The sequence below is a fragment of the Hordeum vulgare genome, chromosome 2H (genome assembly GCF_904849725.1).
Source record: "Hordeum vulgare subsp. vulgare chromosome 2H, MorexV3_pseudomolecules_assembly, whole genome shotgun sequence".
NCBI classification, from domain to species: domain Eukaryota; kingdom Viridiplantae; phylum Streptophyta; class Magnoliopsida; order Poales; family Poaceae; genus Hordeum; species Hordeum vulgare.
The window spans coordinates 645,107,985-645,179,616 of NC_058519.1; the positions used below are offsets into that span (position 1 = coordinate 645,107,985).

The 71,632-nt window shown below is 47.7% G+C and overlaps 4 protein-coding genes across 4 annotated transcripts; 3 read left to right on the forward strand and 1 right to left on the reverse strand.

Annotated features, from left to right (window-relative positions):
- Positions 1-8,385: 8,385 nt before the first annotated feature.
- On the forward strand, positions 8,386-16,809 carry LOC123428323 (endonuclease MutS2-like). The gene is given in 21 exon segments (XM_045112520.1): positions 8,386-8,538; positions 8,616-8,712; positions 8,861-8,978; positions 9,068-9,141; positions 9,398-9,474; positions 9,598-9,634; positions 9,811-9,896; positions 10,030-10,089; positions 10,198-10,343; positions 10,484-10,610; positions 10,692-10,847; positions 10,942-11,052; positions 11,162-11,272; positions 11,438-11,536; positions 11,638-11,762; positions 12,165-12,177; positions 12,179-12,246; positions 13,230-14,160; positions 14,246-14,770; positions 14,870-15,328; positions 16,320-16,809. Coding segments are annotated over 21 exon segments (3,816 nt in total). The 5' UTR covers positions 8,386-8,448; the 3' UTR covers positions 16,626-16,809.
- LOC123428322 lies at positions 11,765-12,900 on the forward strand. The gene has a single exon (XM_045112519.1). It carries the CDS (start codon positions 12,355-12,357, stop codon positions 12,898-12,900), a length of 546 nt encoding a protein of 181 aa, XP_044968454.1. The 5' UTR covers positions 11,765-12,354.
- Positions 16,810-40,335: 23,526 nt separating the features above from the next.
- Positions 40,336-44,813, forward strand: LOC123428324 (MLO-like protein 14). Its single transcript, XM_045112521.1, has 15 exons — positions 40,336-40,634; positions 41,088-41,145; positions 41,257-41,504; positions 41,595-41,711; positions 41,848-41,908; positions 42,454-42,551; positions 42,676-42,750; positions 42,889-42,974; positions 43,076-43,125; positions 43,214-43,254; positions 43,348-43,512; positions 43,606-43,641; positions 43,737-43,804; positions 43,897-43,957; positions 44,119-44,813. Exons 1-15 carry the CDS (start codon positions 40,485-40,487, stop codon positions 44,632-44,634), a joined length of 1,830 nt encoding a protein of 609 aa, XP_044968456.1. The 5' UTR covers positions 40,336-40,484; the 3' UTR covers positions 44,635-44,813.
- A 444-nt stretch (positions 44,814-45,257) lies between these two features.
- Positions 45,258-49,361, reverse strand: LOC123428326 (fructan 6-exohydrolase). The gene is made up of 6 exons (XM_045112522.1): positions 49,147-49,361; positions 48,960-48,968; positions 46,581-47,479; positions 45,971-46,371; positions 45,769-45,865; positions 45,258-45,669 (listed from the first exon to the last, which is right to left on the reverse strand). Exons 1-6 carry the CDS (start codon positions 49,313-49,315, stop codon positions 45,466-45,468), a joined length of 1,779 nt encoding a protein of 592 aa, XP_044968457.1. The 5' UTR covers positions 49,316-49,361; the 3' UTR covers positions 45,258-45,465.
- Between the last annotated feature and the right edge of the window lie 22,271 nt (positions 49,362-71,632).

Sequence of the window (71,632 nt, forward strand, 5' to 3'; positions counted from 1 at the left end):
GACAATCGTAGATCTATAGCTGGCACACTAACACCATCCAAAACACGCTAAAACTAACTACTCACAACACAATCTAGACCACCTGTACTGTCACATACAAGTGTCCGCTCTTTAATCATGACAGTACAACGAACACCAGTAATTGCCTTTAGACCTAACATATCACACATATGGCTTGGGACATCTACAAACACGGATCACCAGGACGTTGTTCGGTCCCAAAACTCTTTAAATATTTGAACCAGATAGTTCAGACACTATTGTTAAATTGTGATCCAAATTCTACCGTATTAGATTAAACGTAGTATAAACGGTGTGGGCCTTTGCGTTGGTACCGACGCGTACGAGTACAACTCGTTTACTTGTTCTTCAAGGACTCTCATGTATTGCCCCTCATAAATACTCTATGTAGTCGCATCTAAAGATGGCATGTCATCTCGTGCTTGTAATACTCCATCCTTATAGTGATTGCGCATTCGTGCGTCCGTGGTTTTCTCCCGCAAGGGTTTCCACGCAAAAATTTATGTCTTTCGTGTCTCGTTGATCTCGTTTTATCTAACAAGTGATATACATAGCTAAGGTTCGTAGATACGAGATTTGAGACGAGAGCTAGGTTCGGCTTCGTGTGAGCCGCCGCTGAAGCGATCCGGCGATCCGAAGCCAGAACGATTACGGAGCCGAGTTCGATAGGGAGTCGCTGCAGGCCGCCGCTGTTAAATCGCTGCCGCGGTTGCTGCGTTGTTTCTGCACAGTCTTATCCGATCCGTCGTGTCTGGATCGGTACGAGACGCGAGGCTGTTCCTGCTGCTTCACGCTCCCAACGCGTGGTTGTTGCTGCTGTTCCACGCACCAAGCTGCTCGAGGTGAAGCCACCAGGCTCGAGTAATACTCTACGCCGCTGCCTGTTGTGTTCCTGTTGCTGCTTGCACGCACAGGAACCAGGATCCCATCAATCTCTCTCTCTCTCTCTCTCACGTTGAAGCAGTCAATCTCACGTGAAGGACTAGTACTAGTTTAGATTACACTATTCTCTCCAATTGCTACATCCACTGCCCAATACTACCAGGTGCTATTTTTCCAATAATTCTTTGATCTGCATATTAATTCTGTCAAGAATTTTTCTACCGGTTTGTACTACTTTGTGTACACAGATTTATCTACTCATGACATCCATGAAGTACGATCTTCCGCTGCTGGACCGTGACACAAGGTTTACCCTATGGCAAGTCAATATGTGGGTGTTGTTGGCGCAGGCCGACTACGATGATGCACTGGACAGTTTTGGAAAGAATAGAATTGAGGATTGGACTCCTGAGGAGAAACGAAGGGACCGTAAAGCTTTGTCACAAATTCTACTCCACTTGCATGATAATATTTTACAGGAAGTTTTGAGCGAGAAAACTGCCACCGCTCTATGGTTAAAGGTGAAAGGATTTGCATGACAAAAGATCTCACCAACAAAAGTAAGAACGGCCAGAGGGGCTGGTCGCAATCCAGAGACAAGAAGGAGTCTTGCAGATATTGGAAGAGAGACGGGCATGACATCTCAAAATGTTTTAAGTTGCAGAACAAGGAAAAAAAAGGAATGGTACGTATAAACCGAAAGGTAACAAACAAGGTGAAAATTCTGCTAATGTTGCTCGTGATGATAGTTTCGATGATGCTCTTGTTGTTATTGCTGGATGTGTTGAGACCAATGATGAGTGGGTACTTGACACTGCGTGTACTTTTTATATGTGCCCGCATAGAGATTGGTTTACTACTTTTGATTCTACTACTGCTGCTGGTTCCGTTTTGGTTTTGATAATTCACCATGCAAGATTGAAGGCATAGGTTTCATTCGAATCAAGATGTTTGATGGCACAATCAGAACTTTGACAGATGTTCAGTATATTCCGAAGATGAAGAGAAATCTTATCTCTATGAGTGTCCTTGATGCAAAGGGGTACAAGTATTCAGGTGGAGATAGCGTTTTGAAGGTCACCAAAGGTTCTCTTATTGTGATGAAAGGTGACTTAAGTTCAACCAATGGTCTTTATTATCTTCGAGGTTCTACCGTTTCACGTAACGCTACTCCGGTTATTTCAAAGAATTCTGATTGTGATGCTTCTAACCTTTGACATATGTGTCTTGGACATATGAGTGAACTTGGTTTGGCAGAGTTAAATAAGAGAGGTCTTCTTAAAGGATATCAAACTGGTAAATTGAAATTTTGTGAGCATTGTATCTTCGGCAAGCACAAGAGGGTGAAGTTCAACACTTCGACTCATACAACTGAAGGTATTCTTGATTATGTGCATTCTGATTTATGGGGACCATCTCGGAAAAAGTCACTAGGTGGTGCTAGTTACATGTTGACTATTATTGATGATTATTCGAGAAAGGTTTGGCCTTATTTCTTGAATCATAAATGGCAAGCTTTCTCAGCTTTTAAGGAGTGGAAGATTATGATTGAGAGACAAACTGAAAAGAAAGTAAAAATACTTCACACTGATAATGGTATGGAATTCTGTTCTAAGCAATTTGGGAATTATTGCAAGTCTGAAGGCATTGTCAAACACCACACCGTTGCTTATACTCCTCAACAAAACGGTGTTGCTGAGCGTATGAACAGGACCATTATTTCCAGAGCCCGTTGCATGTTGCCCAGTGCAGGTTTGCATAGGCGTTTTTGGGCTGAGGACGCTTCCACTCCTTGTTATCTCATCAACCGTTCACCATCTATTCCTCTTAATAAGAAAACTCCAATTGAGGTATGGTCTGGTTCACCTCTGATTATTCACAGTTGAGAGTTTTTTGTTGCACTGCTTATGCTCATGTTGATAATGGGAAGTTGGAGCCTAGGGCTGTTAAGTGCATCTTTCTTGGTTACAAATCTGGTGTTAAAGGTTTTAAATTGTGGAATCCTAAAACACAAAAGATTGTTATTAGCAGGAAATGTTATCTTTAATGAATCTGCTATGTTACATGATGTTGCATCTACTAATGTTCCAATTGAGAGTGAACAGCAGCCTACTGTTCAGCAGCCTACTGTTCAGGTGGAGCATGTTATTGACTCAGGTGATACTTCTGATAAGGAAAATGCTGATGCACATGATGAACCTGTCTTTGATGATGAACATGTCACTCCAAATCAGCCTATTGTTCCACCCAGTTGGAATCTCGCATGTGATAGAGTTAGGCGGGGTATTAATGCACCTGTGAGGTTAATTGAGGAGTGCAATATTGTTTCTTTTGCTTTATCTGTTGCAGAAGAAATTGAAGGTAATGCTGAGCCTTCTTCATATTCCGAGGCTATTATTTCTGGTGATAGTAATAAGTGGATGACTGCTATGCATGATGAGATGGAATCACTTGAAAAGAATGGCACTTGGGATTTAGTAATATTACCTAGAGAGAAGAAACCTATTCGTTGCAAGTGGGTTTTCAAAATAAAGGAAGGTGTTTCTCCTAATGATGAGGCAAGATATAAAGCAAGGTTGGTTGCTAAAGGTTATAGCCAAATTCCAGGTATTGACTATAAGAAGTCTTTTCTCCTGTTGTGAAGCATAGCTCTATTCGCACTTTACTTAGTATTGTTGCCATGAATGATTTTGAGCTTGAACAATTGGATGTTAAAACTGCATTCTTACATGGAGAATTAGAAGAGGATATTTATATGGAACAACCTGAAGGTTTTGTTATTCCTGGAAAAGAAAAGCTTGTCTGTAAGTTAAAGAAATCTCTTTATGGATTGAAGCAATCCCCTCGACAGTGGTACAAGAGATTTGACACCTTTATGCTCTCTCAAGGTTTCAATCAGTCTAATTATGATAGCTGTGTTTATTTGAAAACTGTCAATGGTTCAGCTTTTTATTTGCTCCTTTATGTTGATGAGATGTTAATTGCTGCAAAGAGCATGTCAGAGATTGATGAACTAAAGAAGCAATTGAGTAATGAATTTGAGATGAAGGATTTGGGTGCAGCAAAGAAAATACTTGGCATGGAAATATCCAGAGATAGACCGTCTGGAAAATCATATCTCAGTCAGAAGGGATATATTGATAAAGTTCTTCATCGTTTTAATATGCATAATGCCAAGCCAGTAAGTACTCCTTTAGCTACACACTTCAAATTATCATCAGCCTTATGTCCTGAGTCAAATGCAGATATTGAGTACATGTCTAGAGTTCCCTATTCGAGTGCAGTTGGTTCACTATGTATGTCATGGTTTGTTCTCGTCCGGATTTATCTTATGCACTGAGTGTTGTTAGTAGATACATGGCTAATCCTGGAAAAGAGCATTGGAATGCAGTTCAGTGGATTTTCAAATACCTGCGAGGTACTTCTAATGCGTATTTACAGTTTGGGAAAACTGGAGATGGACTTGTTGGTTTTGTTGATTCTGATTTTGCTGGTGATTTGGATAAGAGAAGATCGCTCACATGTTATGTTTTCACCATTGGTGGTTGTGCTGTGAGTTGGAGAGCAACTTTGCAGTCTATTGTGGCTTGTTCCACCACTGATGCCGAGTATATGGCTATTTCTGAGGCATGCAAAGAAGCTATCTGGTTGAGAGGTTTGTACACTGAGCTTTGTGGAGATTCATCTTGCCCTACCATATTTTCTGACAGTCAAAGTGCTATATATCTTACAAAGAATCCAATGTATCACGAGAGAACAAAACACATTGATGTCAGATTTCACTATGTTCGAGATGTTGTTGCTAAAGGTGATTTGAAGGTATGCAAGATAAGTACTCATGATAATCCAGCTGATATGATGACAAAGTCAGTTCCTACCAATAAGTTTGAGCTTTGCTCATGCTTAGTTGGTATTTCTCACTAGTCCTTTTGGACTTTGACGCACAAGGTGTTTAAGCTGATTTGGATGGAGTTATTCACTTTCTTCGACTACTAGAGGGAATTTTGCTCAAGGTGGAGATTGTTAAATTGTGATCCAAATTCTACCGTATTGGACTAGACGTAGTACAAACGGTGTGGGCCCTTGCGTTGGTACCGACGCGTACGAGTACAACTCGTTTACTTGTCCTCTAAGGACTCTCATGTATTGCCCCACATATATACTCCATGTAGTCGCACCTAAAGACGGCATGTCGTCTCGTGCTTGTAATACTCCACCCTCATAGTGATTGCGCCTTCGTGCGTCCGTGGTTTTCTCCCGCAAGGGTTTCCACGTAAAAATCCGTGTCTCTCGTGTCTCGTTGATCTCGTTTTATCTAACAACTATTAAGCCTTCGACGTGTATCATGAAATTGGATTCGATCGGTTTTCGCCATTCGAAATCTCTCAAGCCGACCCCAAATCAAGGGAGTTGTGGAGTGACCGGACGTCCGCCACGTCAAACTTCAACACCCCGAACCCACTCAAAACCTCACCTATAGGCTGCACATCTTCTATTCTTAAATAATTGAAACCCACTACCTATTGTTCCTCCACATGCAACCATGCTACTCCCTCTGTTCCTAAATATAGGTCTTTTTAGAGATTGTACTAGTGGACTACATACGAAGCAAAATGAGTGAATCTACGTTCTAAAATATGTCTATGTACATCTGTATGTATTCCTTTAATGAAATCTCTAAAACTACTTATATTTACAAACGGAGGGAGTACATCATCAAGTCATGCATTTAGCCATAAGTATTTATTTTTCCTCAGGTAACCATGTCACATCATCAAGTCATGCATGTGATCATAAGTTATAATGTATGCACTAATCTACACATTGTTTCACTAATTTTTGTTATGGGCATAAGCGGTATATATTTTAGAGCAAATACATGTAGATTATGTTACACTTTTTTTACGCATCTTTTGTCAAATGCTTCATATGAGTTATTGTTCTTAAAATATAAAACGAGAGCAATCCTAATATTTTTTAGCAATAGTTTTTGTTTTTCGACATCTATTTGTATATATGTTTATCATGTTTCCCGCAGCAACGTGCGGGGCATCATCTAGTTTTCATAGTTCTCGCGCCAAAGCACACCCTTTTCACCCCGGACGCCTACGCCCACACGTTGTGACGTTCACCACGACCGCGACGGATTCACCGGAGCCCTCATGATGTTCGTCATCCCATTAGACTTGTACAACCCCATCGTGCGTGGTCTGGTCGACGGAAAAACAAGGGGGGAGCTTTATAGCCGTAACTTCCAATAAGGCAACATTCGCGGCTGTAGTTCCTCATACGCATGTGACTGCCGGGGCGGTGCTCCCGGGCAATCACAACCCCGCCCCGAGTACAAGCCATCATACTACTATGCCGACCATCTAAATGGCCAGCCCAAGACGTAGTCGCCGTAACACCCTACCTCCTCTGCTCGCCTTTCATCGTACACCATCGATCTCAAAACGGACACATGTTCGCGAAGTCGTAGTCCGCAGCTTGTCCTAGGAGCCCTCGTTCAGCAATGCCTAGTTAGTGTTTGATGGAATTCCACCCTTAAGCTCGACGACAACCACCGACAAGGCGATGATGAACATGATCCATGGTGCAGGCGTGCAACCATGAGGACACACAAGTTAAGGACGATTACTCGCCACAACCGAAGCAAGAGATCCCAACAGACAGCTGACAGCTAGAGCAAGACGTGCCCGATGCGAACGAAAAGAGTGTTGAATTTAGCATTAACATAGCTATTGGTACGAATTTGCTATGCGCTTCCATATGATTTTTAAATTTACTCATAAACAATTCGTCGAGATCGTAATGAGGACATCAACACCATTGTTACATCCACAACACCAGCTGCTATACATACTGGACCAGTTACTAGAGCTCACGCATGCCAATCAAATTACCAGGTACTTTTGTTTTTTGGAAATCGTTCTAATGTTTATGAACATATGATGCTGCCTAAGTTAGATACTTTTGTTGTACTTATGAATGAAGGACCTAACATGGACAAGAAGGATATCCGTTGCAGCGGGATCAAGCATGGAGAAGAAGGTGCACGCGCAGGAAAGAACAATGGAGCTTTCACTTGTGATTTTCGCACTTTAAAGCCACCATAAGGAGAGCATGAAGGCTTGGACGAAATATTCAAGACGTCACTTTATAAGTTTCGTCCATATGCTATTATAGGTGTCGCGTCACCTTATTTTTGGGCTAGACCCATGTAATTTCGAAATACCATATTATAGGCTATTCTTAGAGTCTGTATGCATGGTGAAACTGAGTTAGGGTCGGTTTCAAACCCCTCCTCCAAGGGGTCACGAAATTCCTCCTCTATTCCTTCATATATACAGCCCTTAGGACGTCGTTTAGACTTGGTTTTGTTTAGTTTACAAGTTCTCCATAGCTGCAACTTCGCGTTCTTCGTTTGTGTTCCACGACCAGACAAAGGCGTCACAACGCCCCACTTTCATCAATAAAACTTTTCTTTTATATTCGTAATATCCAAATTGCAATCTTAGTTTTTTGCTTGTTCTTCGTTTGCGTGCAGGAAACATAACCTCGTGGTCAGGTTGATCGTACTTCGATGTGGTCAATAACCTCTCGGAGTTGGATTGACGATTGCTAAGACGCGACGTCCTCACACATTCGTAGTCAGATTGTTAAAGTCTACTACACCAAAACGATAATCATCATCTCGTCGAAAGATAGAGACACTTTACCTCTATCAGGTCGTGCAAGTACAAAATGTACAAACAACTTGTCACAAAAGAAGCACCGAAAATGCATTCATAATGAAACGGACCAAAATATGCCGGTAATGTTAGATTTTCAAGCATGGCAAATCAAACAACGTTTTTGAATGCCAAGTAGTGTTCGTTGAGGATGACAAACTTAGCTGACGAGCATGACAAATCCATCACTATATCACACTATTATAAACTGTCATGAAAAACGTTTTAATTTGTCATGTCTACAAAATTGACGACGGATTTTTAGCTTTTCCGTGAAAAATGGATTAACCATTTTCGGTCGGGTGAACGTGGCCAGCACGAGCCGTCGCTTCCCAAGCCTCCAAGGCTCCAGGTGCCGGGAAGGGGCAGCCAATGAAGGGCCGTCACATGACCTCCGCCCGCACCAGAATCTCCCATTTATTTTTCTCCCAACGGAAAGGAATCTCGTGTGCCTTTTTTTTGACGCTTACTTATAAAAAGATTCCAAATCCCCGTGGGCCCCGGCCACTTGGAGGGATCCAGCCAGCGCCCAGCAACGACGTACCCGAACAAACTCCGTCCCCACGCCCCTCCCAGGACCCGGTCCACCGAACCCTCCCCCTCTCTACCCCGGGCCCACAATAACCGGTAATCTCCCCTGTCCAGTGCGCCGGGTTCGCGGAGCGGTGCACCGAACCCCGCGCGTCCGCATCGGCCGCGCACGCAAGTCGCCTTGGCCAGTGGTGGCCGCGCACGGGACCGAGGCGACGCACGCAGACGCGGCCGGACAGGACTCTCGCCATCAGGAGAGAGATAGAGAGGTAGGGGACGAGCGATGGCGGCTGGGAAGGGCCGGGTGCTGCCGCTGCTGGCCGTGGCGGCGGCGCTCGCCGCCGCGCTCCTCTACACCGCGCCCTTCTCCAAGGTCAGCGCCCTCGAATCTGCATGCGGCTGCGGTTGCACGGTGGCGGGGACTGACGAGTGTTTCTGTTGCGCGTGCAGAGCCTGGGCGGCGAAGGGTGCAGCCTGCTCCCGCACGGCCACTTCTGGATCGCCAGCCAGCGGGTCGTCGCGCTCGGCCGCGTCGGCCCCGCCGCAGGTACTCCGCCCCCCTGCCGTTGCGCCTCCGTCGTCCCGGCGTTCACGGTTGACCCCCGCGCTTCCGTCCATATCTGGTGGAAGCAAATGCGCGAGAAAGAAAAAGTCAAAAGCTGATACGTGATTGGCGTGTCTGTGCGTGTGTGCAGTGGAGGTGAAGGAGGGGCTGATCAACGCCATCGCCGTCGGGGACTACCGGAGCTTCGTGCTCCGCCGCCCGCTCGTCGACTACGGGGACGCCGTCATCATGCCCGGCCTCATCGACGTGTAAGCCAAACAAACCGTCACTCACTGTCTGATCTCTCAAGATAAATTACTCGATCGCCTCGAGTTTCATGGTGGCGTTGTACCTTCAGGCACGCGCATCTCGACGAGCCCGGGCGGGCGGAGTGGGAGGGCTTCTCCACCGGCACAAGAGCCGCCGCCGCAGGTGTGAATCCGTTATAATTTATTACTAGCTCAGAGCCACACTCCAAAGCACTTGGGCCTGTATCTGTCTGTGCTAATCAGGATTCAGAAGCGACCTAATATGCTAAGTAGCCATCATTAAGTTAACTAATAACAGACTGTACAGTATATAGCAAGCAACATTACCGGATTACGACTGATTTGGCAGGATTTGGTAATAAGAAGTATTCTCTCTTGCTGCATACACTAGTCCTGCAAATTAATTCCTCCATTTTCAGGTGGCATAACTACGTTGGTGGACATGCCTCTCAACAGCTTCCCCTCAACGGTCTCTGAAGAAACTCTTAAACTCAAGGTTCAGAGTGCTTCTCTTTGGACGCAGTTACATCAGTACTTAGTACACTAGCCCATAACGTGCACATGGTTCCTCCCAGCCTTTTCTGTTACTAACACCAACATCAACATGCTTGATTATCAGGTGGATGCAGCTCGGGATAAGCTATATGTTGATGTCGGTAAGTGGAGCGGTTCACTACCATGCCAAACTGGCAATGTCAAGAGTCAGAACAGTGAATTTATTTTATCTACTATGCGCATAGGATTTCAGCATTTTTGCTTTGTTTTTGAACCCTAATGCTTTGTCTGAATCTGTCTCATATGTCATATCTGACTTGCTTGCACTCTCATATAGGGTTTTGGGGAGGCCTTGTACCCGAGAACGCCTTGAACCCAAGCAAATTGGAGAGCCTGCTAAATGCAGGAGTGTTAGGGCTTAAGGTTTGTTTCTAAACTAGCAGACAGGCCTCATCAATTCTGGTTCACATTATTGTTTTCCTCTGTTCCTTCCTTCCTTTTATAAAAAAAAGAATTGACACTAGAAGGAGAAACTGACAATATTGTTTTATTCTAGTCTTTCATGTGCCCCTCTGGTATCAACGACTTCCCCATGACAAATTCAACTCATATCGAGGTGCGCTGCTTTATCAATGCTGTCATGTTTTTCTTGGCATCGACAAGATTTTCATAATTCTGCTTACTGAACTTTCTAAAAGAGCATCGTATTATTTTCGCACTGTAGGAGGGCCTAGTTACATTGGCAAAGTACAAGAGACCCTTGCTTATCCATGCAGAACGCATACCGGATGTCGCGAGTGATGAGGAGCTTGATGGTGAATTGGATCCTCGATCATACGCAACATACCTGAAATCTAGAACACCTGCATGGTAATTTGCATTGTCTCAAATGTAACTGGATTTTACTCTCTCTGAGCTGGAGATAGCTTCATGTTTTCTATTGGGTGTAGAATTCAGATGAATGAATTACTGAGATTCACTAATTTATTTCTGTTTTCTCTTATACCCAGGGAGGAATCAGCCGTTAGAGATTTGAAACGTGCCATGAAAGACACTGAAGTGGGGGGTCGGTCAGAAGGAGCTCATCTTCACATTGTTCATCTCTCAGATTCAAAAACTAGCCTCAGGCTTCTAAAGGTATGACGCGACATACTAGTTTACCCACCATTTCCTCGGTTCTCTTGGTCGGCGTTTGACCGATATGTTTTGTGTTTGTAGGATGCAAAACACAGTGGCGCAAAAGTCACTATAGAAACCTGTCCTCATTACCTCGCATTTTCGGCTGAGGAAGTTCCAGACGGAGACACTCGTTTCAAGTGCTCTCCTCCCATACGTGATGCTGCCAACAAGGAAAACCTCTGGGAAGCTCTGCTTGTAATGCCATTTCCCATCCTTTCCGATTCCGACTCGCTGCAATCTTGTGATTAATAGTTCTAGCTAGGCTAACTTTTGCGTGAACGAATGCCAGGACGGGCACATCGACATGCTCAGCTCAGACCACTCGCCGTCGACTCCTGATCTCAAGCTAATGGAGGAAGGCAACTTCATGAAGGCATGGGGAGGTATCTCATCTCTGCAGGTCAGTTTGTGTAAGCACGAACATTTTTCAGCAGAATCACAATGCCAAACTACTTCATACATAGAGAAAAGATGCGAATTCACAGTGTTTTCCCCACAAATTTCTGCAGTTTGTCCTCCCTGTAACATGGTCACACGGGAAAAAGTATGGCATCACCCTGAACCAGCTAGCCTCATGGTGGAGCGAGAAGCCCGCCGAGCTCGCGGGGCAGAAGAACAAGGTAAGCAGTGCATCTAATAACACAGAGATCGGGGGAGTTGCACTATCCGAAAGAAAAATAAAACAGAAACAGTACATAGCATATTTACATTTTCAAAAAAGCAATGTTGGTTGCAAATGATTGGATTCAAACCATGAAACTCAAGAGCTGTGCTTGTTTGCGCAGGGGTCTATTCTGCCGGGGTACCATGCCGACATTGTGGTGTGGAATCCCGAGGCACAATTCCATCTCGACGACAGCCATGCCGTATACCACAAGCACCGGGTTAGTTCCCCAACTACAAAAAAAACATGAATGTTTACACTGCTACAACGGTCCTACAAAATTCAAAAAGAAACCAAACCGACCGCGCATTTTGTCTGCAGAACATCTCGGCGTACCTTGGGAATGAGCTATCGGGCAAGGTCCTGTCGACATTCGTGAGGGGGAACCTAGTGTTCGCCGAAGGAAAGCACGCTGGGGCCGCCTGCGGCGCCACCATCCTCGCCAAGTAAAACCGTAGAGCTAGAATGTTGTTGCCGATTTCTAGCGTATATGATCGTGTGCGCTTGTGTAGTATGTATGTGTGCAGGTCTGTAGTTGTTTCCCTGTGTATAATTTGGATCCATCGCATGCATCCATCCATCCCATCCCCCACCATTGTTGTATACCCACCCATTCATTGGACAGCACCAGTGTAGGTTATATCTCTGAATTATTCAGATGCAGTACCCCTTCTATTGTACAATGTGGAATGTGAATTGTTCTGCTGCTTTTTATCTTCTGATAATATCTATGAAAGCAATGTGAATAGTTCTGCTACTCTTATGACTTCCCTATGAATTTTCAGCTGTAAAAAAGATCCTCCTGGATTATTCAGATACTCTGTTTCCTACTGTATAAGAATTTGCAGAGGCTCAGGCACAAACGCAGAGGGTGGACGTAAACGATGGGAGAAGGCGTATTCCACATGTGCGTTAAGCCCACTGGGAAGCGTATGGACATTGGATAAGGCAAGCTAGACGCTGCCGCGCGTTCCAACTCCCACCTCCGTCCCCGGCGGGAAGCGGAGACCTCCCGCTGCCACTACCATTCCGGCGGCCATGGCCACCACCGCTGCCGCCGCCGCCGCCGCCGTCTCAAACCTCTCCCTCCGCCTCCCTTCGACACTCCCCTCTAGGTTTTCCCTCCCCACCCGCCTCATACGCACTCCACACGCTCCGCGGCGACGCCTCAGGACGGCCGCCTCGCGAACCCTAGCACCGCCCGCCGCGTCGGAATCGCCCGAGGCGGAGGAGCTGCGGCTGGAGGCGGAGTCCGCGCTGGAGTGGGGCGGGGTGTGCGCGCGGCTGGCCGACTTCGCTGCCACCGCCGCGGGCCGCGCCGCCTGCGAGGAGGGCCAGGTCCCCGTCGGCCGGAGCCGGGAGGAGAGCGAGCGGCTGCTCGAGCAGACCGCCGCCGCGTCGCTGCTCTCGGCGCCGCTGGATTTCGGCGGCGTGGGCGACGTGTCCGCGGTCGTCGCGGCGGCGGCCCGTGGCCGGCTGCTCGCCGTTCGGGAGATATGCGGCGTCGGCCGCAGCCTCCAGGCCGCGCGCGAGGTGTTCGACCAAGTGAAGACCATCGCCGAGGAGATGCCAGATGGGAGGTAAGGGAGTTGGTTCAGCTTCATTGTTGGGTGGGAATGGAATCGTGCTAAAATGTACTAGTGATTTGGTACTTTGGTAGATATACAGCACTTTGTGTGTATATGTAGTGAACATTGAAACACAACATTGATGAATTCGAATCAGTTTTGTTTCAGCTTGTAGCTGATTAGGTTCCTTTGTGCAAGTGGCATGCAATTTTGGGCTAAAATTTGAATGCAGTGCCCTGTTTGGACTATACCCAGACATGCAACTCAGCTTGAGTAGTATTGGGTTGCATAATTGTTACCAACGGCAGAAGATCTTAAGATATTTTGTTGGTTCATTCTCTGCAGGTACTCCCCTCTTCTGGATATACTGCAGGGCTGCGACTTCTTAACAGAGCTTGTAAAAATGATTGAGTTTTGCCTTGACTCCAATCTTTCTATGGTCCTTGATCGGGCCAGCGAAAGATTAGGAACGATCCGCAAGGAAAGGAGGATGAACGTTGATATGCTAGAAGCTTTGTTGAGAGAAACATCCGTGATGATTTTTCAGGCAGGCGGGGCTGATAGCCCTGTGGTCACTAAGCGCCGCTCTAGAATGTGCGTGGGTGTTAAAGCTTCACACAAGCATTTGGTGCCTGGTGGAATTGTTCTGAGTTCCAGTGGCTCTGGCGCGACCTACTTTATGGAGCCAAGGGACGCCGTCAAGCTGAACAACACTGAAGTCAAACTGTCAGGCGATGAGAGAGCCGAGGAGTTGGCAGTATTGGGCTTGCTAACTTCAAGAATAGCAGATTCCCGGACGAAGATCAGGCATTTGATGGGGAAAATACTGGAGCTGGACCTGGCTTGTGCTAGAGGTTCATATGCCCTATGGATAAATGGCGTGAGGCCTGCCTTCAGTGACAGGGATAACACTAGTGAATCGGACCCAAGTGGAACATATTCAGTATTTATTGAAGGAATTCGACATCCTTTGCTCCTTGAACAGTCCCTTGGCACTGCAGAAGAATCGGCTACCACTGAAGCAACCGAAGTGGGGAAAGAACAACTATCTGAAGACCAACCTGTCCCTGCAATGCCTGTTCCATTGGACATGCATGTGAAGAATGATACTAGGATAGTTGTGATCTCCGGACCTAATACTGGTGGCAAAACTGCTACTATGAAGACCTTAGGATTGGCCTCTCTTATGTCAAAAGCTGGAATGTTCTTCCCGGCAAAAGGAAGGCCTAGGCTTCCTTGGTTTGATCAGGTCCTTGCAGACATTGGTGACCACCAGGTAGTCTCTGTCTTTTGAAGAGAGTTTCTCTAACCACTTGCGGGACAAATATGCTTATTGATGCAAACTGTTTTCTGGATTGAAGTCTCTGGAGAATAGCCTCTCTACCTTCAGCGGGAACATATCACGTCTTCGCAAGATTGCACAAGTTGTATCAACCGATTCTCTTGTTCTTATTGATGAGATTGGCAGCGGTACTGACCCATCAGAAGGTGTATCCCTTTCAACTAGCATTTTGAAGTACCTTGCTAGTAGACTAAACTTGGCCGTCGTGACAACCCATTATGCTGATCTAAGCCGTCTTAAAGCTGTTGATGATCGATTTGAGAATGCTGCAATGGAATTTTGTTTGGAAACTCTGAAACCAACATATCGAGTATTGTGGGGAAGCACCGGTAATTCAAATGCATTGAGCATTGCAAAGTCAATTGGCTTTGATCAGAAAGTACTCGATCGTGCACAAGAATGGGTTGAGAAACTATTGCCTGACAAACAAAAGGAACGCCAAGGTTTACTTTACGGCTCCCTGCTGGACGAAAGAAACCTTCTGGAGTCCCAGGCAAATGAAGTAGCATCTGTCCTTTCAGAAGTTGAGGATCTTTACAACGAGGTACATCTCTTTACTGTTATTATCTTGTTTGACATTTCCACAGTAGTGATTCTCATACTTTCAGTTGAAACCTCACTTGATATTAATTTGATTTTGAAGATTCGCTTAGAAGCGGACGAGCTAGATAGCCGAGTAGCTGCTTTGAAGGCCAGAGAGTCTCAAAAGGTGCAACAAGAGTTGAAGTCTGTAAAGTCTCAGATGGACCTTCTAATCAAGAACTTTGAAGTTCAACTTAAGAATTCAAAACTTGAACAGTACAACTCAGTAATGAGGAAAGCAGAAGCTGCGACGGCTTCATTGGCTGCTGCTCATCAGCCCACTGAGTTCGCTGTCAGCGACGACGAAAACAAGAGTTCATATGTTCCACAAATTGGAGACAAAGTGTATGTGGAAGGACTGGGAGGGGGAAGCATGGCTACCGTTGTCGAGATACTCAGTGAAGATGGGAGCTGCATGGTTCAGTATGGAAAAATAAAGGTCCGGGCCAAGAATAACAAGATGAAGTTGGCCCAGAGAGACAGGAAGGAAACATCGACTTCTTCCTCGGCACAAGGAAAGGTTTGCTTTGCATCTGCTCTATAATAGATTATCCAGCCGCATTTAAATTTTTTTTACTCATCATTTAGCTTGCAACATGATAAACCTGTTTGCAATGTTAGAAACCACTTATAATGTAGCTTTTGACATAGTTCATGTCATATATTTCGTCGATATAACCGTGGTTACTCTTTCACTGCTGTGTCCGTGATAAAATGCATCAGCGATATTTTGCTGAGGTTCTCACTGGCATCTAGGTTGTTCTCAGATCCTATTCAAGTATCTGTAGTCTGGGTTGCGTAAAGCAGGTCTGGTTAACACTCATCAGTCGTCCCATCATGTGCTGTTGTGCATAGAAACATGGTGTGTTCAATGCCGGTTCGTTCTAATCGTTTCAGAAACTGCAGATGCTAGGCTAGCACACCCAGTTTGTATCTCTGAAGGACGGACTCAACTTTAGGCTTGCATATGTCGCTCCTTTCCATCGAGTTGGGTCGTCGGATGCCCCATGAGACTGGTATCATGTGTTTCCCAGCCAACTGGCCGTTATGTTTTGAGCCACACACGCACGCACGCAGTGATGGCATATCCACCATCCTACTTTATGTCGGTACGCTCCCTGTCCTACACGTGGCATGTTAGTATGGCAAGTTAGGAAGGAAACCTAGTTAGCTCGAGCCCTACAGGATGCATTGAATCTGACATTGCTGGTACTATTGATTATTTCGGCTTTAGTTGGGGTAGATGCAGGGCAGCAGTGTGTTGAGTAGGAAGCTAGGCTGGAGCAGGCACACATTGGTCCATGCAAAGCTAGATTGGTGGATCCATACATGCACCTTAATTAACTCAACTCCCATCATATCATGTGCACTAGGCAGTGTATGATTGGTTATATGGTCAACATTGTCTATTATCACCAACCAAGCCTTGGTGTTTCAGTCTTGCCCTGATAGTGATATCTATCACCAGGCCCTGTTCTGCTAAGTTAATAATTTTGCTTCTACGGCGGCAGGGACGAGCGCAGAAGCGGTCTCCGGCGGGGACGGCGACTACTGGCAGTGTGTCGTTTGCACCGGCGGTGCAGACGTCGAGGAACACGGTGGACCTGCGGGGGATGCGGGTGGGCGAGGCGTCGCACGAGCTGGAGATGGCGATCGACGGGTGCAGGCCGTACCAGGTCCTGTTCGTGGTCCACGGCATGGGCACCGGTGCGGTGAAGGAGTGCGCGCTGGACGTGCTCCGGAGCCATCCCCGGGTGGTGAGGATCGAGGACGAGAGCCCGCTCAACTACGGCTGCACCGTCGCCTACGTCGAGTGAAGACGCAAATCCATGGCGGCGCCGCTCGACTCCGTGCCCACATGTCACAGCAGCGGCAGCTGTACCTGTACATCACAGATCACACACAACAGACTTCTCCTGCGTGTTGTATAGAAAAGTAAACATACACACACACCCACGGCAGAGTTGGAACTACGTACAGAAATAAAATAAAATTATGCAACAGAGTTTTTCTTTCTTAGGCCCTGTTTGCGATGCGAGAATTGAGAGCAAGCGCAGCTCCGGACGATTCATTTCGTCTGCTCGTGTCCCTTTAGACCGTCTTGGACACAAAACACAGCCCAACACAGTCTGTTTTTTGTTTTTTGTCTACCCGCAACCCATTTCAGGTTTAAATTTGGGTCGGATTTGCGTCCGCGCGGACACGAGATCCTCCTCCTAGCCCGTCCGTCGGTGGCACACAACCACCATTTCCATCCAAAATTTTCCGCCTACCCTTCCCCGCGCGTGCCATGAACGACGACGCGCCGACTCTTGATGCAAGGGGCGGAGCTGCATCTACATCTACCTTGTTGTACCGTTGCTAGTTTAGCCTTATGCATTCATGCACACGCTTGATCCAAGTGTTAAAGTATCAGTAAAAAACAGGCAACAGGGTACCTGCATGCAGCTCCGCCCCTGCTCGACGCCATCACCGACCTTGCCTCCTTCGCCTTCGTCGGGAGCCACGGTTGGTGAAAAGGGCCGCGTCGGCCAAGAAGAAGAAGGTGCTGACGCACATGGAGCGCGTCGAACAATCGTTGAGGAGAAAGAACCGTCGACATCAACAAGAAGCCAGGAACGAGGTCGCGGTTGTGTCCACCCTCGCCGCCTCCTTAGAGAAATAGGCCAACATCGTGAAGAATAGTCAGCTCGTCCGCGAGGCCAACACCGACTCATTGCCCCCTTCATCACCAACTTCCAGACTCGCTGCGCATGTCCTCCACGCTGGCGGCACACGGTTTTCAACGACACCACCCACAGACCTCTCGTCTGTCCTACTCTACGGGCTCCGGATCACCGGAGGTGAGCATGGTCGCACGTGACACTCCCCCACCCCCCGCGCTGGCATCGACCTCGACGCTATGCCCGTGGGCGGTGGATCGTCCTCCGGGGGTGCATGGAAACGGCCTCGTGAGCTCGTCCTCGACGCCATGGAGAACGCTTGCAACTTGTTCTGCAGAAGATGAGGCCAACCGTGTGTTCATGTAGGGCCTCATCTTTGAAGGTGGTGGACGTGGCATCCCTTCGATCCCGATGAGACGCAAAGCCAAGATGGCATGGGGTACTCGTTTAATGAAGCCATGCCCGACCCCCTCATGGAGGACCAACTCGGCTTGAGCAACTCTTTTTCGCTAGATCACAAGTTCCCATAAGACCATGGCCTTGACGAAGAGGATGATGAAGTGGACATCTATAAGAGCCATTGTTCGATGAGCTCCCTGCCCAAGCCAATGCCAAGAATAACAAGCGGAAGAGGAAGCAGACCAAAGCATACACACAAAATAAGGACAAACTTCTTTGTGAATGTTGAAGAGATATTGACCAAGACCCCAATATAGGCTCCGAGCAAAAGCTTCCGACATTTTGGCAAATAGTGCATCGCGAGTTCCAGGAGCACAAGAAGTTTAAACCATATCAAATGGAGAGCAAGCGTTGGTGGGTCTCTCTCGACAAGCGCTGTAGGGTGATACAACAAGAGTGCAACAAGTTTTGTTCCATTCTTGAGAACACCGAGGCCTGTCACGTGAGCGGCATCGACATGAAAGACATGGTATGCCGACATGCTTGCTTATATTGATTATCCCATATCTTGCCTATTTTGGTATGTTGACATTCTTGCTCATTTGTAGGTCTTTCAACCTTTGAAAGCATTTAAGGTCGATTATGAGGGCAAGTCTTTCAACCTTACTCATTGTTGAATGATCATCAATGGAGAAGAAAAGTTGAAAGCACAATACGCTGCCAACAACGCGTGTGGAGGAAAGGAGGCCGCTGAAGAGCATGATGAGGAGGAGAAGCCGCGGTTGTGTGGGAAGACTAATTCCAAGAAAGAGGACAAACATGAGGCGGTGTCCCTTGCCTTGCAAGCTACTTTGCAAGGCATAATTGTCAAGAAAGATTCAAGGGAGGAGAAGCGCCGGCAAGACAAGGAGGGGCAAACTAGGGCCTTCATGGAGATACAAAATAAGAAGCTCGCATTAGAAGCGGAGTGTTAGGAAGTATTAGTATTAGTCTAGGAGTCCTTATTACTCTATTAGTATTAGTCTAGGAGTCTTTATTAGTCTATGTTTACTTTCCTTGCACCTCAAGTCATGTGTAATATATATATTCCCCTTGGGCCTTCAATACAGATAAGTTGCTTTTCTAACATGGTATTAGAGCTTAGGTTAATTTTTTAGCATGCGCAACTCGTGCATATCCAATCTCGCGCCGCCACCAACCTCCTCTTGGTCGGACGCTCCCTCCCCTCGCGATGCCGCCATCGTCCTCTGGCCATCTCGCGCTGCCCTCCTCGATCGAGACGGAAGAACCGCACGGGCTCTCACTCGAGCTCCTGCTAGATCCCCGAATCCTGCTCCCGCCAGATCCCGCTGCAGCTCCTGGATCCCGCCGCTCCAGGTCGCGCCGCCGGACGGTGGCCCTGCTCCTGTCCACGTCCACCCGGTGGTCGACAAGTGTGCACAGCGCTCCCAACGCGGCCTCCACGACTCGGGGGCTGTCGTGCTGCCTCAGCGCCCCGAGCACGCGCCGCGGGGCATCCAGCTCGGCGAGGGCGGACACGCTCCAGCAAGCGAAGATGCAAGAGATCGAGGCCACCAAAATAGTCACCAAAGCAAAAGAAGTCCGGCTAGCTTGCATGACGAAAGGGGTCGAGATCATGAAGGTGAACTTGAGTTACAACCTCTTCGAAAAAGCGGTCTTGATTCGAGATGGCGGATCCATGTCGCGGTGTGCGGGCATGACCACAGCTGAGATGACGTGGTTGAATTACTGATGGGGTTATAGTCCTAGGGTAGGGTCATAGGCCTGCCCTGTAGGTCCAACCCAAGGACTACCCCCTCATAAAGGACAAGGCCCTTAGTCGGTACCGACCGAACTAAGGAGTTCCCTTCATCCAGTCGGTAACAAATCCTCGACCATCCAGTCGGAGATTAGCATTCGGAGTTTATCAAACTAACCGACTGGATTCCACTCTGTGCATCGTAACCTCCCTGGAGGGAAACGGTCATACGTTTCCATGTGCCTTTATTAGCATTTAAGACGTACGTTACCTGTAACGTAGGCATTTATTCGCCACTACTCCATCCCTGTGCACCGAACCGTTGTGGAGGGCAGCGCACTCTATATAAGCCACCCTCCCCCTCTGGTGCAACAGTTAGCAACTCATTGTATTCCATATTCCATTCGACAACAAGCTTCCAGAGCACTGAGACGTAGTGCTATTACCTCCACCGCTGAGGGGCCTGAACTCATACAACCTCGCCGTAGCTAAGGCTCTGTCCATCCTTTCGTACCCTACATATCTACTGTCAGACTTATACCCACGACAGTTGGCGCCCACCTTGGGGCAGGCGTCTAAGCGACTTCCGGCGAGTTTGCGAGTACATCATTTCGTCATGTCGTCCGGTGGAGATTCGAGCATGGGTCACGAGATCTTCTTCGGCGCTCTCTCCTTCATCGTCGACGATTCGGCATGGCTTCGGGACGCCCCTCTCGACGTCGAGGCGCTTCCCCGCCGCGGGGCTACGCACTTCCGTGCCGGCGTCCGCGGCATTCTTCTTCTCCAGCAGTCGGCTCCGGTGTCGACCTGCACCGCCGTCACGCGCCGCAACAAGCGGTCCCGCTGTCCGCGGCTCCAGCGTTGGGTGCAACACGCCCAGGCGCGCCAGAACGCATCTTCACAAGTGGCGGTTCTAGAGTCGGTTGTGGTTGCTCCGCCGTCCCAGCGCTCGGACTCGGTTCCGACTGAGTTTCCTTCCGAGTACGCGGGTCGCGGGCCTGCAGCAGAAGTACACATGGCCAACTCCCATGAAGATCCCCGTCAAGTTGGCCGGAACGAGCACGAGATCGGCGAAACGTCCGGTGCGCGTCGTCCACCTCGCCGTTCTGCCAGTCGGCACACTCGGCGGAGCAACGTGGAGTTGTTCCGCACACCCCTCCTCAACTTGGCTGCGGCTGCCAAGATAGGCGATTCCCTTCAGCCGACTGATTCAGAGGCTGGTAGGGGGATCGAGCAAATCCGTGCCCTGTTGCACACGGTGCAGCAGCAAAATTCGGCAGTCTCTCAGTCGCATAACAGGATCCACAATAGTGTTGTTCATGCGAATACGCATCGGTCAGTTCACAGCCCTGGTTCTCATCAGCGACACAGAGGAGGCAGCCGTTCCATAAATCCCCAAGATCGTCGCCGTTCACGCACCCCTCCGCGGGGTGGGCTCTACGGGCCCCGACATCATGATGATCGGCGTTCAGTCGGCGACACTTACGACCCAAGGCCCGACGCGAGAGGGCATATCGCCCAGCGAAGGGTCGACAAGGGCCGAGCTCACCGCGATGGTTACGACGTTGACCGTCCGGGTGGAAGCAGGACCATCGTTTCTGGTCCCGAGTGTTTCAGTCGAGCCATCCGTTCGGCTGATATCCCTCCCAACTTCCGATTGGCGACGGGAATCAACAAGTTTACAGGAGAGTCCAAGCCAGAAACGTGGCTGGATGATTACCGAGTGGCAGTCCAGATCGGAGGAGGAGACGACCATGTCGCCATGAAGCACCTCCCTCTGATGCTCGATGGCTCGATGCGAGCGTGGCTGAACCAGTTGGCCCCCTCAAGCATCTACAGCTGGGCAGATCTGGCCTGAGTGTTCATCAGGACCTTCGAAGGGACGTGCAAGCGCCCTGCCGGCCTCGTGGAGCTCCAGCACTGCGTCCAGAAGGAGAATGAGCCCCTGCGTGACTTCATTCAGCGTTGGACAACCTCTACCACACGGTGGAGAACGTCACAGAGCATCAAGCAGTCTGCGCCTTCAAGGCAGGCGTGCGGTACAGGGATCTGTACCTGAAGTTCGGCCGAACAGGTGACATCTCCATGAGCAAGATGATGGAGATAGCAACACGCTATGCAAATGGCGAAGAAGAGGACCGCATCCGAAGCGGCAAACACAAAACAGTCGTTGATGGAGATGGGAGTAACACTCGAAAGCAGAAGCAGAAAGCTCCGTCCGCTCCTCAGGCAGAAGCTGCAACCGTAACCAATGCCAAGTTCAAGGGCAAAGGGAAGGCTCAGTTCACCCCCAAGAAGAAGCAGTTCAATAATCCCATCCTGGACTGGCCATGTCCGGTTCATACGAAGATGGATGAAGAGGGCAACCCCATATATCCGAAGCATACCACTCGACAGTGTCGGCTCCTGATCCAGGGGTTCGGCGAAGGGCAACCGAGTGAAAAGGACAATGAACAGGATGAGGAGGATAAGGAGGATCCGTTCCCCCAAGTCCATGCAACACTGATGATTTTTGCTGACGTTGAGAGCAAGAGTCGACTGAAGCCGGTGAACAGGGAGGTGAACATGGCCACCCCTACCAACCCCAAGTTCCTCAAATGGTCTCAGACTGCGATCACCTTTGACCAGTCGGATCATCCAGCACACGTACCCACCCCAGGGAGACAGGCTCTGGTCGTCGACCCGGTGGTGGAAGGAGTCCGACTGTGCAAAGTCCTCATGGACGGCGGCAGTGGCTTGAACATCATGTACGCCGACACTCTCAAGGGGATGGGCATTCCGATGTCCAAACTCAGCGAGAGCAGCATGCAGTTCCATGGAGTCGTCCCTGGACGAAAGGCCAAGTCACTCGGCCAGATCGCGTTGGACGTCGTTTTCGGCTCCGACAAGAACTTCCGCAAGGAAAAGCTGACGTTCGAGGTGGTAGACTTCCAGAGCGCTTACCACGCAATTCTAGGCCGCCCGGTGAATGCAAGTTTCATGGCCCGTCCATGTTACGTATACCTGAAGCTGAAGATGCCAGGCCCGAAAGGTGTGATCACCATCACTGGCAATCGACAGCGAGCCGAAGAGTGTCTGCAGCAAGGATCAAGAATCGCCGACCAGCAGATGGCCGTCCTCGAGCTTGACGAGTACAAGAAGACAATCGACTCCGCTGATTTGATGCGTTCGAAGAAGCCAGCTTCGGAGTCCGCATTTCAGTCGGTGGGAGAGACGAAGAAGGTCAACATCCACCCGACGGACGACACTGCTGCCCCGACGAACATCTCCACCACCCTCGATCCTAAATGGGAAGCCGAGCTCACCCAATTCCTCCGTGAGAACTGGGACATCTTCGCATGAAAACCCTCTGACATGCCGGGTGTACCGGGGGAGTTGGCTGAGCACCGACTGCATGTGGATCCCACCGCTCGGCCCGTCCGAGAACGCCTGCGCCGGTCCGCCGCGCACAAGAGGAAGGCAATTGGGGAAGAGGTGGCCAAGCTGTTGGCAGCCAACTTCATTCGCGAGGTTCACCACTCCGAGTGGCTCGCCAATGTTGTCATGGTGCCCAAGAAGGACAAGTCGCTCCGGATGTGCATCGACTTCAAGCATCTCAATTAGGTCTGCCCGAAAGATCATTTTCCGCTCCCCCGCATCGATCAAATTGTCGACTCGACTTCGGGTTGCGAGCGTTTATCATTTCTTGATGCCTACTCGGGTTATCATCAGATCCGTCTGTATGGCCCCGATGAATTAAAAACAGCCTTCATCACCCCATTCGGGTGCTTCTGCTACATCACTATGCCATTCGGTTTGAAGAATGCAGGAGCTACCTTTATGCGCATGATCCAAAAATGCCTCCTCGACCAAATCGGTCGGAATGTGGAGGCATATATGGATGATATCGTAGTCAAGTCACGCAAAGGTTCTGACCTGCTGACCGACTTGGCAGAAACATTCGCCAACCTTCGTAGGTATGATATCAAGCTCAATCCCGCCAAGTGTTCATTCGGTGTTCCCAGCGGAAAGTTGCTCGGTTTCTTCGTTTTCGAACGAGGGATCGATGTCAACCCCGAAAAGATCGGGACCATCGTCCGAATGGAGAGGCCGGTCAGAATACACGATGTTCAACGACTCACAGGTTGCCTAGCGGCTTTGAGCAGGTTTATCAGTCGACTCGGCGAGAAAGCACTTCCTCTGTACCGACTCATGAAGAAATCAGATACTTTCGAGTGGACAGATGAAGCCCAAGTCGCATTCGACGACCTCAAAGTCCTACTTTCCACCCAGCCGGTTCTTACTGCTCCGCTCAGTAAAGAGCCCCTTCTTCTGTACATCGCGGCTACAAATCATGTCGTCAGCACTGTTCTTAGAGTCGAACGAGAAGAAGAAGGCAAAGCATACAAATTTCAGCGGCCAGTGTATTACGTCTCCGAAGTCCTGACTCCTTCCAAGAAGAGGTATCCCCACTATCAAAAACTTATCTACGAGATTTACATGACTGCGAAGAAGGTGGCCCATTATTTCCAAGACCACTCGGTGTCTGTTGTTTCTGATGCTCCGTTGTCAGAAATCCTCCACAATCGGGACGCATCAGGCCGAGTGGCGAAGTGGGCAATGGAGATGTTGTACTGCGATATCAAGTTCGAGGCCAAGAAGGCTATAAAGTCTCAAGCTTTGGCTGACTTGATAGCAGAATGGGTAGAACAACAGCAACCGACCCACATCTACTCGGCTCAATGGACAATGTTCTTCGATGGGTCCAAGATGTTGAATGGCTCCGGCGCTGGCGTTGTGATCGTACGTCAAAGGGCGACAAACTCAAGTATGTGCTGCAGATACACTTTGATTCCTCCAACAATGAGGCACAGTATGAAGTTCTCCTTTATGGATTGCGCATGGCCATCGCACTCGGCGTCCGTCGCCTGATGGTCTATGGCGATTCGGATTTGGTGGTTAATCAAGTGATGAAAGAGTGGGACGTCAGGAACCCCACCATGACCACATACTGTAATGCAGTGAGGAAGCTCGAGAAGAAGTTTGAAGGTCTAGAGCTCCACCATGTTCCGCGACTGAAGAACCAAGCAGTTGATGAGTTGGCAAAACTCAGGTCCACTCGGAGACCAGTCCCGAGTGACGTCTGCCTCGAGCACCTCCACCTTCCTTCAGTTAAAGAAGATCCTTTCACAGAGGAGCCAGTACAACCAAAGAGCTCAACAGATCCGACTGAAGTCGACATACCTGCTGTGGTTGATCTGGTCATGGAGATTCTTGCCGTCATCCCCGATTGGACTGTGCCGATCATTGCATATATCCTGAGGCAGGAATTACCAGAAGACGAAGTCCAAGCCAGACAGATAGTCCACAGGTCGAAGTCGTTCACTGTCATTGATGGCCAGTTGTACAAGGAAAGTGTTTCAGGCGTTCTTCAATGATGCATCTCCCCAGAGGAGGGACAGTTAATACTGGAAGAAATTCACTCGGGACCTGCGGTCATCACGCCTCTTCGATTGCAATCGTCGCCAAAGCATTCAGAGCTGGCTTCTTCTGGCTACAGGCGAACGAAATGGCCAAAGATATGGTCGACAGATGTGAAGGCTGTCAGTTCTACTCCAACAAGTCCCACAAGCCAACATCTGCGTTGAAGACAATCCCTCTTGTGTGGCCATTTGCAGTATGGGGATTAGATACAGTCGGTCCATTCAGGACAGGCCAAGGAGGGTACACACATCTGTTGGTGGCAGTCGACAAGTTCACAAAATGGATTGATTCAAGAGGCTCGATGCCCTTACAGCCATCAAGTTTGTCAGAGACATCATCTCCAGATTCGGGGTACCCCACAGCATAATCACGGACAACGGAACAAACTTTGACTCGGACAGATTCAAAAGTTTCTGTGCAAGCCAATGTATCCGAGTGGATTTTGCATCCGTGGCGCATCCTCAATCAAACGGACAAGCAGAGCGGGCGAATGGACTTATTCTGCAAGGTATGAAGCCCCGACTCCTGCGAGAGGTGGGACATGCCGCTGGCGCATGGGTCACCGAGCTACCTTCAGTGCTTTGGGGTCTCCGCACAACCCCAAACAGATCTACAGGGCGATCACCGTTCTTCCTCGTTTACGGAGCAGAAGCAGTCATTCCGAGTGACTTGCTTCACAATGTTCCACGAGTCGAATTCTTCTCCAAAGCTGAAGCACAACAAGGGAGGCAAGACGGAGTGGACCTTCTAGAGGAGGAGCGCGAGATGGCGCTGACTCGCTCAACCATTTATCAACAAGATCTGCGGCGCTTTCACGCACGCCACGTCAGGAGTCGCACGTTCCAAGCAGGTGACCTGGTGCTCCGTGTGGATCAGCAAAGACCTCACAAGTTGGCACCTGTCTGGGAAGGACCCTTCATCGTCTCCAAGGTGCTGAACAACGGAGCATACAGACTCTACAACATCGACAGGAAGACAGACGAGCCGCGAGCATGGAACGGAGATCTCCTGAAGCGCTTCTACACGTGACCGTCGACTGAAGCAATGTAAAGAACAAGTATTGGTGAAATAATATAAAGCAGATTGAGCTTTTGCAGATTCAAAATTCTTCCGCGGTCGCAGACTCCGGTCTAAAAAAAACTTAGCTGCGATCCAGAATCGCCTAAGTACTGATTTTCTCTGAGTGTGCACTAAACGTCGCACTCGGGGACTTAGCTGCGATCAAGAATCGCCTAAGTACCGACTTTCTTCGAGTTTGCACTAAACATCGCACTCGGGGACTTAGCTGCGATCAAGAATCGCCTAAGTACTAACCTTCTCCGTGTGTGCACTAAACGTCGCACTCGGGGACTTAGCTGCGATCAAGAATCACCTAAGTACTAACCTTCTCTGTGTGTGCACTAAACGTCGCACTCGGGGACTTAGCTGCGATCAAGAATCGCCTAAGTACTAACCTTCTCCGTGTGTGCACTAAACGTCGCACTCGGGGACTTAACTGCGATCAAGAATCGCCTAAGTACTAACTTTCTCCGTGTGTGCACTAAACGTCGCACTCGGGGACTTAGCTGCGATCAAGAATCGCCTAAGTACTAACTTTCTCCGTGTGTGCACTAAACGTCGCACTCGGGGACTTAGCTGCGATCAAGAATCGCCTAAGTACTAACCTTCTCCGTGTGTGCACTAAACGTCGCACTCGGGGATTGAGCTGCGATCAAGAATCGCCTAAGTACTAACCTTCTCCGTGTGTGCACTAAACGTCGTACTCGGGGACTTAGCTGCGATCAAGAATCGCCTAAGTACTAACTTTCTCCGTGTGTGCACTAAACGTCGCACTCGGGGACTTAGATGCGATCAAGAATCGCCTAAGTACTAACTTTCTCCGTGTGTGCACTAAACGTCGCACTCGGGGACTTAGCTGCGATCAAGAATCGCCTAAGTACTAACTTTCTCCGTATGTGCACTAAACGTCGCACTCGGGGACTTAGCTGCGATCAAGAATCGCCTAAGTACTAACTTTCTCCGTGTGTGCACTAAACGTCGCACTCGGGGACTTAGGTGCGATCAAAAATCGCCTAAGTACTAACTTTCTCCGTGTGTGCACTAAACATCGCACTCGGGGACTTAGCTGCGATCAAGAATCGCCTCAGTACAAAGCTTCCTGCGACTGTATCCCACAGATACACTCGGGGACTCAGCAGACACTCATTGAGGCTCATGTGGATGTCAAGACCACTGACAATTACATGAGTAGCAGACCCTCATTGAGGCTCATGTGGATGTCAAGACCACTGACAATTACATGAGTACCAACTCGCTCCGAGTGAGGCCTGTCCGACGCACTCGACGACTTAGCCGCGATCATGAATCGCCTAAGTACTCTATTGCCTTCGAGTGTACCCTACAGATCCACTCGGAGACTCAGCAGACACTCATTGAGGCTCATTTGGATGTCAAGACCACTGACAATTACATGAATTCCAACTCGCTTCGAGTGCGGCTTGTCTGTCGCACTCGACAACTTACCGCGATCATGAGTCGCCTAAGTATTCTATTACCTTCGAGTGTATCCTACAGATCCACTCGGAGACTCCGCAGACCCTCAGAGAGGCTCATGCAGATGTCAAGGCAACTGACACTTACATGCTCCGCATGTTTGCCATTGGCTTCACCAAGAAACGCCAAACAAAAACTCGAGCCAAAATTCCAACAGAAGAGCAAACGATTTGATTCAAATTCGAAGTTCACCTAAAGATAGTTGACTCGGTGCGGATCAAGCTTACCCGCACCGAAGCAAGAATGTGACGGTCAACAGAAGTGGCCAAGGTTTCTTACAACCAACACTCGGCATACCGAGGTAAAAGTTTTCTTAAGCGTCGTCCGGATTGGCGCTAGGACTGGAGGGCTCCACGAATGTGTCCAGGTCGATCCCGTCGGCGATGCGGGTGCCACTCTCAAGGAAGGTTTCCATGAAGTCTTCGAATCGAAGTTTCTTCGTGTTGGCGACCTTCAACGCTTTCAGCTTCTCTTCGCGCACCTCCTTGCAATGCACTCGGACCAGGGACAGAGCAACGTCTGCACCACAGCGAGCCGCAGACTTCTTCCATGACTGCACTCGGTTTGGGACCTCCTCCAGTCGAGTCATCAAGCTTTCCATCTCATGCCGCGACTCATCTTCAGGCCAAAGCTTCTTGTCGATCCGGGCGACGACTTCTCTCAGTCGACCGATGAAAGGACCAACTTTGCCCACGCGAATGTCCGCTCGGAGCAGATCTCGATTGGCGTCCTCGCCGAGTGGAGTGTTCTCAAGTATCGATCGCTCGACGTCAGCTGCTTCAGCCTCAACGTCCATGCAAAAATCTGCAAAGACAGGACAAGCAAACAATAAGCGCCGAGTGAAATGGAAATACCACAAGCACTCGGACAACAGTACTTACCACCGAGAAGCGTTGTCATCTGCCGGGCCCAGTCACTGACATATTTTTCCTGCGCTATACACCGCCTGTTCAACACCTTCATTTGTCCCATCGGCTCGGACCTATGCGTTTTCATCCTCTCAATTTCAGCAGTCAATGCCTTGTTTGCTTCACGGGCCTGCTCCAACGACTTCTCTCGTTCCGCCAGAACGTCCTCCATAACAGCCATTGCAACCAGTGCCGCATCCAGCTCACCAGCAAACTGAACCTTTTCAGCCCTAAGAGTCTCGTATGCTGTCCCCATCTCACAAGTTTTCTGCCAGCCAACACCAAGAGACGATCAGACAAATCCAACAATAAAAAGTCTAAGTTCTTCAGACCCCTGCCGACGCAAGCAGTCGACAGCGGTCTCGGGGACTACACCCAGTGGGTTCACTGAGAGTGACCCTACTGGCATGAAACTCAAACAGGTCCGCCCTATTGAGATACATGACAACACCTACGCCTAAGAGGCTAATACTACCCGACCTGAGTAAAATTACTCTCGGGGACTCTTACAGTAGGTGCACTCTGAGTGCCTCAACTGTTAGCATTCGACCAGATTATTTACGGATCTGATCAAGTCAAAGACAATATGCATAAAGACAACTGCCGGTGCAAGCACTCGACAGAAGTCTCGGGGACTACACCCACTGGGTTCACTCAGAGTGAACCCATTGCAAAAATCATACGGTATCCGAGCACACCCAGTGGGTTACAAGAGAAAAGTAAATACTTACTAGCCCACTTACTCGGATATCGTCCCGCAGCTCCAAGCTTCGCTGGTACAGGCATGCGATGGAGTCGTACGCTTTCTTGGCTTCTCCCGCCATCAGCTCCGCCTGCACCATGGCCCTCTTGGCCGCTCCCACCTGATCCTCCAGGAGGCGCTGGACGTTGAACTCAACATTCGACGAGCCTGGCATCGTTGGAGGCTCCTTGGGCATCCCAAGGCCCGCTCCAGTCGGTTCAGCAGCAACCAGCGCCGTTTCAGTCGGCGGCACGTCCGCGGCGAGAGCAGTAGCTGGCGGAACAGCCTCAAGGACAGGCACCGCAGCTTGCTCGGATCTCTCCTGGTCACCATCATCCACATAAATCACCCCTGAAGAAAGCCAGACCGAACGGCGTGAGATCTCAGAAAAAGAAAGAGGCTAATGTGAACTCTCGGAATCACTACGACGCACCTGACTGGGACGAGACGACGTTGTCCATATCCATGGGGTCATCCCCCTGGCGTGCCGGAGAGGTGGCAGAGGTAGCAACTCTGTCGAGTGAAATTCATTCGACCAGTAAACAGGAGTCCAATCGAATATCAGAAGAAGTTAGAAGAACAATACACTTACATTGAGGTGACGGGAACGGTGACCCTCATCCGCGACAAAGCCTTCCGAGGTTTAGATCCGCTCGGTTTGGCCACCTTGGAAGGCTGACCCGCAAGTTCGGTAGCAGCGTCCCTGGTCCTCTTGGTGCTCCGAGCACTCGGACCCTTGGGAACAGTTGACGGGGCACTCAGAACCGTAGGAGCAGTTGTGTAACGACCAAGATGCGGTCCTTTCCGATCTGGGGGTCGAGGCCCCCGGATAGGAAAGAAGCGCATCTAAGCATTTCGCAAGCAAGTAAACATAGCACAAAATAATAATTACAAGTAGACAATTTGGGATTCAACTGTCTTCTTATTAATAATACAGAGTACAACGCAGATACAAACAAGGTAGTTCCGGTACGGACTACAAAACAAGGAAAATGCTATGCTACCCGCTGCAGGCCCACGATCACGACCACGGCTCAGTCCTCTGGATAGTTCACGTAAAGGCGGTCTGTCTCCTCGTCGTACTGCCACGCCAGCTAGGTGCCGTCGGGATCATCTGCCTCTGGGGTACCTGTACCTGCTGGGAGTTTCGGAGGAATCCGTGAGCCACGGGGACTCAGCAATCTAAGACCTTGGTGCCAGAACTAGTCATGTTATTGGGTAAGGAAGGGATGAAGTGTTACAGGATGCTGCATCCTATGATTGAATACGTGGCTAACTTACGCAAAAGAGAAGTGAAGGTGGTCTACGCTAACGGTCGGGATTACTTGATCAGAAAGTGATCCTGAACACCTACCTACGGCATTCATAACCCCACCGTGTTCCCGAGCGAAGAGAGATCTTTGAAGGGACAGTCACGGTTACACACTCAGTTGGCAGTTTTATTAGTTTATGTTTAAGTTCTCTAATACCGGATGTTAACAAAATATTCCAAGTTGCCACATAACCGCGGGCACGGCTTTCCGAAAGATTAAACCCTGCAGGGATGCTCCAACTAGTCCATCACAAACGAACACAGGCCTTAAAGGCATCCTCTATCACGAAGCTCGTGATCTCGTCGGATTCCTTAGAGGAAAACCTCAACTCTGGGTGAAACCAAAGCTTCACTAGGATTCCTATACGCAAGATATACCGCTAAGGTAAGACAAGGCTAGCAGGACCTCCCGACGTGTCGACGACCCCGATAAGAGCCGCGTATCTCAGTCTCAGGACACGCCGGATGGAACTAGCTACAGGTACCAAACCTCAAGTTTCCTTGTGGTGGCCCCGCAGGCAGACCAGTTTGGACCAACACTCATGAGGAGCACTGGCCCGGGTTGTTGATTAAGAAACCTCGGGGTAGCTACTCCCTATGCAGATTATTATTAAGTGATTAGCAAATTAACACCAAAGTTGGGTCCTGTCGGACAAGCCTTAGCACTACGCGATTTATCAAGGGGGTCCCCATAACAACCCCGAACGTGTTAGGAGCGATCATTATGGAATCAAACACCGGTAACCGGTAACTAAGGCGGCAATAACGGAACGAAGCACCCGGCAAAAGGCTAGGCCTCCCGTCATTTACCAAGTATATAGGTGCATTAAATAAACAACAGAATTTGATATAATGATATCAAGCTCATGTCATCACATGAGTTTAAAACACCTGCAACTAACAATGCTAACATTAGTAGCTGAGCAAGCCTACCTAGCCATACAAGTTTGCTAGGAAAGAGTACGGTGTTTAGGCTCATGGCATATGAAGAGGCAATTTAATTTCAGTGGTAGGCAGCGAGCAATATGACATGGAATCGAAACTAACATAACAAGTCTAGAGATGGAATCAAGGTCATATCATCTTGCCTGTGATATCCTCAGCTTGGAATGGTTCTGGATCGTTCTGCACGTACTCTCCTGACTCCACGTATTCGTTCTCCGCTCCCGGTGCTACCCAACATAAGAATAACAGCCAATGAACAGCAGCACCACAAAATGCAACAATCACATGATGCATGAGATGAAAGTTGAGCATGCACCACTATTTCTATCACTAGCACAAGCAAAATAAACTACAGCAAGTTTCTGGACAGAACTTGCACTAAACTATTTTGACATGCATGAGAATGACATGAACAGATGCAGCTCATGAAAACGGTGCAAAACCATATAAAGAACATTGCAAACGGAGCTACGGATCAACGGGAATCAACGAAACACGATATGAAGCTCTACGTGAAAGATTCAACACCACACACACAATTGGCACAAATCTAGTATTCCCAGGTTGCCAAGACATGTAATAACCCAACATGAATGAAATGGAGCAAGGTAGAACACCACAACATCAATTAAGCACAAACTTTGAACAAAATGGCAAAACTACATAATCTGCCAGAATCTGCATCTTAGCTGTTTGAGAGCAACATGCAACATAGCTACAGGTCTTCAAACATGACAAATAATATATGTGGCTGTTGCCAACCAAGAACACTACAAGCACCAGCAAGAATCACAGCAAAAGGAATTAAACTCTAGAAGATACAAGGCCACAAACTTTCCCAAAACCATCAGATCTCAGGGACTTAGTGAAAATTCCTGCACCTGAGTTTCTGTTTCTGTTCTGAAGCTTTTTGACAGCAATCAAAACACAACCTGCTGGACTCCAAATGACTTGAAAATTTACAGGAAGCTTCACAAACATATCAGGTTCAAAATACTATCACTGAACTAAGGCCAGATCTGAACAGAATGACCAGCACATCCTCATCTACAGGGGAAGAAAATGTTTCCAGAATCCCAGACTTAGTGAAATTTTCAGAGTTCAAAAATCTGGAATTTTTCCAGCCACATGCCCACTTTGTCTAGGCATAGTTTGCACACACATGTCACCAAGAGGTAATTGACACCACTATGGTGTTGAGCACAAACCCCTACTATTAACACACAAAAACCCATGCCCTTGGGCTCCATCTATACCATGGAATCAAGGACCAAACTCTCAACAAAACTGCAAATGCAACTCCACAAGGTATTCTTCTAAGATGACAATTACATAGGTTGAGTTTCATGTGCACAATGACAAACTGACATGGGGGTTTGAACCCCATGTTTGTGTCATGCACATCAACAACACCAACACATATACCACATTATCACTAGCATCAAGCACAACAAAATATAACTTCTATGCTACAAGAGAGTTTGCACACCCTCACATATGGGCATGTGATGGTACACACTCTCACATGCACCACAAGGAACACCCTAGGAATCATGTCACCCTCAAGGTGCAACCCCCACAAGAATCTACCCATGCTTAACTAGTAAGCTCCACCTACACATGCTTTCATAGCTAGCCACCTAGTGCATCACATACACACCAAATACATGTGGTGAGGGGGAGGCATCCACACCCCACTAAATCTATACAAGCAATTAAAGCTACAAGAACAACTTAGCCCACACTAAAGCTCAAAAGATGTGGCTATACATGCTTCACTAGTGCAAACTTTCACACCTTAAAGCACAACACTTACAAGTAGCAAAACAACTAGCACCAACTCCTATCAAGGTTAACTTCACACCACAAAGGTTCCATCATCATAGGTTTCACAAGGCTAGCAACATCATCTACCACTCACTAGTGTGCAAAACACACACACAAAGAAATCTGCCCTAACTATACTAGTAGGAAAAGAACTAAAACACCACTATGTCTAAGAGTTAGAAAAACAGAATAAAAATAGGCAGAAAAGAAAAGACAACAAAAAAAAGAAACAGGGCCTCCTGGGAATCGAACCCAGTACCTCCTGGTACACAGCAGCACCACCTAGCCACTACACCACTATCACTATGTCGACAGGATAGGGGAAGAGAACAGGGTATCATATCCCTGATGCTCCTGCGCGGGAAAAACAGAAAAAAAAAAACAAATAGCGCCGAGGGGGGGGGGGAATCGAACCCACACCCTACTCATCAGGCTCACAGCACCACTACCACTGGACTACGGCACGGCTTCTGAACTAGTACGCGCAAGAAAAGAAAATGAAGGGATTCTCCCGAACTGATCTGCCCTCTGATCTACCCTACTCAACAGAGACACATCAGGCAACATACGCAGATCCAACTGCTCACTCCAACGTCGACGGGGAAGCACCCCGTCCGCGGCGCTGCTGGCACGAGGGGGAGATCCACTGCTACTGCTACGAGCCTACCTGTCGCTCTGAAAAAGAGATACACACGCAAACACCTGCTGCCTTGGGTCCTGCCGGACAGAAGCCTGGCAACAGAGAAGAAGGCGCACGCCCTGCTGCCGCAATGGCTCATCGCGCCGGATGGAGGCGAGCTCCTGCTCCTACCACTACCAAACAACAGCAACACGCCTACCACACCATGCTACGCACCGCACAACTCGCTACTCTCTGACGAACGGCAACAGAGAAGAAACAAAGAACCCTACTTCGGATCTTGACCGAACCAAGGAGGAGGAGGCAAGGGGGCGATGATCCTCACCTTGGGGAGAAGAGGGGGCGCCGATCGGGAAGGAGGAGCGCCGGAGGGGAAGAAGGCCGTCGACGAAGAAGTTCCTGATCTGCAGAACCGAAGGAGAGGTGGAAGACACCGCGGGCACGTCCTTGACGGGATCGGGGTCGTCGGTGTGGTCGATCCCCGGGGCTCCTAGCGCCGGGAATTGATCGCGGGGATCCAGCTGGAGCTCCCGGACATGGCGACGGCGGCGAACAGAGGCGGGGGCGCGACGGTCGCCGGCGGGGAGCTGCTCACTCTCGGTCTAACCCTACAGAGTCTCACCTGCCGACGGGAGAAGAGAGAAGGGAAGGAAGAGAGGTGGCGGCGGCAGGAGGGAATGGAGGAACCCTAGGCGAGGGGAGGGAGGCACGGACGCCAACGCGCTTAAAAAGGGAGGACCTCGACGTCCATGAGACCTCACGGCGTCGCGCGTGTTCTCTCTGGCGCCTGACGGACAGCTCGCACGGGGAGGAAACGGCGTCAGAAGGAGGGAAGGAGGCCGCTGGCGTGGGCTCCTAGCGCCGGGAGGAAGAGCAGATGGGCCAGCAAAGTGGAAGGAAGCCCACAGGCGACCACTATAAGAAAGGCCCCAGTGGCCTTTCCCGAATAAAAGAAAAACCAAGAAGGAAAAGAAATAAAACAAATAATCTGGTGGGAATAAACTTAAAAGGAAAAATCCCCTGGTCATAGAAAAATATGACCTAAATTAAAAAAATAAGAACAAGATTTTTAGAGTAGGCAAATATTTTACAAAACAGCATTAAGTTTGCTGTTTTGTGTCATTGCCACCTGTATAAAATCACTCTCAAAAATCACCAAACTAGCATAACTACACACTCACTTTAATCCCTAAACACAAGACATTTTAGAACAACTTTTGGGAAGATGGAATTTTGAACATGAGATAAAAGGAAAGGAAAAGGGTTTGAAATAGCAAGGAACTTTGAAATTACATAGCACTCACTCCTACACATCACACTCCAACATCACATGCATCACACAAGATATTACAATACCACAACATCACACCTAGCAAGATCACATGCAATCAAAACATGACATAGAATCATAAGGTATGGCAAGGATGGTATGGCATGGATGCAATCATGCAAAAGAAGAATAGAAGGTGACACATGAATTCATACATGCATAGAAACTCTCATGACAAAGTCAAGGTGGTCCCACATGGAAGGTTACAAAAAGGGAAAGTCCTACACTTGGGGCATTACAAGTTGGCGGAGCACTCGAGGATGCTGGAAGGGCCGAGAGAGCTGCAGGTTCATGTCGGCGCTTGGTTCGATGCTCTGGCGGTGGGGGTGGCGAGTCCTGCTCTTCGTCTTCCTTCTCCTCTTCACTAGACTCTTCCTCCGTTTCCCCACTGTCGGAGACGTACTCGACGCTCTCCATGCTGCCCCCCCTGGCTGCCCTCCTCCTCCTCCTCGGCCGGGTTCCCGTTCGAGACAGGGGAGAACCAGTTGGTCCACTTCTGCATAAAATACAGTCGGCGACATCAGGCGTCAGACAGAGATTCAAGAAAGCGATAAAACTAAGACAGTTACGTGCACTCGACAAGTGGTACTCACCTCGTTCGGAGGAGGGTTGTCCGCGCAGAAAGCCCTCACTCGCCGGGACCCTCTGGGGTTCTCGCAGGCGCCTGTGATCTGGAGCACCCACGACGCCACCTTCTCCTCGGTCACGCCCAAGACGTTGGTCCGAGTGGAGTCTTCGGGCCCCGTGTAGTGCCACATGGCGTGGTCGCGAGCCTGCAGTGGTTGGATGCGCCGACCAAGGAAAACCTCCAGCAAATCTATGCCGGTGACTCCCCTTCTAACGACATCTACGAGTGCGTCGACCAGAGGCTGGATATCGATCTTCTCCGCCTTCGTGAGCGCAAGCTGCTTAGGCGGAACGGGTCGATCTAAGCTAAAAGGAGGCAATCCTGTCATGGCATTCGGGCAAGCAACGTCCTGGCAGTAGAACCATGTCGACTGCCAGTTGCTAACCGACTCGCTCAGCTGAAGAGCAGGATAACTACTTCTACTCTTCTTCTGGAAACCTAAGCCTCCGCAGAGCTGGAGAAGGTGTGTCTTATCATCCGACTGGTGAAGTCGTTTGATAGTTTGGGATCTAGCAGAGAAAATATGTTTGAAAAGCACCCAATGGGGGGACAGCCGATGAAGCACTCGCACAGGACTATGAAAGCAGAGAGATGAGCTATAGCATTCGGGGGAAAGTGGTGAAGCTGCGCCCCGAAGTGGTTCATTATGCCCTTGAAGAAAGGATGTGGGGGCAGGGAGAAACCTCGATACACGTGGCTGAGCAGCAGGACGCGCTCCCCCTCCCGGGGCACCGGCTCGATCTCACCCTCCGCCGACAACCTCCACGACTTGTGCACGATCATCCCGTGCTCCACCAGCTCCAGCAGATCCCCTTCCGTCACCGTGGAGGGGAGGAAGTCCCCCTGGATCCACCCCGCCGGTAGCGCTCGCTGTCGCCGCTGAGCAGGAGCCGCCGCCTTCTCCTTCTTCTTCTTCGCCTCCAGCTTGCTAGTCTGACCCTTGGTCATGGCGGAAGCTGTGGGTCCGCGGAGGAGAAGGAAACGGAAGGAGCTTGGGTGCGCGAGAGGAGGCGAGAGGAGCGGAGCAAGCAAAGGCAAGAGATCCGGCGAGCGTAACGAGAAAACCCTCGCCGCTGAGGTTTAAGTAAGGTTTCGACTGCGTCACTGGCAGGTGGCCTCGAAACCTTATCTCCCGACCAACCGCGGCGATATCAGTGGAGAAGATGAAGGCGCGAGAATCAAGGCGTCAGGCGCTACTCGAGCGCGATGTCGTCATCCCCGCTGAGCGCGCGGTAACCGAAATTTAAGGATCCCGGAAAATCCGCCGCTGTCAGTTGACTGGTCACGTCAGGAGATACCCTGGAAGTACTCGGTTTCCGACAGTTTGTTCCATAAATACTTCCACTCGGATCGTTAGTCAGAAAAGATAAAATGGATCGAGGCAAGCAACGCCAAAGTCACATCCGTTCCAGTCGGATCCAAACTTCAAGCATCGCTTCGTCGTTCCATCCCCAATCCATTCGGGGACTAATGATGGGGTTATAGTCCTAGGGTAGGGTCATAGGTCTGCCCTGTAGGTCCAACTCAAGGACTACCTCCTCATAAAGGACAAGGCCCTTAGTCAGTACCGACCAAATTAAGGAGTTCCCTTCATCCAGTCGGTAACAAATCCTCGACCATCCAATCGGAGATTAGCATTTGGAGTTTATCAAACTAACCGACTGGATTCCACTATATGCATCGTAACCTCCCTGGAGGGAAACGGTCATACGTTTCCATGTGCCTTTATTAGCATTTAAGACGTACGTTACCTGTAACGTATGCATTTATTCGCCACTACTCCACCCCTGTGCACCGAACCGTTGTGGAGGGCAGAGCACTCTATATAAGCCACCCTCCCCCTCTGGTGCAAGGGTTAGCAACTCATTGTATTCCATATTCCATTCGACAACAAGCTCCCAGAGCACTGAGACGTAGGGCTATTACCTCCACAGCTGAGGGGCCTGAACTCATACAACCTCGCCGTAGCTAAGGCTCTGCCCATCCTTTCGTACCCTACATATCTACTGTCAGACTTATATCCACGGCAATTACATTTTTATTTTGTGTGCCGGCTTGCTAGCAAGTGCGTCTAGCTTGAAAACTGCGTATTTTTTTGTAGGCTAGTATATAGTCGACGTGAACTCTTGAGCAGGCATGGTAGCTGACATGACAATGACAACGGGTCATTTTAGCATTTAAAACTGTGTGCGGACGAAAAATGAATCGTCTCGTTGAACGTACGACCGACCCATTTATAAAGAAGGACGAATAAGTCTATTCAAATGGATAAAACGCGGATAAAATAGGCATCGGGTTAGGTCGAGTGGTTGAAGTTTGCTCTGAAGTGTTACATTGGAAGATATATGCATCCAAGCAGCTGGAATCGAGCCGTGCTTGCGAAGAGGTTGGAGGGACACGGGGTGGTGGCCCCAGGCACAGGCACAGGCAGGGATTAATGGGCACTGTGCTGGTTGATTCCGGTGGATATGCGATGGTGGCATTCAAGTTTGCCCGTGCGAGCGGCGCCAACGGATCCACGCGACGCGAGCACATGCCCTACAAAATCAAAATCGAAATCGTAGGCAGATGGTGAGTGGGTTCATCTTCATGCACATGCGCGCTCGATTCTCTGGGGCGATGCATGCATGCATGGGCGCACGGATTCTTTTTGTATGCCGAGGTCTCGTCTTTCACCGGTTTCGCTACTGCTACCCAGTACCAGTACCAGGGGCTGTGTTTCACTTTCACTCACGGTGCATGTGAGGACTGCACTGGAACAGCAATTTGTAAAATCACTCACTCGCGGTCACGGTCAACGCCCCCAGCGCCTAACTACTATAGTTTTTTTTTGCGGGATGCCTAACTACTATAGTTGATTCGTACTATGATGCTAGGCGAGAGATGCCTGAAAATGATGCATCATGCGTGTTCTACGGTTAATGTTTTCTTTTTCCTTTTTGCCGGTAAACATGACCATGCGTAAATGAATTCAAATTTTTTGTAGGATTTTTGCGCAAGCAGTATATTTGTTTTGATTGCATCTGGTCTGGTCCGGGAGGTAAGTACTTAATACACGACAAACGCGTATCATCTTAAAATTTACGAAATCATTATAGGCACCTCGTTATCAATGACGAAAACGTTTTCTTACGCTGAATGTGCATCGTCGAAAATACTGAAATAAATTTAAAAATAAATGCAAGTAATATAATTTAAATCATGATAAGCTAATGATACCATGGTCATCCTAACCATCCAACTAGATATGTTCCCCTCAAAAAAATATGTTCGCCAGAACTTGAGTAGTTGACCATGCGTTTTCATGGGTTTTTTTTTTTTTTTTTTTTGCGGATTCATGGGTTGTTTGTTTAGCGCATCAAATCCGGTCCAATTTCCCGGAGCACGTACACATAGGCCTAGGCCGGTCGGGGGTGGGGTGGGGTGGGGTGGGGGGGTGTGTGTGTGGGGTAGCACAACGCCTTTCGTTTAAGCGGGAGAGAAAGGGTTTAATTAATTCTCCAACCGCTACACCGGACACGCACGTATCCTGTGTCAATCAGCACATGGAGCAGTGACACTGACCCCTCGGAGCCCACCCCCGCGCCGGCCCCACGTGGCAGCCGTGACACGTCAGCGTCTACGTAGCTCGCGTCGAGCCAGTCATGTGCCTGCCAGCCTCCCCGCCCTCCCTCGTGCTCCTGTCAGAGCTCCCTGTACTTGCAGAAGCAGCGAGGAAGGAAGCAGAGCCCCACCCCCGAATCTTCTTCCACCCCCGCATCATCCCATTTGTTTAGTTTAACTCCAATGAGCAGCTAATGATTCATTCCATCCCCATGCGACCGAGCGAGCGAGATGACAAGACTAGAGAAGAAGAAAGATTAGTGTAGTATAGTACAATAGGTGACAGTTGAGATCCCCTTTCAATCTGCTGGCACCTTCTTCTTCTTCTCCTTCCTGTGGAGCATTTTGTTGTTTCTCCACCTCCCTTCTGCTTCTTCTTCCCCCCGCGCTCACCCTTGATGCCAGCCGTTGCCGTCATCCTCCTGCCTCGGCCCGTCCGTCGACCAGCTCCCTTCCTAGCCAAGCTCTGAGCCGAGCATCCGAAGGAAATCGATCCGCTCCTGCTCCTGCTCTGCATTCCGTCTCCACCGTTGGTCTTCTTCTTCTTCTCCTCCTGCCGTCCGCGGCGCCATTGGGGAGAAGCGAGCGACAGCCTAAATATAGGCCGCGTGGTCGCCACGACCGAGACAGCAAGAACAAGGTGGGCATCGTATTGCTGCTCCTCCTCCAAGATCCCTATCCCCTTTCTCGCTCCCGGAGCTCCCCGTCGGAGGCCGGCCGGCGACGCGATGCGCCGCGTAGCCGTTGCGCCCCGGCCCCTCCCTGACTGGTGAGCACTGAGCAATGCGGCGGCGCGCGCCGGGTCTGGCAGAGGAATAGGAGGCGTCCGTCTGCCTGTCTCTCCGGTGTCGGTGTTGGTCTTGGGTACGTACGCTCGCGCGGTACAGAAGAAGGTGGGAGCAAGATGGCCGGCGGCGAGGGCGCCGGCGCGGGGGGCGGGACGGGGGAGATGCGGTCGCTGGCGCTGACCCCCACCTGGTCCGTCGCCACCGTGCTCACCCTCCTCGTCGCCGCCTCCCTCATCGTCGAGCGCTCCATCCACCGCCTCAGCAACGTCAGTAACCCCCACTCTCTCTCTCTCTCTGCCTGCAATATTTTCCTGTCCTGTTCTTCCCTTTTCCACCAAACACCAAACAGTTGGTCCGAACCATTCCGAATAACAACCCAAACGGCTCATTTTTTTTCTCCGCTACGGAATTTCGTCCTTCACTTACTTTCTTCTAGAAAAAGGGCACAAAATCCCTGTAGTATTACTTTTCCTACTACTGTACTCCGTGCACACTGAATCCCAAACAAAAATTACTCGATTTTAAAACACAAATGGGCAAAAAGGTTTTGCACGATCTCGTAAGCTTTTCTGGTGCAGCCTTGTTGTTCCCTGCAGCGTTGCAATGAGAGATCATATGCTGAAAACAGCTCTGCAGCCGGCGCAAGCTTTAATCCGATTCTCAATTTGCTCATTATCACTGGATGGGCTGACTCAATGTTGTTCTTGTGCTCTGTTCAGTGGCTGAAGAAGACTCACCGGAACCCGCTCTACAAGGCAATGGAGAAGATGAAAGAAGGTACGTACCCATCAATCTGTTGTTTGTCTGTTTGTCCCCTGTTCTGATTTATCTTCTTCGACTGCTGCGTAACAGGGCTAATAAACGGTGCCTTGCTCTGTTTTGATGTAGAAATGATGCTGCTCGGCTTCATATCCCTGCTTTTAGCGGCGACGTCGAGGATCATCTCCGGTATCTGCATCGACACCAAGTACTACAATAGCAGGTTCTCCCCGTGCACCAAAGAGGAGGTCGAGGAGTCATTGAGCGCCGAGCACGCCCTGACCCGCAAGCGCAACCACGTAATCGATGCTATCCTGCATCGTTCTCTCAGGAGGAACCTTAAGGCTCAGTACCATCAAGTTCAGGCTTGCCACGAGGTGCGTTTGGAAAGCTTCCTTGAAATGGCTATAAACTTGTTTGGGAATCCTTTCGCTTTCGGTAATTGTGGAAGCTCGTTTTGGTTGCAGGGCTTCGAGTCGTTTGTTTCGCATGAGGGTCTGGAGCAGCTCCACCGCTTCATATTTGTCATGGCAGTAACCCATGTTACCTACAGTTGCTTGACGATGTTGCTAGCCATACTCAAGGTTCTTGCCTTAGTATTTCCACCTTCGGTTGTTATATTTGGATGGGAATGAATGTTAAATTGATGCTGCTTCCTGCATCCTATAATCCTGCATTGGTAAGTTCTGAATATCGTGCCTAATCTTTGGATGTTGGCAGGTCCATACATGGAGAAAATGGGAAGATGAAGCATTTAGAGATAACCATGAATCTTTTTCCCGTGAGTGTACTTGTCTTTACCCCTTCATCTTTCAGAACAAAGGACATAATACAATGCCGAAACACATCTAATTTCATTATGCGAAGTAGATCTGTGAGCTTCTAAAAGTGAGAAACCATAATTTAAACAAAAGCATTTCAGAATGCGTAACTTAACAGAAGCGATTGAGGACAATGAAATCAGTATTAGCTTCTTATATGGTCCCATCGAAAAAACAGATCCTGAGATAATATGTGTTACATGGTTTTGTTAGGAAGATTTTAAGCATGTCTTTTATGCTTGCTTTAGCAGTTCATCTTGTCTGAATTTTGCAACCATGTTAATTCCTCTAAATAAATTTTTCTGATCCTATTTGTTTTATTTCCCTAAACAAATGTTTTGAAAATCTAGGCAGGAAAAACATTCTGATGCATCAAATACACCTTGGTTTTACTTCTGTAACTGCAGCAAACATTGTCGTGGAGTTATTGGTGCCACTGTATACTTAGCCATGTTGCCTTTAACCTCCATCTGATGGTTCCTCTTCTAATTTGCCTGTAAAACAGAGATTGCGTATGCATCAGCAACTAGAAGGCAACCACCAGCACTTACCAAATCCTCTTCATTCAGATTTTGGAGTCAAAATAATGCTGTCATGTGGGTGGTATGTTGAGTAAAATAATTATTGTTGCTCATCTTAGGCATAAATTTCTTCTTTCATGTAACAGAGCTACTGTTTTTTCACTGTTATAGCCATCACCTAAGATTCTTGTTGTGTCATTATACAGTTTTGCTTCCTCGCACAATTTGGTCAATCTGTTGTTCGAGCTGACTACCTTATCCTCCGCAAGGGTTTCATAATGGTAAGATAGTTATCCTGGGCCATCTTTGGTAGAAATGCTCTTCCTGAAAGGCCGACACTCTGTTGATTTTTTTTTTAAAAAATTTATACCTTTTGAGAAAGATATACACACTCGTGTCTGACTTAATAATAATTTCAGAACCACAATCTTCCACCAACATACGACTTCCACACTTACATGATACGTTCAATGGAAGAGGAGTTTGAGAAGATTGTTGGAGTGAGGTTAGTGTGTCTGCGTGCTTGCCTGCTTATGAATGTTAACCGTGCTCTGTTTTTTTCCCCATTGGAGAAACCTTATCAGCTAACTTGATCCTTTGATGCAGTGGAGTACTGTGGGGCTTTGTTGTTGCTTTCATGCTATTTAATGTTGATGGTAAACTGTGAACTACTCTTCTTCCTACAGCTGATATATTTCTGTTTCCTCGTTTTATCTAATGTCAGACATGTCGATTTTGTTGCAGGATCTAACCTGTACTTTTGGATAGCCATCCTCCCTGTTGCTGTAAGTCACAACCTGCTTCTTGTATATTTTCGACAATGTAGGTAGTTTCACCTCAAATTTTGATGGTCTCAACTGGATTCAAATGCTCCGTAGCTTGTTCTTCTAGTCGGTGCGAAACTGCAGCATATAATAGCGATTTTAACATCAGAGGGTGCAAAGCTGACTGCATTTGGACCAAGGATAAAGCCACGCGATGATCTCTTTTGGTTCAAGAAACCAAAGTTTCTCCTGTGGCTGATTCATTTTGTTCTCTTCCAGGTAAACCTACAATGCTTATTAATGTGTGCTCAAATGATAGAAATTAAGCGCCGACTTAAACTTATGCATGTGGTGGTTTAATAATTTCTGCAGAATGCATTCGAGCTGGCTTCTTTCTTCTGGTTCTGGGTACCACTTCTTACTTGGCTGCTAACAGTATTTACGGGAAATTCAGTTAAGAGGTGGTATGAGGTAATTAACATAGCTGTATCTTTTTGCTGCAGTGGCAATTTGGTTATGATTCATGCTTCATCAAAAACCACCTACTGGTTTACTGCCGCCTTGTATTGGGGTAAGCAGTTCGTAGAAGTTATACTTAGTTTCTGTGTTCCATTAATTTTCTCGTTTTTCGTCATTATGGTAAGCCACAATCTATAATTTCAGGTTTGCTGGACAGTTTCTCTGCAGTTACAGTACGTTGCCTGTTTATGCGCTTGTCACACAGGTAACAGTCTATTCACATGCCATGCCACAACAACGTTTTAAAGTAGTTGAATGAATCATCAAGATACCATTACGCATTTGGGGATGCATATGTTCCATGTTCCCATTTGCTGTTTCTCGATGAAAATATGGCTAAATACACTGTTGCTGGTACGACAACAGATGGGATCAAAGTACAAGGCTGCCCTGATCCCCAACAGGATCAGAGAAACCATGCACGGGTGGGGCAAGGCCACGAGGAAGAAGAGGAAGAAGCGGCGCGGTGACGATTCCACCATCCGCACGGAGACCAGCACTGTGTGCTCCCTCGACTACGAGGACGAGGATGACGATGGCCATGGTCATTCCGATGATGCCACGACACCGAGGTTGCCGCCATACCTCAAGATCGAGCTGCGGCCAATGCGGGGCGGCGGCGGCATTCCGAGACCGGGCATGCTGAGCCACCATATTCCGACCGGTGGCAGCAACTGGACCCCCGGCGGCAGCTCCCAGCACGCGTTGCTCCAGCGACAGGGCTCAGCCTCAGCCTCTGCGCCGTCATCACCTCCACCTAGCAGCCATGACCGCGGTGTCGTAAGGTCGGCGTCAATGCCGGGGATCGCTTCCGTGGCAACGATAGCCTCGACGATAGGCCTTACCACCCCGCCGTCTCGTCTGAGCGATGCCAATTCATAGGACACTAGACTTTGTGTTACTTATACGATGATGACGACGATGACTGATGAGAGATAATGCTAGGATCATATCATAGATGAGAGAAATATATACTTCATTTTGTGGTCATATAAGATGGTGTATATAGAGACATATAGTGTTACATGATCAATTATAGTAGTGCGTGTCATCAGAACTTAGAGACTGTTTGGTTTAAAGAATTTCAAAGGACTTTATAGAGGAAAGTTAATCCAGCGTCAGCATTGATCTTGACAACATCTGCCCATGGTGCAATCCAAATAAGAAAGACAACACAATAAAAAAGGGTCAGTTGTGATAGCGTTCTTCCCAAATTACTAAACAGATCATCATCATCAACCATGACACAATCGCCCCCGCGTTGCTTCCTATTCCTTCACACCGACGTCAAAAGGGAAAGGACACACATGTGCATCTAAAACTCATGCACTAGCCTTCGTCATGTGTGGCTTTGATTACCGCTATATGTCTAATCAGTCATGTTTCGAGCCTCACTTGTACATATTATTAAACTAGTGTGTAGTTCCTCCTGAGACCGAGTCGGTTTTAACCAGTCACCCGCCATGCACAATAACCCCTCACTTCTACATATTAAACTAGTGTGTAGCTCCTCAAGTGTTTGACACTCGTTATTTTCACATTGAAAATTTGAAGCTGCTACAATAACCCCTTACTTTTCAGGGGAAAATGACATGGGTCATACTGGCTCGCACCATGAGGTGGCGGTCGAGTCTGTCATAATTCGACCCTCACTTCTATTTATTAAACTAGTGCGTAGTTCCTCCTCTGACCGAGTCGGTTTTAACTATACACTTAAGGAAGTCGCCCGCCATGCACAACGTTTACAGCAGCCGTGGCCAGCCTCCATGCTTCGAGTTTGGACACCTTCACGAGTCCGGTCCCGTTATTGAACACGAATACATGGCTATTTTTGTTTTCGGCGTGCTCAGGGTACACCCGTGCTGTGATGCACGTCCTCCCCCCGCCTCCAAAGCTCTCCACCACTGAATGGTCGATCTATTAATTTGTTGGGAGAAGGGAACAAAATCACAAGATGCTATTGCATCCGATGCATCTATTTTAAGCAAAGGATTGACGAAGAATTTAGATTAGTACCAATGTTCTAAGAGATATGCTCCTCCCGTGCTGCTCGATGTCTATGTCCACAAACCCTCCATACGGCGACTTGTACACCTTGTCTCTCCCACTCGATCTACTCATGTGTTGCAACACGAGGTTCAGGCGTTAAAACAAAGAAAAATATAGGGTTTGCAACAGCCGATAATTTCATCTGAAATAAGTTCTAATCGTACGGTACCTTGTGAGGTCGGTGCACATGAGAACTTTGTACTTTTGGTCGTGCCTGAACACTCTGAAGAAGATGGCCGTGTGCTCCTGCAAGTCACTGGAGGCCATGACGAGCAGCCCGAATGGGCCGACCCCGCCCGGCACGGACGCGCCCTTCTCCGCGCATAGCTTCTGGGTGTCCAGCAGCCAGTTGGGTTGGAAGGTCTCTGCCTCTTCCAGGGACGGGATCTCGAAGATGGCCTCCACGTCAGCCTGCGCGCCCACGCCAACGATCTTCTTCACGCCGCCGGCGTTCACCTGCGCTCCGAGCATGCCGACGACTCGTTTGCTCCTCAACCTCTCGATCTCCTCGATTGGCCACTGTCGTAGCTGCTTGCCATCTCCGTCCATCCACACCTTCCTTGGAACTGTCTAAATAATTATAGTTGAGCATGATCAGTTAGTTGATTGGAAATGGACCGGGAATGTATTCCCACAACATAGCTAATGATATATACTCCTTCTGTGTCTATATAATTATAGTTTGGAAGAACTTCTAGTAATGGTTGGAAATGGGGACGGATGGAGTAGTTTGAAAGAACTTCTAGTAATGGTTGGAAATGGGACGGGAGAATGCGCACCTGAACGCCGGACCAACCCCTGGCGATGTCGTCATTCGCGTTGTCGGATTCACTAGCCCACGACCATAGCACGCGCCGGTTCTTGCGCGAATCAAAGAAGGACTTGGACGCGTAGACGTGCCCGTAGTCGAACCGGCGCCAGGTCCGGCAGTCGTCGACGCTGCGCTCGCCGTCCACCTCCGGCACGAAGGTGTCCGCCACATCGTCGTACCTCCCGACCGCGTAGTAATCCACGGTCGTGTTCATCACGCTCAGCTTCAGCACGTGCCTCACAGGCACAGCGCCGCTCGCTGTTCCGAGTCGCCCCTCCTCCACGCCAGGCTCCGCCACCGGGAACAGGTCCGGGCATTCGACCATGCCCGCAGCACGCGACGTGTACAACGGCATGGCGTTCCGCTTCCATTGCCGGAAGTCCTTACTCCGGTAGATGAGCGTGGAGGCAATGCCGTTGATGCCGCCGACCTTGGCCGCGACGGCGATGCGCCATAGGCCGTCGCGGCCTACCCAGGCCGTGGTAGGGTCGCGGAACTTGTCTCCGGGGACGTCGGCCGGGAGCGGTATGACGGGGTTGTAGGCGGGCTTGACCCACTCGCGGAGCAGCGGGTCGGCAGGGTTCTTGGGGAAGGCGACGTTCTGCACCTGCACCTCCTTATTGGTGGCGTTGATGCGGCCGGTGTAGAGCAGGGCCGGGATGCCGCCGGGGAGGATGGTGGCGGAGCCTGACCAGCAGCCGTCGGAGTCGAAGGGGGCGGTGGGGTCGAGCGCGGTGTCGAGGGCGTCCCAGTTGACGAGGTCGCGTGAGACGGAGTGACCCCATGAGAGGTTGCCGGGACTCCACATTGCGCCCAGCGGATTGTACTGGTAGAACATGTGGTATACGCCGTTGTGGTACATCGGACCTGTAATTAAGTCATGCAACGGAAATAACCGACGGTTAATTAACTCTGGAAAAACACCGTGCGTATGGTAAATAAAAGAAAAACTGCGGGGGGGATTTTCCAAGCAAACCATGTTGAAGAATAAACTAGTGCAAAAGATCGTTGTTGAAGAATGAAGAGTGGTCGACAACAGATGATTATTGAAGAATAGACCGTGGATGGTGTTTGTGGTCAATGTATATATAGTTTGATGGACAGTACGATGGTGTGGTGTGTCGCACCTTACCCTTATCTATCGTGCGGTGCCGCAGGAATGCCCGTGCGAGCACGCATAGAAAGAACGGGAGTGTGCCGACATGCAACGTCCTCATCGGATTCCAAATACAGCCACGTGAACTAATCAAAATCAAGCACTAGGCACTAGCTACAGTCAGCTCCAATAGTGAAAGTTGTTACTACTGTTCACATCAGTGTTGTCCGGAGATCGATCACGAATATCTCCTTGCAACAGACAGATCGACGACAACTCAAGGTATCCAGTGATGTTAACGTGCAACTCACGGACGGTCCAGGCCGGGAGAGAGACCTGCTTGTCTTGTGTGCTTACTGCTTAGTATGTTAACAATTTTTATTAATAAAAGGATGACACTAAAATTACGGAAATGTATGTACATAATTGAATTATTGGATACAAATGTGTAGTCATATGACTGTTGTGAATACAACAGTTACACAGCAAAATGCATTGGAGCTCCCGGATGTAACGTACCCCTATATGGAACTTCCATTAAAAATACTGAAAAATATTTAAAAATTCTGAATTTTGGGATATAAAACATGGGCGTCCGTTGTACATCCATACCCATTTTCGCAGGGAATGGGCACTCGTGGTGTGTCTGTTGCATTGGAATTACGATTGTTGCGAATATATCCCTTAGAAAATATGATTGTTGCGAATATATCCCTTAGAAAATATAATTATCAAACATGTTTGTTAGTTATGGAAAACTTGTAGCATAGTAAGTGGTGGAACCTAGAGAGTGAAATTTGGGGAGGTTGGAATGATAAAAAAAGGGAGAGGGATCTTCTGGCGAGGCTTTCCAAATGATAAAAAAAGTTGGTATCTTCCGTTGTACTCGCTCTCACGTGGCATAAAAAACTGACGTCCAATACAGGCACACACACACAGTGCAATGACAAGAACACTTGACACAGAGCAACCCTCTCGGAGTCATGGGCGGATTTAGGATGTGTCTTCCATTCTTCCTCTACCGTCTGCTCAGTGTCCAAGGATGGCAACGTTCCTACCGACAGGTTGATCAAGACGGGAATCTAAAGACAAAATCAAGGTGGAAACTCCAGTACTCCAATCACAAGTGTCCAATATGTGAGGTGTCCTAAGCACCTAATCTAGCAAACAAGCAAGCAAGCAAGCGCACTCACTGCTCGATCGAGCAAGCACGCGGAGCAATCATCTATAGAAGAGCATGTGCATACGTACCATTCGGATCTGCTCAGCACCATCCGGAAGTAACCATATTATGCATGCATGCATGAATGATCCATCCATCATCCGAGCCAGCAAATTGGTCGGCCATGTACAGTCCACACGAAGAATCAGATTAGCTAGTAGCTTAATTCATTCAGTCAGAAGAGAGCAGCTAGTTCTATATGGAGATCCTACGTACCGTTCTGCCAGTTCTTAGCAGGCATGAAGTGGTACGCGGGCCTGATGCCCACGCCATGGCGGACTAGCGAGCTCTCCGCTTCGGAGAGCCGGCGGAGTGAGGAGGACGGCAAGAGGAGAAGGCAGAGGTGGAAGGCGACGACGCAAGCGGCGAGAGGGAGCCTGGCCATTGCCACCCACAGCGGGGAGGATGAGAGCGGCGCTGTGGTTGGACCGGTGGTTGATCTCCCCCTCGGAGTCGACGAATTTATAGCGCGCCAAGCAAGTTGCGGACGTGGACGTTCACTCGCAGTCACAGCACTGGCCATAATATGTGCCGTCCATCAGTAGTGATCTGAAGGTCGGGAGCCAATCAATATCTTTTTTTTAATGCAGTAAAGATGCGAGCGTTTATATAAACACACATACATTTATCCTTATAAATGCATACACACATCGATTCTACGTGTATGAGCAACTTCGAGATACGGATCCGGCATATCAAGTTAAGATTTACAAAGTCATAATATGTGTCTCGTCGTTGACGAAAACATGTTTTTTTATTAAGTGCACATCTTCGAAAATTTTAAAATAAATTTAAAAATAATATAAGCATTAAAAATTAAATCTTGATGGGTTGGGATACAACTGTCTTTTTAATCATTCAAGCGAAGAATGGTTTACAGATAATCAATACTTGAGGACCCTAGCAGCACTAGTTTCAGGGCCTCTTTGATTCGTAGGATTCTCAAAATGTAGGAATAGGAAAAACGTAGGAATAGAGTGACATGTCCTTTTCTACACTACAGGATTTGGAAGTGTGTTTGATAGCACAGGAAAAACAAAAGAATTCTACAAAGAGGTTTGAGTGGATGGAATTTTTTTTCTAAAATGTAGTACAAACGGATCCTATGAAAAAATTCCAAAGGATTTCAATCCTTCGAATCAAACGACCATCGTAGAAAAAAATCTTAAGGATCCAAATCCTCTAAAAATCCAATGAAATTCCTTTGTATCAAAGGAGCCATCAAGGAACAGAGGTTGGCTGAGTTGGCATGAGCATGGGCACATTCTGGAGAAGAATATTTTTTGTACGGTGGCAGGTGCGCATGCGGAAATGGTCCGTACTCGTCGGCGTCGGCGTCGGCGTCGCCGCCTGCTGGCCGGTCTGCCGTCGCATATGCAGTGGGCGCGCGGCGGAGTTTAGTCCATGCTCATTTCCTTGTATCATAAGCATGGCTGACCCTGACAAGGCATCATCTTCAGCAATTCGCAGTGCACAGGCATAAGAAACTTTTGATAATATACAAGAATTCTGAAAGAGAGCAGGAACCTGCGAGACGGGCCAGACTGCAGGTTCGGCGTCGCAGGCGCACGCACACAGGGCGACCCGGGGCGCACCTAGTATTGAACCTGCTAGAACCATGGACCAAACTACTACCCACCCTTTGGGCTACTCTAATGTAAGTCACGAAATTCCATTTCAAAATTCGGATCCGACTGTACGATTTTTTTTTGCCATGCAATAAAAAAATACTCACTGGCCGGACATCTGAAAAGTGAGAACCCTCATATATATATATAGTGGTACCAAACTGGAAAAGGTTTGGGGCTGTCAAGACGTTCATCTCCTCGGACTTTGACAACGTGAACCCGTCATAGACTATCGCCGAGGCGTCTGCTTCATGACCCTCCGACAACATTCATGCCGCTCAGAGTGGAAGCGATCCGACGATGCAAGCCCAAACACACCGTCGGTTCTCGTCTCTCAAACCCCCACGCCAAGTTGTCCTCCCCTCTTACATCAAGCCACACGGGTGCTACGAGTAGTAACTCATTGGTGGTGGCGTGTCCTCGTCGGCGGCCAACAAATTCCTATCCAAGGCGAAATGTTGGGCGTCTGTAAAATCGGTTGTCTCGTTAGGTTGGATTCTCGTTGACCCCTACCTTCGAAAGGACTGGGTCGTAAGTCGTTCTATCATGCAGACCTCCGCCCATGCTTAGCGGCCAACTCCTTAAAGCGGAGTTGGATGAGTCCAAGCACTTGGCTTGCCTCCAAGGCAACAACGAGCACTCATGGGGTGTGGACTAGGGGTACTCAACACATCATCTTCCGGCCAATATGGCTGGTCCGAGAACCCTCATGACGGTTTATTATTGCACCACTTCGGACAACCTATGATGTATACAAGAAACATTTCATAAAACTTAACGCACAAGACGAAGACCCTTCAAAATTCGAAGTCTCCTGTACATTATGTAAACCAATGCTAGACAAGTCCACAAAACTAGTAGCGGAGATAGACCTAGGGCAATTAGGGCTATAGCCCTAGGCCTAGTAGCAACTTCCCTTGTAAATTTTTCTTGTATTGTGAAAATCATCAGAATGTATCACTTAAGCTAGCTAAGCCCTAGGCCTAGCTTGATGCTAGCTCCGCTACTGCACAGAACATATTCTTGACATCCAAGAATTTAGATTCATTCACATATGATTTCAAGGTAGATCAACATATACTTTGTACCCCATCCATAATGAATACAATACAAGGAATATGTAGGGTTTTACCTTTTCGAGAGGGCGCAAACCTAGGTAAATACCATTGTTGAGGAAATCGTTAACTGATAACTGCTCGGTTGGCTGACGAGTAGGGTATTAATAGACTAATCGGCAAGTTAATCAGCCATTTAATCCATTAAGCGGGCAATTTATCAGTTAATCGGCTATTCGGTGACCCTACGAGTAGGGATTAATAGTCAAGTTAACCGGTTAATCGAACAAATTCTTGAACAGGGGTAAATACCATGTCTCTTTTCTTCCAATTACCATCTAGTCAAGATTACCAGCTCGGGATCCCCTACCCAAGATATGCTGAATTTAGCTTCATCATTGGTGGCCAATGCAGGTCCATCTGGTAGTCGCCATGGTGTGATGGGAATTATGATCGGCTCCTTTGTGATCTACGTGTCGAAACATATTTTCATTGTCACCTCGGTTGGTCACCTCGGACGGGATGAGGTCTAAACCCGAGGTCAGATTTGTCAGACATTGATGTGCGTCTTCATCGACAACAACTTCAATCTCAACCGAGATCATAGGAGAATCGTCCATGGAGCTAAGTGCTCGACGTCAACATTGTCCTGGGGAAACTATGCAGATTTTCTGGAAACGAATTTGTGTTCACCATATCCCCGCCTCCTCGAGCATCGTTTTGACGAACCATTTGGTGGAATTGTGTGAAACTGGGTCCACAATGATCCTGTCAAATTTCATTGTAGTGCGACGTGGAATCTCTGGCAATTGCCAATATACGAGAGCCCTCTTAGAGATTTGTGCGGGAATCCACACGAGTTCGGCCCGAACAGTCTAGCGGTTAGCTCGGACATCTTTTTGAAGATCCAATTGTGAATCTGCTGCGGAATTCCATGTCAACAATCTCTCAAAATTTGTACTCAATTCGACACTGCAAATTCCGCCAACCGCCCCAGGAGTGCATCGATTTTCGGATTTGTTTTCTCCATGAAAACAAATTCGATCCAAGTTCATCTTTTTCATGAATGGGTTACATGGCATCCCTTTTGGAGGAATTTGTTTTAAGGTCTTGTGTTTTGGTCTCAAACACGTGCCTATAATTTTGAGCCTTTTGCAAGGTGCTCTTCATGGTCGTGCCGGTGTCAAAGGGGGTATGACCTTGTTGCTCCAAGGATGTCGACTTGCGCTAGCCATGATGTTGCTACGTCGGGGCGATGTCAACCACGTCTCATTGCCACCTTGGATAGCCAACCTGGACTTCAGCAACGCCAAGGCCACATGGTGACCCCACATTTTGCGCAGGTTGGGCACACCGGCATCACTGCGCCGCGACTTCTTCAAGTCGACGTCGACCTCATCATGAATTCCGACATGTGTTGGCATCGTCGCGCTGTCTCTTCATCAAGCCGACGTCCACCACACCGATCTGCTCTGTCGTATTTATTGACGTGGGTGATCCGACATCACTACATCAGCATTCTTCTTACCTTGTTCGGTCTGGGGGCTTCTCTATCTCTTCACCGACCTTCTCCCAGGGCCCCGACATTAACCCACTTACCTGCTCCATCACCTCGGTTGGACTATCGGCTTCGCTTCGACACACCGACAGTATTGTGTCATCACTTCATCGAGTCAAGGCCCTCGCCCGTCCACCTCAGGACCAGCTTGGTGACTGGGACCTCGTCGCGTGGCAAGTTCGGACAACATCATGAACGCGTTGAACAAAAGACCAGCTAAGTCGCTTCCAAACTCAATTCTTTTCAATTTTTATTTTCATCAATTAAGAATTCTATTTTTGTCAAATAAAAACTTGTTTGTTAAAAACAGCTCCTGTACCAAAATTAAATGGGAGCTCATAAATTAGTATGTGTTATTTTGTGATAAGTACTTTTTTCTTAGTGGTTGCAAAGTTTTATTTTGCAACTACTTTTTCGGCTTGAATTACGGTAAGATATCCGACAACCAGGCTCCTCTATATCATCGTAAGTGTTTAGAACCGGTGTGAGAAACACCCTGCCTTTGAGATAAGGAGGTTGAAGCAGAAGGCCAACTAACTTGAAGCCTAGAGATGGACCTATCATGTGAAAACAGGAGTAAAGCACAAATTAATTTTAAGACATGAAAAACTCAATTTAATTCTGACGTAAATATTTTTTGGAAGTTTTTCGTCTCGCGAGCTTTCGACATTGTTAACCTGTTGTATGTTCTTTTTCTTTCAGGAGGCAGGATATCCTCTTGGGGGAGGTGTCATGTGTTGTAATTTTTCTTGGGGGAGTAGGAAATATCTTTTCCGACCCATAGTTCGATATCTTGTTTTCCGAGTTGTACCTAGACGATGGCAAAACTAATAACAAGGTTGAACCAGTTCCCGAGGAGATACGATCCTAGGGTCGGTCATGTTGCTCAAACCAAGTCTCGGGGGTTACTGCATTGATGACCCAGTGCAGAAAATTTCAAAGTACTACTCCCTCCGTCCCAGTTTATAAGGCATGCACGTGTACCTAGGTCGTCAATTTGACTTATATAAGATATATTATTTAACATAAAAATTATATCATTAGAAAATAGAACATCTAAAGTTTCTAATGATATATTTTTTGTAATATATGTCTTTCATTAAGTTGATCAAATTGATGACCTAGATACACGTGCCGGCCTTATAAATTGAAACGGAGGGAGTATATGGTTTCCGGGGAGATTACGATCCACAAGACGGTGGGCACCATCCGACCTGATTCTCGGGGGCTACTGCACACCGAATTTCTATTCCTAAAGTATGCTATTGAGCAAGGATTTAATCCTCCGGGTGATTTCGTGAATCTATCTTAGTCTCAAGGGCTACTGGGTTAAGTTGTCTTATGCTATTATTCAGGTGCATACCCGACTTTGAGCCGACACACGCTATACATCTCGATAGAGAATAAATTGCACCAATAAAAAGAAGAAATAAAACCGCGAAAAATCAGCCCAAGATATAGGTGGTTCCCCATCTCGGAAGCAGTTCGGCGTGGCGGCCGGCTACGAGTGGCTGGGTGCACATGAGACTTTTTAGGCATAAAGCTCGCCTAAAACTCATTTTACATTTTGAAGACTGATGTGGTCTATGTCACCTCCGATGGAGTCTGACGTTGGAGCTCGGTTGCCCAAAGACAAGTTGGAGCTCGGTTGCCCAAAGACACGGCTGCACAGAAAACATTTCAAGCTCGAGGTGTGGCGTAATAAATAAGAATTTACTTGATAAAGAACGAAAGAACTTATAGGGGCTATTTGGATGCCCGACATATGAACTCTTCGGATACACCTCGACGATTCTCAAGACCCCAAACGAAATGGTTTGTTGAATCGACTTTCAAGACCGGCAACTTAGGAAGAAGAATATTTCAGAAAAAACGAGGAGCGTCCCTAACTTGAAGACAGGTTCACGGGCTACTGATGGTGTTCTAGACGAGGTGTACTCATCATGTCCTATGGTTGGATGATTAGAGGGACAATGGTATCCGCAGCCCATCAGGGTTCAATTCTTGATGCTCGTATTATTCCTGCATTTATTTTGGGATTTTCGATGATGCGCATTCAGTGGAAGGAGACGTTTTCGTCGATGACGAGGCGCCTACGAGGACTTCGTAAATCTTAAAATGATATGACGACTCAGTCTCTTAAAGATGCACATAAAAATAATGTTGTGTGTATATGTTCATAGGATTAAGTGTATGCACGTTTGTACGAGCGCTTGCGTCTGTATTTTGTTAAAAAAACATTTACAAAATGAAAATTTACGGTCTTTTATAACATCTGTTGAAGTTTAACATAAAAACATATTATTTATTTATTTATTTATATTTATTTACTGTTTATGCAACCTCTCATTTGAGCTCGTGAGCAGTTGGACACTTTCGGTTGGATGATGCTTAAGCTGCTCTATATATCCCACCAGTCTAGTAAAATGCACCGGAGAGACAGCATGTGTTAGAACGTGTTACATTAACGGTACCAAGCATGCAAATGATAGATACGGTATTAATTCTCATAATACTTATAGTTGAAGGTATTTGTATTATTGTTCTCAACCAGGAGTACTTATTAACACATCGTGTACGAACTAACTAGTCCAGATCGATAAGTGAACGGTGGTGGAGGGCTTCGGCGACGTCGTGCGGACGACGGCGACGGACAGCAGGCGCGTGTACGCGTCCAAGAATTAACGGATAGACTAACGCCGTGAACAGTGGAGCCAGCGGTTGGGTTCCACTGACCGGACGTCGCGAAAGTGAAGCATCGGTTGTGGCCTAGAGCTGGCGGTCTCTCTCATCCATCCTCACGTTTGTAAAAATGGCAAATGGGAGTGTGGACACGATGGATGTGGAGCAATAAGAGCATGTAGAGTCGAATCTTTCAAAACCACCTCAAACGTACAGGTAACACCTTCGGTCATTGACGGATCAAAAATTAATCTAATCGAACCCCTTATATCCATCTCAAACGTTCGTACTGACCGGTATCCTTTATTTTTATCTTAAATATGAAAATAATATGAGGGCGCACTAACGCGTTTCGAAATGTCCGGTCAGTACGTCACGTAGGACGCGAGCACACTCCGGACCATCTTTTTTATTTCTTTATTCATTCTTTTCTTTTTCTTTCTTTTTCTTCATCAACCACAAATAACCGAACATATGAAAAAAAAATATGAGAGATGCGGTTGCACAAATAAAAAAGCAGGGGTTAAAACAGACACGACCGATCACTGGCCGGACGCGTCCACGAATGTTTGAGGGACCGGATTTATAAGTTCCTGCTGTAGATGCTGTCAGCTAGTCTAATCAAGCACTAGGCTAGCAGCTACCGTTGACTCCAATAGTGAAAGTAGTTTGCCACTACATACATCCTTGCTGTCCTATGATGTTTCGCTTCTTTGCATATGCACGAATATCCCCTTGCAACAGATAGAAACTCAAGGTATCTAGACATCTAGTGATCACTGATGTTAATGTGCAACTCACTGGAGATGTGACGTGTGATTGCGTGTGTTGTGTTGAGCGCTTGTGTGTGATTAAGAGCTGGAGACAACATTGCTGGGAGTATGCATATTGACAAAATAAAAATGGACATTGTTACTAAGTTTGTTGAAAAATATGTACATAATTACAGGTGGAACGAGGTGAGTGTGATTTCATCGACGTAGGTACATAGTATGACCAATTGATTCCAAAAGGACGACAACTTTTTTTTAAGTCGACGCATAGTATGACTAGGTCTGTAGGAAAATTATCAAAAACTAGACTATCAAATAATAATAATAATAATAATAATAATATAAATATTTTATTGTCTGCGGTTGCTGAAGGTCTTCCCACAAACTTGGTTGCACCATTTGAACAACAATTTGTGATATTTCACAAAACAAAAACAACAATTTGTGATATCTAGTGACCCCTGATGTTTACATTTTGCACACGCATGGTTGAGAGAGAGAAGTCACATACGTGAATGCATTAAGGAGTGCACGTGTTTTTTTCTTTTTTAAATATAGTACAGACGCAAGTGTTGATATATACGCGCATACACTAACTCCTATGAACGTACACACGCACACCCTGCCCCTATGAGCACCTCTGAGAGACTAAGCCAGCATATTATCTTGAGATTTACGAAGTCATCGTAGCCGCCTTGTCGTCGACTGAAACGTCTTCTCCCACTGTAAGCGTATTTCCGAAAATTCTGAAATAAATCTAGAAATAATACACGCATCAGGATTCAAACCCTGGTGAATTTAGGATACCACTGTCCCTCTAACCATTCAACCACAGGTCGGTTTATGGAGTGCGCGTGTTGTGTTGTACGTGTGCGTGCGTGTGGTGAAAAATTTCAGACATATTAACGGGAGTGCGCTCAAAACTGGAAAGTATTAAATTGTTAAAACTGTGTCCACCCTTTGATTAAAAAATTGATACTTAGTAGTTTTACTACAAACCTCTTTGCACCATTTGACGCCTACACTGCTGCAGAATTTGGTAAGGGGGCAGAGTTGGCTGAGGTGGCACGCGCATGGACACATTCAGGTGCGGCACTATTGTCTCGATCCATTCCATCATCTCGTCTCTCTGGCGCGCATGTGGACATGGCACGTACTCGTCGGCGCCTCCGCCCCCCTCCAATAGCTGCACGGTCTAGCCGCCGCCTGGTGTCCGGTCTCCCGTCGCAGTGTGCGGTGTGGCGGAGTTCAGCCCATGCTCACGTCTTTTTTATCATTTACAGTAAATATAAGTCTTTTTAGAAATTATACTACTGGACTATATACGGATGTATATAGACATATTTTAGATTGTAGATTCATTCATTTTACTCTGTATGTAGACTTTTAGTGAAATCTTTCAAAAGACTTATATTTAGGAACAGAGGAAGTAATCTGCATGCATGGCTGACCCTGACAAGAAATTCTAAGAATTCTGAAGAGGAGGAACGTGCGAGACGGGCCAGACTGGAGCTTGGGTGTCACAGGCGTACAAGGGGACCTGCGGACCAGTGGAGCATCTACAAGCGGACGCACAAAATTGACTAGTCGCCCTCAAATGATCACTTCCACGACCGGGTATTTCATTAGCAAATTGTTATTTCCATACAATTTTTTTTTTTGAAAAGGAGGCGTTGCCCCGGCCTCTGCATCGAGTGATGCATGCAGCCATTTTATTGATAACGCAAAATGGTCCGAGACAAAACTACAAAGTAGTCTGAGAAAGAGAAAAACAAGACAAAAGAAATTACACGGCGATCAGACCACCGAAAAGCCGACTACAACCCACAGATAAGCTGGGCTAAGGACCAATCCTATTAGCATGCCGCCATCCATATCGGTTGAAGATAACCTGAGCTACCATCTCCCATCGGACACACCCAGTAACCAAAGGCTCCCTGGTTTCCACATGAGTGAGTAAGGACCACGTGCGGATCAATCCGGTAGCCCTGAAGATGACCTGCAAAAAGTTAATGTGATGTAATCTGTTAAAAACTAGATCATTTCTGCAATTCCATATCGTCCACAACAAGGCACAAGTTCCAACCCGAATTAGTTTGGCATAAAGTACATTAACCCCGTTTAGCCACGTCCCAAATAACATGCGAATGCTAGTAGGTGGGGTAATGTTAAAAGCAATTTGTAGTGAGCGCCATACTAATTTCGCCATAGGGCAATCCAGAAAGAGGTGTTTAATCGACTCATTCGTTTGACAGAAGCTACATCTTTTATTTCCTTTCCAGTTTCTTTTAGCCAAGTTATCCTTAGTTAAAACAACTCCCTTGTGAACAAACCACATGAAGATTTTTATCTTAAGGGGAACCTTGACCTTCCAAATATGCATGGACTTAGGAATGGACGACGTATCAATAATATGGTTGTACATTGATTTCATTGAAAAAATACCATTGGTGGTCAGCCTCCAACGAATGCTGTCCGGAAAATCAAGCAGGGAAATATCCATCAGTCTTCTGACTAGATGTAACCAACTAACCCATCTATTTCCGATCAAGGCTCTGCGAAATTGGATATTAAGAGGAGTATGCCGCAGTACTGCCGCAACGGAAGTCTGTTTTCGTTGTGCAATATGATAAAGTTGCGGATACTGTAGAGCCAAAGGCTGCGGTCCTAACCAAATATCTTCCCAAAATCTAGTATTTTCACCGTTACCAACGACGAATCTAGTTCTGTTGAAGAAAGCAGCCTTTGTCCTCATTAGACCCTTCCAAAAAGGGGAATCACCCGGTCGCGCAGTGACTTGGCTAGGGTTTTGTGCTGTAGATATTTGTTCTTTAGAATTTGACCCCACATCCCTTGTGATTCGACAGACAATCTGAATAACCACTTGCTAAGCAGACATCTGTTCTTGACCTTGAGATTTTCAATTCCCAAACCCCCCTGATCCTTGGGTCTACAAATAATATCCCATCTAGCAAGTCTATATTTAGTCTTGACCTCATCGCTCTGCCAGAAAAATCGAGATCGATAAAAATCCAACCTTTTCTGCACCCCAACAGGCACTAGGAAAAAGGATAAGAGAAACATTGGCATACTTGTCAACACTGAGTTGACAATAACTAAACGTCCTCCGTAGGATAAAAGCTTGCCCTTCCAGCAACTTAGCTTCTTCTCAAAACGATCCTCGATACATCTCCACTCCTTTATGGTCAACTTTCGGTGATGAATGGGGATACCTAAATATGAAAACGGTAGCGTGCCACCCACACATCTAAAAAGTTGGTAATACGTGGCATGTTCAGCTTGTGCATCCCCAAAGCAGAAAAGCTCACTTTTGTGAAAGTTAATTTTCAACCCAGATAGTTGTTCAAATAAACATAATATGAGCTTCAATTTTCTGGCCTTATTGAGATCATGTTCCATGAAAAGGATCGTGTCGTCCACATATTGTAGGATCGAGACACCCCCATCAACTATATGTGGTACTAGTCCCCCTACTAAATCTTTGTCATTAGCCCTCCTGATCATCAGCGCCAGCATATCCGCAACGATGTTAAATAAAATAGGTGACATAGGATCTCGTTGCCTAAGTCCCTTAAGCGTCTGAAAGAAATGACCAACATCATCATTTACTTTAACACCGACACTTCCTTTTTTTATAAAACAATCCACATGCTTTCGCCAAATGTCACCAAACCCTTTCATACGTAGAGTTTGTTGCAGGAAAGACCATTTAACTTTGTCGTATGCCTTTTCGAAATCCACCTTGAATATAACTCCATTTAGTTTCTTGGAATGTAGTTCATGCAGAATCTCATGCAGAACGACAACCCCTTCAAGAATATTCCTACCCGGCATAAACGCTGTCTGCGAAGATTGCACGACCGAATGTGCCATCTTAGTTAGCCTATCCGTTCCCACCTTTGTGAAAATTTTAAAGCTGACATTGAGCAGGCATATAGGCCGAAATTGTTCAATTCTGGAGGCACCCTCTTTTTTTGGTAATAGCGTAATCGTACCGAAATTAAGATGAAAAAGTTGAAGGTGACCAGAGTACAAATCATTGAACATAGACATAAGATCCGCCTTAATAATATGCCAGCAACGTTTATAAAACTCAGCCGGAAACCCATCTGGACCAGGAGCTTTACCACTTTTCATACCCTCAATTGCCTGTAACACCTCTTTCTCTAGGAATGGTGCGGATAGACTCTCGTTGTCGGCTTGTCCAACTTGAGGAATATCCGCAATCTGATGCTCGTCCATAGACATGAAGCTATGATCTGGAGCACCAAACAACCGTTTATAGTAATTTGTGATGTAAAGTTTAAGGTTCTCATGCCCTACTACGGTGCCCTCAGCTTGCTCGAGTTGTATGATTCTCTTTTTCCTATGTTTGCCATTTGCAATCAAGTGGAAAAACTTTGTGTTATTGTCCCCCTGGACAAGTGCCCTAACCTTGGCTCTGACAGCCCATTTCGTTTCCTCTTCCCTTAGCAGCACACGCACCCTTTGTTCAGCCTCATATTTTGATGACCTTTCATGTTCATCTAACATGCCGGTCTCAGCCTTACGATCCAGGGCATCTATAAAGTGAAGCAGTTGGTCTTGCTCCTCTTTATACTGTCCAGACACATTCTTAGCCCAACCTCTCAGGAATTGTCTAAGATGTCAGATTTTGCGTTGCCAGATGTCGACACTTGATGTCCCATCCGTATGTTTACTCCATTCTCTAGCAATAATGTCTAAAAATCCCTCACGAGAGAACCAACTGGGCTCAAATGAGAAGGCATCTTTTTTTCCTTTGTGTGTGGCATGTCCAGAATCTAACAATAGTGGAGTATGGTCAGATATAGCCCTCTGCATGGCACTAACTGTGACTAGAGGGAACTTCTGCTCCCAGTCAACACTAGTGAGTACTCTATCCAGTTTTTCGAAAGTCTGGTTAGGTAGAGAATTTTCCCAAGTAAATTTCCTACCGGAGAGTTCAATCTCCCGCAGATTCAGACTCTCTATGATCGTATTAAACATAAAGGGCCATCTACCATCAAAATTATCATTGCTTTTCTCATCAGGTCGCCTAATGATATTGAAATCACCACCCACCACCAGTGGTAGATTTTCATCGCAAATTCTAACCATATCAGCCAAGAAAGCTGGTTTGAGCTCCGTTTGAGCGGCACCATAGACCGCTACTAGTGCCCACTGAAACCCATCTTCCTTGTTTCTAATTCTAAATTTTACCGTGAAGTCACCTAATATTACTTCACGCACTTGCAGTGTATTGCAATGAACCCCAAGTAAGATCCCTCCGGACCTTCCTCTTGGAGGGAGACAATGCCATTGAAAATCCACTCCTCCAGAAAGGGAGTTAAGAAAATGCGATGTGAAGTTATCCCGCCCCGTCTCCATCAACGCGATGAAGTCAAGACTATGCTGTAACGTTGATTCTGCAAGGAACCTAATTTTAGCCAAGTCTCTGAGACCTCTGCTATTCCAAAAAAGTCCTTTCATATTTCATCATAATTTTTTTTTGCAGTCTTGAATCTAGCACTCCTACGAACAGCCGATACTGGATAAACTCTTCGTTTGAATTGCACTTTGGTTTATCCGAAGCATACTCCTGGTCCATATAACCATGAATATCTTTGGCCGTATCATTAAGATGAGTAGAAGATACGTGCGAATCATCGAACGCTGCTTGCGTCTGTTTAATTTCCTCTTCAGGGAGTAAGTTTTGACATATTAAATTCACTCCCCCCATATCCGATATCTCCTTATCATTCATAGGTCTAACTGCCACTAAGTTTCGAATAATATCCAATGCCCTATCAACTTCCAAGTCTAATAAGTCATTAATAGATTTTGAAACTTGTTGGCTAGTCTCACCCAAAGTCACCCCTACTGCCTTAGCATTATCTAAAATCTCTTGCGTAGTGAAATGAAGAATAGAATGTTCAGTATTAAAATTCATACCTGTTGAATTCTGAACCTCCTTCATTTTGGCCATACGCATCGCCCGTCCAATCTGCAGGTCATCCGCATCTGGCTGTGACTGTACCCGATGACTGGCGCGTCTATCCGGCCCCATCGGATTGGGAACACCTCCAAATGCTATGACTTCATCAACCGAGATCGATCCAGACTCTGGTGCAGTGACAGTAGGAATATACTCCGAACCAGCCATGGGCAATGGACCCTCCACCGAGACGGCAACCACCCCCGAATTGTGGTCGGACTGAGCAGCAGAAAGGACAGAACCTATCTGGTCTCCCCGAGCGCTAGATAGCGCGTCGGCGCAAACTTCCTGTACAATCGCTGTAGTAGGCCGAGTGACTGCCTTATGCACGTGGCTATCCCTAGCAATCACCTCGTCATGCGTGGCCAGCACGTCGACATTAGCATGCATATCCGCCTCGTGGGCCTCACCGTCATGCAGTTGATCAGCACAAGGAGTGAATCCTGCGTGGGCGTCTCCTGCACTGACCAACACCTCGCCGCCAGCAGCCCGTGCAGCCCCATCGTGGTCCATTCCATCCTCAGAAACTGCACCCTGTGCTGGCTGATGTGCTGGTGCAACAGTACAAATCGGCAGTAGCCCCGCCGATGCCGCATCTTCAGCCCTGAGAAGCGCAACCTCCTGGCCAAGCGAGACCTTGGTTACGTCCGCATGCATCCGCATGCGCTGCGACATGCCATCCACCAGCGGTTGACTATTTGGGGATACGAGCCCATCTGCCTTGCTTCCGTCCATACCAGCAGAAGCAGATCCAGCGCCAGTCAACCCCTGCACCGAAGAAAGTGTGGTCGACGTAGCCTTAGCACCCTCCAAATATTCTTCGAGTGACAAAGGTTCGAGCGCCGATTTAGACTGCACACTTCCAATGTAAGTCCTTGGCTTCTTTCCCAAGAATCTCGGCAAACTAGAGTCATTTGATCCCGCACGAGATCCAATTTTTGCCGACGCGGAAGTTGGTTCAAAAGCACCAAAACGCAAATCCTTATGCAAATCGGAGTTGGTTGGGCCCAAACCAGCGCCCAGAGTAGTCTGATTTTGCTGCGTATTAGATGTCTGCTTAGGGAAACTATTAGGACCTGTGTCATTTGACCCATCTGCATTATCTTTGGACCCACTAGCATCATCGCCATCAGTCATATGAGTGTCTTTATCTGTATCAGGGACATCAAAAAGTGTAGGACTCTCAATCTCCAGCTGGAGAGTGTACCTCAACCCTTCAAAGGTCCAAATAACCTCATCTGGAACTAGTTCAATATCAAGAACACTCACCAGCATTCTGGCAACACCTTTGGCTCTAGTATAGATCATATCCACCTCCTCAGTCTTACCAATCAGCGAGCCCAAACTCCATGTCACCTGAAAATCATTGGTCGCTCTGGAAGGAGCTCCTGCAAAATGCACCCAAATCTGGGGTAAAGGTCTCCCCTTAGGCTCATCGCATTTCCATGCATCAAACTCAAGCACTATGCTCGTACTAGCAACCCTGCACATCCCAAACTTCAGCAGTCGGGCTAGATCTTCCTTTATAGGAAAAACAACCTTGTAAACATCATCCGCTATCAAAACCGGTTCCCATCTGAAGGTTGGAGAGACTAGCTCCTTAAGCTGCTGCACTAACTGCTCCACAGTGAGCGCCCCCCTAGTCACCGTAACTGTACCCGTGAAGCCAGCGTCAGGGGCATGAAAATTTGCCGTAGCAGCTGGTGACTCAAAGAACATCAAGTCTTGACTAGAGACACCATAAATAGTAACGACTGGCAGAGACCCAGTCGTAAGAGGACACTCAGCAATCCCATGCGTAGGCTTCAAGCAGTATACACATAACTCTGCCTTACATTTCGAGACAAAGTGCCCTGTCTCACTGCAACGGTAACATACCATTTTCTCTTTCTTTCGTGCCCATTTAGAAGGTCTCTCTGGCCCATCTCCCTTGACGCTCACCAAGATTTGATCAGCCATAGACGAATCCATACAAATATATGCAACGAAAAACTTAGTCCAAATCTTCCTCAACGTTTGTGCTCTAAGTCCTTGTCGTTTCCGTCAGTGTCAACATCTGATGGCCGCGAGCCTTGAAAAACACCGCAAGGAAGAATAGGACATGTGGTATAGACGGGTTCACATGGAATACGACACGTTGCCATCTTTTATGCCCTATTCTTTTAGGTTGGAGCCCGTAGTTTGAACTTTGTCGTTGAAGATGAGGTCAACGATAGCCGTGGACGGGCGGGCCTCGTGCAAGGGGGCATCCGACTCCGCCTACGCGACCTTGGCGGCTCGGCCTCAAGGAATCACACGGCCTATGGTGCCCTCTACCACATATCCGGGCACACATCGTGTCCACAATCCAACACCTTGTCTCTGGAACAGACGGGTCGTGAGGCATGCCGTCCTTAATCTTCACTCGAATACTGACACTGTGAAAACACCGCCCCATCGAAGGGTTTGCGTCGCAGCACAGGGTTGCAGCGCCAGACATGGTTATCGTGTTCATCGAGGCCGTGGTCACTGATGATCCATAAGTATAGGGGATTAATAAATAAAAATGTTGAATACAACGAAAAGCATAAGAAATTGGTAAGCGCTTTTAGTAATGTATTGTCCGCAGGTGCTGAAAAAGTGCGATAACGAGCACCGATGCATCTACGTCACATTCACGGTTGCTCGCTCCTTCGCTGCGCATGGAGGAGCACATCATTCGTTCGTGGTTGTCTTACCCAGTCTCGTGTGGCATGTGCCGGCTAGGCACTTGAGTTCGTCGTCCATCATGAGTGCCTCTCCTCCTTCGTGTCTTAGGTCAATCTAGCGTTGCTGCTTCTATAATCAATCGATTTGGTTTTGCTCTGCTTCGTGTCTTCTTTGGGGTATGTTACAAATTTTCCAAAGTTGCCATGGTCTTAGAGAGCTCAATTTAGCATCTCACCTAATTTTTACTATTTAAACTAAAACTCTGGTACGTGTACCCTTTAGAAAGCTACCATTCCGCTTAAAGTAAAGATATTCATGCGACAGCTTTCCCGTAATCGTATGCCTTCAATGAACAACATAGCCAAACACCAGGGTCCTTCTATGGGACTTGTGTGATTTGCTCGGTGTTAGAGGATGCCAACTACATTTTCTTTCACTGCCTTCTTGCGAGGCTTGCTTGGCAAGCAGTGCGATAAGCCTCGGGTTTGGACTGGGATCCTTCTTCGAGTGCTGAGCTGTTTGCAATATTAAACGCTTTTCATGGTGGTTCTAGTCAAGTCATGTGGTGTTACGTCGGGGCACTCTTGTGGTCCATTTGGCATATTCCTAACAAGATAACGATCAAATATGTCTTTCCATCCCACCCGGCTTATCGATTGTTCAAAAGGTTTCTCTTTCTGTAACAATGGAAGCCTCTGGGGAAGCATAGGGATAGTGACCGGATGGACGTGGCGATCATCAATATTAAGCAAGTATATATATCTTTTGGAGAAATTGGCTACCGTGCTTAGTATAATGGGCATTTCTGTTTTGTATTTGAATCTGGGTGCTCTTGCGGGGTTTGATGCCCTCTGTCATGCTCTGTTAGACCTTGCATTTTATGTCTGAACCTTGTTGGATGTTGCTACTTCGTGGCTTTATTAGAAACGTTGACATAAATGGAGTAGTGTCACTAAACAGGCGGTAGAGGAAGAAGGGAAGACATAATTATTGGACTCTACTTTCATCGATCCTTGGTTTTATTAAGATTCCCAGTAGGAAGTAGGAACGGTGCCATCACTGGACACTGAACGGACGGTCGAGGAAGGAAGACATCCCAAACAAGGCCATGATTGTGATTGGCCCGCAGCGGTAGGATTGTTTTGTCTCCAAGTGTTGCTCCACTTGTGCAGGCATTGTCTAAAAAAAAACAAATTTAACTTCATATCTTCATCTTTTTTTTTGCGAATCAACTTCATATCTTCATCTGCAGTTAATGCCTCACAAAAAGATTCCCTCTCCAAATACCACCAATCGTTATTTTATTGATCTTGTATAACTAACAACATGTCTATACAATACTGCTTCATGTTTTCTATCACACATATTCTCAATAGCCGTATGAAAAGAATTTGTTGTAAGAATTTAATTATGTCCTCTCTCCATGCTTGAAAGAGGGTTTATAAATTATTTTCTAGGGTCAAATGCTGCAAGGATCAAATTTGAAGGAAAAATTGTCAACAACTGCAGACTTGGGCATACTACTATGCATGGACGTCACACAAGAAAAAGGCCATCCTTTTGAAATCGGAGGGTGTGCATAGGTAAAAGAATTTAGTAATTTTCAGCTTTGACTTACTGCCTTTAGTATTGTTAGAAATTTTAAACACAAATACGCACAGAACACAGTACAACACAGCACAACACACGCACTGACTCATGTCACATTTCTCTCTTTGGAGACCATGCGTGTACAACATGTAAACATCAGGGATCGCTAGATATCACTAGTTGTTCTTCAAATGATGCAACCAAGTTTCTAGGAAAAACTATTAAAAATAGCAGACAATATGATATATTTTTATATTATATTTATTTAATATTCTATCTATTGTTAGTGTTTTCCTACAAACTTGGTCATATTATGCACTGACTTTTAAAAAACTGTCTTCTTTTTGGAAAAAGGTCATACTATCCACCAAAACACAGAACTATCATTATCTGTTACTTTTCTATAACTAATGAATTTGTCTAATAAATATATTTTGTAACAATCGCAACTGCCATTCGACAAACAATTTGACGCAATAGTTTAATTATGATGTACATTATATCAAATAATGTAGTAGTTACTATATCCATTTTGTATGTTGACGATACACATATGTACTCCCACGAATGTTGTTTCCAACTCCTAACCACACGCACGCACTCACACGTCACGTCTCTCGTTGGACCAAGCGTGAGTCGGAGGTAAACATCAGTGATCACTACGTAGATACCTTGAGTCGTCATCGATAAGTCTGTTGCAAGGAGAGATTCCTGCATATGCAAAAGGAGCCAAACAATATAGGACAGCAACGATGTGAGCACTAGCAAACTACTTTCACTATTGGAACTAACTGTAGCTAGTGCCTGGTAGTAGGAGGAGGAGTGCTTGATTTGATTAGTTCACGTCGCCTTATTCGGAATCGGACACGGACGTTGCAAGGCGTTTGCTTCTGCCGCGCGCGGTGGCTCTCTTGCCTCTTCACCTACTCACGAATATACACTAGTGGAAAACGGGCCTTTGGCCTGGATCATTTAGTCCCGGCATGCCTCTGGACCGGGACTAAAGGCCCGGCCACGTCGCCCCAATTCTCAATGCCTCCCTCGAGGCTTTAGTCCCGACACGTAAGGAGCCTTTAGTCCCGGTTCGAGACTAAAGGGCTACGCGGCGGGCAGTGTTGGTGGCAACCGTTCGTATCCCTCTTTAGTCCCGGTTGGTGGGTCAACCCGGGACTAAAGGACTAACACGTGGCCTGCCGTAGTGGTGGCGACCGTTGGTATACCTCTTTAGTCCCGGTTGGTGGCTCAACCCGGGACTAAAGGCCTAACACGTGGCCTGCCGTAGTGGTGGCAACCGTTTGGTATACCTCTTTAGTCCCGGTTGGTGGCTCAACCCGGGACTAAAGGCCCAAACGGTTTGCATCCCGCGTCGTTTCGGGCGATGAAAAGCACGTACCGAAGCGTACAGTCGTCATTTCTCTGTTCTTCTTCTCTCTCGCGTCGCCCTCTCTGTTCTTCTCCTCTCTTCTTCCCTTCTCTTCTTCCATCATGCCAACTAGCTTTCGTAAGGTGCTCGCACATGGCACGACGATGCTCGATGTCGTGTACACGAACCTGAGCAACGAGGTGCCATTTTTTCTTCAACAGTTGAAGGAAAAATGGTTTGACCACGTAGCGGATCATGAGAAGTTCTTGGGGCTTGATCTGGAGTACACGGCCGATCAACGCGGTGTTGTCGTCATCCAGCTATGCTTCCAACGCCATGTCTTGATCTTCCAATGGGCGAAGTAAGTTTTGAGGCTTTCTTTGATCCAAGATAATGACATTGTAAGTTTATTTTTTTCAATCATAGTTGGTTCCCTTCAAATAGTTGTAGTGAAACAATTTTGATTAGTTGAAGGGGAGCACAATCTAATTGAAATAGTGTTCCATAATCTGAAAAATCGTATTAGAATCAACTAGTGTTTAATATGTTCCATTGGAATCATAGTTGGTTCCCTTCAAATAGTTGCAGTGAAACAATTTTGATTAGTTGAAAGGGAGCACAATCTCATTGGAATAGTGTTCCATAATCTAAAAAATTGTATTAGAATCAATTAGTGTTTAATATGTTTCATTGGAATCATAGTTGGTTCCCTTCAAATAGTTGTAGTGAAACAATTTTGAGTAGTTGAAGGAAACACAATCTCATTGGAATAGTGTTTCATAATCTGAAAAATCGTATTAGAATCAACTAGTGTTTAATATGTTCCAATGGAATCATAGTTGGTTCGCTTCAAATAGTTGTAGTGAAACAATTTTGATTAGTTGAAGGAAACACAATCTGATTGGAATAGTGTTCCATAATCTGAAAAATCTGATTGGTTCAATATGTTCCATTGAAATCATAGTTGTAGTGATACAATTTTATGCGGTGTTCTTTGATCCAAGGTTATGAAAATTGAATATAGCTAGTGATCTCTCTAGGTTCCATTGGATAGCAATATGATATGTCATAGTCATGAAAATTGCATATAGCTAGTGATCTCTCTAGGTTCCATTGGATAGCTATAGTGATCTCTCTAGGTTCCATTGCATATGTTCTATTTGAATCCTAAAGATAAGTTTCTCTTTAGTTGTAGTGAAACATGTTTTCTTATTGCAGCAGTATGTAACATTTGTTCCATTTTAATTTGTTTCTGTTGCAGGAGTGACAAGCATTGTCCAAAACTCATGGAGTTCCTTCGCAGCGGCATCACTTTTGCTTCCGTTGACATAAGGAACGACAAGCTGAAGATGAGGCACAACTTCGGTATTGAGATACCAACTGGTTGCCTCGTTGATCTCCAAACAATATTCAGGCTTCGACATGACAGGACTTCGATGGCTCATATGGCAGTTGCCTTGATCGACGATTCATATGCTGATATGAAGACCAATTTCCCAAAGTCTCAGCACAAACTTTGGGAGAAGGGTCCACTTGATGATATCAACATTGAGTATGCAGCAAAAGATGCATACGTTTCATACGAGTTGTACCGCAAGATTCGAGTCGTCAACTATGGCCAGCGTCACCTCGAGGAACGTGGACATTCTGATTTAGATGATTCAGACGAGTAGTGTTCTTAACGTCGAACACTTGTATATATATCTATGGTAGCTATTATTATGTACTGTTTGGACTAGTATCATGTACTTCTTGGACCAATTTATATATGTCTAGTTTCTGTTTGTGCCATTATAGTTTCCAAATTTAAATGGTTTAGCCCTTTCTAACTTCATTTGCTACTTTTGAATGGTTTAGCCCTTTCTAACTTCATGGTATCATGCATTTCTACCACATATATATACAAAAAGTCTTCAGTTCAAATAAGTTCAAAAAATGAAATCCCTTTTGTAACAGATCTGTTTTTGATTAAAACAATCATTTAAAAATGAAAGACCATTAGTCCAACGTGGCGTGCAGCGGAACCACTTTTGTTGTGGAGGTCGCTTCTCCTTCTTCTCCTTGTGCTAGATATTGGTTATGCACTAGGGGAATGTGACAACCCGATGCCGACGTTCCAGAAGATTCCCCTCTCTTTCCGTTTTCGTCGTGTGGCTTATTTTATTTTCGTGTCATCATCGCATCATGCGCATCATCTGCATTGCATCGGCATCTCCGTTGCCGCCCGTTTTCAAAACTTGCATCCGTTAGTAGTTGCCGGTTCTCGTCGTTGTTCGTTCCGAGCCTGACCGCACACGCACGCGCCCACGGCACCGTCGAAACCCTGTTTTTAAAGTGCGTTTAAAACTTTCTCTGATCGAGGTGAAACTTGGCACGCGATCGCGATTAGTTATAGCTAGGCCGCCTGTCGAATTTCGTCGCGATCGGAGACCGTCTGGTACCCGAACGGTCGACCGTAGCGACACCGTATTCGGGCTACCGTCGGACGTTTGTCGGTGTTTTAAAATTCGTTGCCGCGCCGCCCGTTCTCCCTCTCATCTCCGGTAAACCACCCTACACGGCCGCGTACCCGTACCTGCGTTCGGAATCGTCCGAATCTGACCCCGTGGTTGGATCCGGAACGCGATTCCGGTTAACCGAGCCCCCCTGTTTGTCTATATATAGACCCCCTCCTAAATCTTAGGCAGCTAACCCTAATCCCACCTCGGGATCCGCGCCGCCCCACCTCTCCTCTCTCTCCCGCAGCCTCTCTCCCCACCAGCCTCGCGGGCCCGCCAGGCCCATATCGGGCCCGGCCGAGCCCATCCGGCCGCCGCTGCCCGTGCCCGCAGCAGCAGCCCGAGCCGCCTCCAGCCACCGCCGCCGGAGCCCTCTGCGCCTCGCCCACCGGAGTTCCTCGCCCGCCGCCGCCGGGATCTCGCTCGATCCGGCCGCCGCACCCTCGCGTGCGCCGTCCGCCGCCGTCAGCCCCTAGTCGCCGCTGCCTCCCCGCTCCTCCCTGCCTCCAGTCGCTGTGCACGAGCAGGCCAACGCCTCCCGCGCCCCCACGCCTTCAGCTGCCCCACCGGCTTCCTCCTCCCTCCGGCCGTCGTCGGCGCCGCCGGTCCCTGCCCCGGGATCCCCGCCGCCGCCGCCCTGGTTCCCGCTCGGGAGGAGCCCGACGGGAACCGCCCCGCTCCCGCAGCCGCACGTGGCGCTCGGCTCGGCCCCGAGCCGGCCCAGCGACGCGCCTCCACCGCCCCGGCCCAGTTCCGCCCCTGGTCAGGCGGCCCACCGCCTCGCCTCTCCGGCGGCCCGGGAACCCCGCCCGCCCAGCTCCTCCTCCCCACCAAGCCGGCCTTTCGGCCCA

Coding starts and splice junctions, on each gene's coding strand:
- LOC123428322 (XM_045112519.1), top strand. CDS start 12,355: ATGGCCACCACCGCTGCCGCCGCCGCCGCCGCCGTCTCAAACCTCTCC.
- LOC123428324 (XM_045112521.1), top strand. CDS start 40,485: ATGGCCGGCGGCGAGGGCGCCGGCGCGGGGGGCGGGACGGGGGAGATG. Junction 42,552..42,675: donor ATAATGCTGTCATGTGGGTG/GTATGTTGAGTA, acceptor GTCATTATACAG/TTTTGCTTCCTCGCACAATT. Junction 42,751..42,888: donor TCCGCAAGGGTTTCATAATG/GTAAGATAGTTA, acceptor TAATAATTTCAG/AACCACAATCTTCCACCAAC.
- LOC123428326 (XM_045112522.1), bottom strand. CDS start 49,315: ATGGCCAGGCTCCCTCTCGCCGCTTGCGTCGTCGCCTTCCACCTCTGC. Junction 45,866..45,970: donor ATGTGCACCGACCTCACAAG/GTACCGTACGAT, acceptor ACACATGAGTAG/ATCGAGTGGGAGAGACAAGG. Junction 45,670..45,768: donor GCATATCTCTTAGAACATTG/GTACTAATCTAA, acceptor ACAAATTAATAG/ATCGACCATTCAGTGGTGGA.